The following is a 72089-nucleotide window of genomic DNA, read 5'->3' on the forward strand; positions in this document are numbered from 1 at the left end:
ATACACGTTTCCTATTGTACCATAGTCTAACTATGGTCTTACATATGCATTGCCACAGCTCTGCCATGGTCTTACGTTCATAGTGCCATAACTCAGTTATGGTCTTATCATCAGAATGTCATAGCCCAGCTATAGTCTTACATATAAACACTATCATGGACCAACCATGGTCATACGTTCATAGTGCCATAACCCAGTTATGGTTTTATCATCAGAATGCTATAGCCCAGCTATGGTCTTACATATATACATTGTCATGGTCCAACTGTGGTTTTAAATACTTCAATTTTTTTAATTTCTTTCCCTTTTGCTATGAATTAATTATTTTGTTGGAATTATATGTATATAGGTTTTCTTTTATTTTCTATTATGCTAGAAAATTAAGCAAAAAAATCAAGAATGTATATATCATAACTATTTTTCTTATGCTAGAAATTTATGTTATTCATATTATTTTCATGTCCAATCAATAATTTTTTCTTTATCTTATGATAGAAAATGAAGTGATAAAAGAAGCAAAAAAAATCAAGAATACATGAAGAAGTTCCCGATACCGGAGTTGATCTCAGTATCTGTTTCTCTCAAACCTACATCATTTATCACATGGGAAAAACTGGGAGAATCAATGAAGCAAAAATATGAGCAACCATTGCATTATCTAACCCAACTTCTCTTGAAACAATGGGATGAATCAAGTGGCAATAGCATCAACAACAACAACGTTGAAGTGATGGTAATGAAGAAGCAACCTATTGGCAATGTTATTGATCCACGCACAGTTGAAGGAATTGTGCGGGTTATTAAAAATTTCAATAGACAATTTGTCGCTCATCATTACTGTTAGAGTTGTGTGACCCAAATTCTAAGAGATTGCTTGCAAGTCAAGTTAAACAAAAATATATGTTCTTTCTAGAAGATTTAGTATTTATTAGTATAATATATTTAACATTTATTAGCATAGTTTATTTGACTTGCTAATTTAGCCTATAAATAGGCTCTTTTACAACATTAGAAAATACACCTATTAGAGATTAGAACTCATAACACATTTAGAGAATTTTGTGTTTACGTTTTGAGGGTTCTTTGTTTTCGGGTTTTCGGGGTTTAGTTTTTATCTCCATATTTTGTACTCTTCATTCTTTTGCCATTATAGTAAAATTATCTTTACCCGTGACTTTTTTATCCTCTTCGGAGGAGTTTTTCTACGTTAAATTTGTGTGTTCAATTTCTCAATTTCTTCTGCTATTTTTCTTGGTCGTTGCTTAATCGGGTCGTGTAACAGCCTAATTTTCAATGGTGTCGGGAATAGAGATTTGAGATCACTAAATCCGACGAGTGAGTTAAAAATTTAATAAATTAATACCTATGAGTCAAATGTGAATATAGAAGTATTTTTGAATTAGTGAATTTGGTGATTTAAAAGAATTAATTAGATAAATTGGGTCGAGAATGAGGTACCGAGACCTCAACTTCATAAACCGAGCCATAAAAATATTTATGGAGTGTTAGTGAGGTAGTATTAAAATTTCGTCAGAAAATTTTGACGTTTGCGTGGTTAATTAAATAAAAAAAACTAAATTGAAAAAGGTGTAAAAGTTGCTAAAAGGATTAAATAGCTCAATTGTCAAATTAGGAAGGACCTAAAGTGAAATAATCCCAAAGGAGATATTTTGGGCGGCAATAGCTGAGAAAAATTAGAAAAAAGTGAAAGAAGGGCAAAATTGAAAAATTGCCAAAATTAGCTAAATAAAAATGGGACTAAATTGGAATATCTAGAATTCTCTTCATTTTTTTTTCATTCTCATCAGTCAAAACGCCATAGGAGGGGTTCTTTAAGCTGGTATTCCATAATTTTTGCACATGTGAGTTAATCCTTGCCTTTTTCTTATAATTTTTGTGTTTTTAAGACTTTTACAACTAGGTCTTACTATTAAATTTATTAGTATTTTATTTCATGGATGAAATTGAAAGTCATCATGGTTGAGTGCTGTAAGTTTATGATGAAATAGCATAAAATTGAAGCTTTAATTTGTTTATGATATGATATTATTAGATAATTTCAATAGAAATTGATTTTTAGGACCTAATTGTGAAAATGTTTGGAATTAAAGTCTAGTGCTGAAATCTTGATTCCAAAAGGTTATAAAGCAGTTTAAAGTGATAGAATAAAGTGTTAATTGAGAAAAATCAGCTCAATTGAGAGGTTAATTGAGTAGGGATGAAATTATTATTTATTAAAAGCTTAGGGGAAAAATGGTAATAAACATATTGCACTAAAACAGTTTTGGACTGCAGCAGTAGGCTAAATTTGAAAAATCACCATAAATTGTAGAAATCTAATTAGAAGATGAAAAAAATATAGAATTAAACCTTATTAAGTCTAGTTTCTCATAGAAGAAACGTGTAAGCAATGGACTTGTAAATCATGAGATATAATAAATTTTGTAAGACAAGGTCAGAATGAATTCAGGTTCCCTTATTCTAAATTTGAAAAATTATAAAAAAATTAATAAAAATAATTATGAGCTTAAATTTATATTTTTAGAATCCTTAGTAAGTATATTTTCAAGAGAAACAAACAAGAACATCATTCGAATCCTGTACGAGGAGATAATTAATTTTTAGTGAAGAAGGGTCGGAACTGTCAGACAGCAGAACAGGGGTGAATTTAAAGAATAAACTATACTTATTGGTTAAACCAAAAATTATAAAAATTTTATGGTAAGAAGATACATGAGTCTAGTTTTAGGTAAAATTAGCAGATCTTAATTTGGAGTTCTGTAGCTTAAGATAAAAATAATTTAGTGACTATGACATGGATGGATAGCCTGAATATTCACATAAGTAAAAAGTGAAAATTATGGATAAAATGTTACTTACAAGTGTGTTATTTATACTAAGGATGTGAATGGAGATGAGGAGGAGAAAAATATACATATATATATGAATGACTTGTGTATAAATTGATCACATGACCGGTTATAATCAATAAATGTTGAATTAGAAATGATATAATGTTTTATTTGGAATATTTATTATGAGATTATGATTATGATTATAATATAAAAATTGAACTTGTGAGTTTATTTTAGTGATCATTTGTTAATTTTATGAATTTCATTATGTGTTATTTCATATGTATTGATGATAAAATCGTGAATAATGTAGAAGTATGAAAATTGAATAAATGATCAAATTGAGCACTTTAGTTCAGTGACAAGATGAATTGACGGAAAAGACCATGGTTGGACCATGGCAACAAGTGATAAGTGATAGTTTCGGCTACATTTATCTAATCAAGAACAAGTGAAAGTGATAAGTGATAGTTTCGGCTACACTTATCTGATCAAGGACAAGTGAAAGTGATAAGTGATAGCTTCGGTTACACTTATCTGATCAATGACAAATGACAAGTGAAAAGTGGTAACTTCAGCTACCTGATCGATGAAAAGTGGTAGCTTCAGCAGCCTAATCAGTGAAAAATGACAGCTTCGGTTGCCTGATCAGTGAATAGTGGTAGCTTCGGCTACAAGTCACAAGTGATTTTCGTGTAAGATCATATCTGGGATATGATATCAGAGTGATATATGCATTTGTGTAAGACCATATCTGGGATATGACATCGGAGTGATATGTGTATAAGATGTAAGACCATAGCGGGGCTATGGCATTTTAGTAAAAAGTGATGAATTGATAGATAAGTCCATAGTTTCACCATGGCATAATGAAAGAGAAGAGGTAAGACCATAGCTGAGCTATGGCATTCTAGTGAAAAGACCATAGCTATGCTATGGCATTAGTGATTATTAGTGAAATTCAGTGCATATTGATGTAGACCAATTCCGTAAGACGTTCACTAATTTGACAAAGTTTAGTAAGTGTTACATAGAATTATGTGATATAAGGGAGAACAAGTTGATAAGATATGAGTATAGAACTTAGTTGATGAATGAATTTATTTGTGATTATATAATTGTTCATATTGAATGTACTGTCCATATGTATTGATAATTCAAATGTTTTAATGAATAAAGTTCTGACATGGAATAAATTGAACACGAGACAAATAATTATGAAATTGAACTCGAAATTCATGAAAATGACGGTTATTGATATATGGGGACATGAGACATTGATATATGAATATGGAAAATGTTTGATAAATATGTTTATTCATAATTATGAAATTATGTACCTCATGTGTGCAATTTGCATAAAGATGATATTTCAAATACTTTGGTGAGTAAAGCTTAAATATGAAATAGTATGAAATCGAGACAAGTTATTATGAAAATATATTTAAATTATCTGTAAGTGTTTCGTACTCCTCGGTAATACCTCGTACTCTATTTCAGCGACGGATACGGGTAGGGGGTGATACAGGTCGATTCCTAACAAGTGGTATCAGAGCAAGTTCAATTTTCATAGATCAGCCAGTTCAGAGATGGCAGCAACAAGGTTTGAAATTGAGAAGTTCGATGGTGAGATAAATTTCAATCTGTGGCAAGTTCAGATGATGACAATTCTAGTACAATCCGGTTTGAAAAAGGTTGTTATCGGGAAAAAGCTTGAGAATCTAAATAAAACAGAATGGGAAGAGTTTGATGAAAATTCTTTGTCTGCAATCTAGTTGTGCCTCGCGAATATGGTATTGCAGGAGGTATTGATGGAGAAAACCTCATCTGCCTTGTGGAAAAGGTTAGAAACTCTTTATGCGACTAAGTCTCTGGCTAACCGTTTAGTGTTGAAACAACATCTATTTACGTTTCGCATGAACGAATGTAAGCTTCTTAGAGATCACATCAGTCAATTCATTACTCTTTTAAATGATTTAAAGAATGTTGAGGTTCATATTGATTATGAAGATCAAGCTATGCTGTTATTGTGCTCTTTACCCCTTTCATACAAGTCTTTTAGGGAAACCCTGATTTATAGTAGAGACAAACTCTCGTTCGAAGATGTGAAGGGTCATTTGTTGAGTAGAGACAAACTTGACAATGAGCTTCATTTGGACAGCAAGGCAGATAGGCAAGCTTCCATTTTGGTAGCATCAAAAAAACGAGACAAAAGGTGTCGCTATTGTAAAAAGTTAGGTCACGTCAAAGCAGATTGTTATAAACTGCGAAATAAAAAAACTGCTAAGAGTAACGAGGAAGATGTAGCTGGTGCTAATTTGGTGGATGAAAGCGGTGATGATTTCGTGTTAATGTCAACGTACGATAACTCCAAGCTCACGTCCGAGTGGATCCTAGATTCGGGATGTTCTTTCCACATGTGTCCCAATAGAGAATGGTTCTCCACATACAGTTCGGTTGAAGGTGGAGTTGTGCGTATGAGAAATGATTCATCTAGTAAGGTAATTGGTATTAGTACTATTAAAATTAGGATGCACGATGGGACGATTAGGACACTCTCATATGTCAGGTATGTACCTGATTTACGAAAGAATCTCATTTCCTTGAGTATTTTAGACTTGAAAGGATGCAGAATCAATATCTAGTCGAGCGGCATTAAAGTATCTCGTGGAGCTCTCGTTTTGTTAAAAGGTAAAAGAACTGGCAGTCTTTATATTCTGGAAGGTTCTACAGTGACTGGTGAAATCGAACATCCCTCGTCCGTTATGGAGTCAAAGTTAACTCGTTTGGAGATTAGAACTCATAACACATTTAGAGAATTTTGTGTTTATGTTTTGAGGGTTCTTTATTTTCGGGATTTCGGGGTTCAGTTTTTATCTCCATATTTTGTACTCTTCATTCTTTTGCCATTATAATAAAATTATCTTTGCCCGTGATTTTTTTATCCTCTTTGGAGGAGTTTTTTCACGTTAAATTTGTGTGTTCAATTTCTCTATTTCTTCTGCTATTTTTTCTTGTTCGTTGCTTAATCGAGTCGATTCCTAACAATCACATTACTAAAATCTAGCTTTCTGATCCAAATTATCATCATTTTGTTGATGATTTGCAAAATTACTCATCCTTTAATTAGTGTTGAAAACTCAATTTTTATTAAATTTTTAAATAAAATGTTGTTTTTGTTCTGAGTTCAATTCTTACGATTTTGATATATTGAACAATTAGGTTTGTCATATTACTCAAGATTTTGAGAAGAAATTGTTAATTTGTGATTAAAATGACTTATTCGATAACATTTTATGTATGATTAAAAGGAAAATAAATTTGTTCATTGAGAATGGAAAAATATATTCATATATATATATTAATAGATTATCAAATATGATTATCAAATTAAATAAATATCATATAAAAATTTATAATCTTATACTCATTTGAATGTTTATTTTTTTTAAATCAAGCTTAAAATAATTTTGGACATGTATGGGAAAATTCACCTTAGAAAAAACCATAGTGACAATTAAAGAAAGAAATGGATAAGAAAAGGTAACATTTTACAAATAGTGACCCAAATTTAAAAAAAAAAAAAAGAAAAAAGAAAAAAAAAAGATGGATTCACCCATGGTCAATTCCAGCTCAGAGTCAATTAATTGCTAAATATTTTTTTTCCAATAAATACTTTTAAATTGTTACCTTAAAAAGGTGTGCATATACCATAAATGGTTCCATGTTTATTGTTTTAAACAAAAAACTTTTAATCACTTCTAAAAATTGTAAATTTTACTTTTGCTGACTCGGATATCTACACAAATGGCAATGAGAATCCGTTTAGATTTATTAGATATATATCAGCAATAATAATATGTCCATATTTGGACAAGAACTATAAAGTTTTTTAATATCTTGGTTAATTTCAATTTAAATCCAATAATTTAAACTCTTTTTTCTATTAAGTCCCTCCAAATATGTGTTACTCCTTAATTAACATCCACTTCCACATTTTTTAACTTGTTGTCCATGTTCTAAAATAGCTTTTTGGAAAATTCTACAAGAACTACTCATTTTATGGGAACTTTATTAAGATTTTAAAAAAATTAAATACAACTATTATACAATTTAAGTGTATAGATTTCTATATTGATAACACATCACGAAACATATAATGATTCATTTACTTAAAATTAATTCATCTACTACTAGACTAATTGCTCTGAATACATTGCATAAAGATTTTAACGGTTTATCTACTATTAGATTAATTGCTATGTAATAGTTTGTCCTTGTCTTTTTAAACAAAAAAAAATTAATTCATAATGCAATTGTTTAATCTATATTTTTATCTTTCCAATGCTTAAGTTAAAAACCAAAAGTTAAAAAAAAAACCGTATGCAAATTTTAAAGTTAAAAAAAATACGTGGTACACAATTTTATGCAACGTACGTAATTTTATTCATGCATGCACGTTGCACATCCAAATTGAGATAAGGGTATATCAATAAAAAACTATGCTTCCTCAACCAAATTGAATAATTGCTTAAATAAAAGAAACGAAACAACCTACTAGGACTAATTTATAAACAAGAGGAAAATTAAGAGTAAAAATTGCAAAATTCTAAAGAAAGAGAAGCACACCAACCCTCTAAAGGCCTATAAATAGTGCAAAAAAAAAACACACTAGACAACAACACATCCATAAACATTTTAGCATTAGCATTTTAGTGGTCATGACTTCAAGTGGTGAGTCAAGCTCAAGAAGGAATGCAACAACGGCGGATGCCAAACCGAAGCAATTGTCACCGCTATCGATAATCACTTTGCAGAATGTAAAAAATCGGCCTCATCAAAAGAGCAACAGGAAGCTACCAGGATGCACTGTTAGGTATTTTAACAATAACGACCCCCGTTATAGTTGGTTGTTGGATGGTTGGTTGGCTGAAGAGCGTCGTGTGTCGTCAGGCAAGCTCAACAGGGTAAAACCTTTGATAACGCATACATATATACATACAAACATATATGATTCCATATATACATGCACATAAATTTTATAGATCTTTTAGTTTTATTTTGTCAAGCAAATGATATTTCTATGTTGTTTGGATTGTTAAAATACAACATCTCAACTTAAAAATACATAGAAAATGGGGAAAAACAACTAGTCTTCTATCATTTTTATCTTATTTTATGTGGTTGGATTCAAATTTTAATACTAAATTCTATCAAATTCATATAGATTGATACAAAATTTTGATATTTTATGTCAATTTTTTATTTTTCTTTAATTATTTTTTATAATTCTATTAAAAATATATTTGTTAAAGTAAGTTATTGAACTCAAAATTTTAAAATTTATATACGTGTATATGTATTTATATTATGTAATTGAGATATATTTGCATCTATGATCGTATTTTATTAAAAAATTAAACTACAAATATATATGTTTGAAAAATACTTGAAAATACAGATAAATCTAAAATAATAAATTAAGATACACTAGTACTATCAATAAGGCATTGGTCGCCTTGGCATTGTTGTAAAAGGTTGTGGCCCTAGGCCTTGAAGGCTTCGGTTTCAATCCCACCATCTACATGTGTGATGCGTGGGTTTGTCCCCTACCTGGTGCATACGACTTGTGCGGAATTTGTCTAGATTGTTGTTATTGAAGATACGCTGTTTTGTATGTTTTGCAGTAAATAAATATATAATGAAAATTTTACATTAATAAGAAATGGTTGATGATGATGATGGGTGCAGTATTATTATGACCTAGTTGGGCGTCAATATCGCGCAAAAACTAAAGTGTTGTGTGCATGGGAAAAAATAGGCGTGATCTTCATTCATCCTTGATTAATATTCAGGTAAAATAAATTACATTTTTTTCTAAAAAAATGAACATCTTTTATTAAGCATCTCTTTTAATATTTTTCTGATCGTTATTTTTATCTCTAATTCATGGTGTAATGTTTTTAATTTGTAGGGTTGAAGAAATTTTCTGAAGCAGTAGTTAAGCAATTGTAAATTTTAGGAAGAAGTTTGATCTTTTATATTAGAATTGGGAGCACAATGATGTACTTTTTTGTTTAACTTCTTGGTTGTCATCTATACTTCTGTAGTTCTACATCAACTTATGGAAAATAAATTTATAATAAACTTATCTTTAAATTGCACAGTTAAGTAATATCTGCTAATTCTCTTAGATAGAAGCTTATTATTATTTGAATTAATCTGTTTAAGGGTCAAATCTAAATTCCTCTCAATATTTAAGATTTGAATAATGTTTAAATCATTAGAGGAGAATATCCTTTGCATTGCTTATGGAAAGAAGAAGAATTGCCGCTGATGTCGTGTTTTATTTGAGAGATGACCTAGAAGCTTCAACGGAGTTAACTGGTATTGAATTCAATATTCGGTCGTATGAATCAATTGCTCAAGCTATCTTGAAGTGGATTCGAAAGTCGATATCGATCATCAAGAATCCATTTAGATTTATTAGATGTATATTAACAATAATAATATGCCTGTATTTAGACTAGAACTACAAAGTTTTTTAATATCTTGGTTACTTTTAATTTAAATCCAATAATTTAAACTATTTTTTTATTAAACCTATCTAAATATGTGGTACTCCTTAATTAACATCCACTTCCACTTCTTTAACTTGTAATCAATGTTCTAAAATAGCTTTTTAGCTATTTTTGAGAAATTGTATATCAAGAAAGACGAGAACGATGGATGCAAAGTCAAAGCAGTTGTTGCCGCTATCGGTGACCAATTTACATATGGTACTTAACTGGTAAGGGTAATGGGTAGTTTTTTTTAAAATTAATTATCCTAAAATTTCTCTAAACAAAATCTGTCTCAACCGTTCAGTATCCCACCATCTTCCCACTCTCACGTTCCTCTCTCCCACTTACCCATCTTTTACTTATTTTGTTTGTATTTCACGATTAATTCTTTAGTGTCAAAGAAAAGTATTTTGATATTATTTTTACAAAATTTGTCATTCTTCTTCTGTATCTTTCTTTATTCGTTTCTTTTCGTCTTTGTCGACCCCCCATCTTTGGGCTATTATTCTGACTTGAGTCATCGCTCCACTGGTCTTCTGTGATTAGTAGTTCATAATTTATGTGTTTCTCGGGGTAAGTGGATTGTTTTCCTTTTGGGTAGTGTTATTTGTTGTTTCACTTCTTTTTCTGTCGCCTGAAAAGTAAGGGAACTGTTGAGTTTGGTAGTGGATGTTAGTCAAATTTCTTAATGTGTTTCGCTAGGTGAAGCACTTGTGGCGCGGAACTCTGTTCCAGCAAATTGAGATTGTCGTCATCTCTCTCCTTTAAGGTAAGGGACTGATTTCATTCATCTAGGTCGTATTCAATGGCAGATTTTTGAGCATAGAGGTGCCCCTTTCTGAAAACCCCTGTTAATACTTGACTTACTGCAAATGCATCCTTGACATTTTTTATTCTATCCTGCTGATTTGACATCATCGATAATGGCCACATAACCAGACATGCCAACTTTCAACTACCTTGGGCAAGATTGCATATGTTTTGCTACTGTTATCGACTTATCATATCACCCAAACACTTGTGCCCTCGTAATTGAACTTGTAAATATTTTCCGGAAAATGATTTCCTGGCTTCCAAACGGATCCTTAGGTTGTGAAAATTTTGTAAAGTGAAGTGACCTGTTTCAGTGGTTAAGTGTTGTACTTGTGTGTGAGAATTTTTGGGGTTCTAATCTTTCCCTTGAATTTTTGTTATTTTTGTTCCAACTCTTATCTTTGAACATCTGGCTTATATATTATTTTTACTTAATAAATGATAAGAATGAGTTTGTTGGTTCAGTAGTAAGGCTTTAACTAATTTAAAGATTATGTGTTCGAATCCTTATGTGTGCAAAATTAAAATTATTTTAGCTTTTTAAGCTTTGGGGAAAATTTGATAGGATAACTAATCAAATTTTAAGTTTTTTAAAATTTAATTAAAAGATTTATTTTCCCTATTTTTCTCCCACTTGTTTCACATTACTCCATTTCCCTCCCCTCACACACTCTCTTTCTTTTATTGTTTCACGTTAGTCCAATAAAGTTGTCCAATTTTTCTTTTCTATTCTTCTTTCTTTTCCTTTTCTAATCTTCTTTTTTCTTCTTCATCGTTATTTACTGAGCTATTCAAAATTCGGTAGTGGGTGTTGTTATTCTATCGTTTACATCTCGATTTTTGCATAAGTATAGTTTAATCTTTTTAGCTTTCGGGGATTTCTGTTACCTTTTGCTAACTAGGGATTTATGTGTAGTTATGTTTCGTATATTTGATTGTGTGGATTTTTTAGGTGGAGATCGAGGTGATTAATCCTTCAAAAAATTAAGACTTGTGAGGGTGCTGATTTCATTCTAAGGTAAGTGTTTTAATGCCAATTTGGGGTTGTTGTGGTTATTTGAGTTTCTCGTATTTTGGTTTGATTAGTATTTTAGGAAAATCAAGAACCATATCTGTAATGGCCTAAATTTAAAGTTACCGGAACAGTGGTTTCGTAATCACAAATCCGATTTAAAAACAAATTTATTTCAATATTTTTGCATGAAAATTGATATGATAGGAAAATCGTATGAAAATATTGATAGAAAAAAATTTTACCGATTTAGTAGTTAGTTAAAAAGAGAAATTATTGAAGAAATTGGGTAAAAATAAGGTATCGGGACCTCTATCTCGTAAAACCGAGTCAAAAATAATTTTGTAAATATTTATGAAATGTTAGTAATGTGGTATTAAAATTTCGATAGGAAATTTTATTGTTTGGGTAGTCAATTAAATGAAAAGGACTAAATTGTAATAGGTGTAAAAGTTGCCGGAATGATTAAATAGCTTAAGAGTCTAATGAGAAAGGATTTGAAAGGCAATTAGACCCAAAATTTATTATGGCTGGATGGCAAGGGCATGAAATCAGCAGGAAAATTGATAAATTAAGGGCAAAATTGGAATATTGCAAAATTAACTAAATAAAGCTAGGACTAAATAGGAAATATCTAGATTTCTCTTCATTTCTCTTCAATTCCAGCAGCTAAAAATGCCATAGGAGGGTTCTATAAGCTGGTATTCCATAATTTTTGCACCAAGTGAGTTAATCCTTGCCTTTTTCTTGTAATTTGTGTGTTTCTAAGACTTTTACAACTAGGTCCTACTATTAAATTCATTAGTTTTTGATTTCATGGATGAAATTGAAAGTCATCATGGTTGAGCTCTATAAGTTTATGATGAAATAGAATGAAATTAAAACTTTAATTTGTTTATGAGATGATTTTATTAGGTAATTTCAATAGAAATTGATTTTTAGGACCTAAGTGTGAAAATGCTTGGAATTAAAGTCTATTGCTGAAATTATGACTCTTAAAGGTTGTAAACTAGTTTAAAGTGATAGAATAAAATGTTAATTGAGAAAAATCAGCTCAATTGAGAGGCTAATTGAGTAGGGACGAAATTATCATTTATTAAAAGCTTAGGGGAAAAATGGTAATAAATAGCTTGCACAAAAACAGTTTGGACAGCAGCAGTAGACTATCTTTGAAAATTCACCATAAATTGTAGAAATCGAATTAGAAGATGAACAAAATATGTAATTAAAGGTTATTAAGTGAAGTTTCTCATAGAAGAAATAGTGTAAGCAATGGATTTGTAAATTTTTAGATATTATGAATTTTGTGAGATAAGGTCAGAATGAATTCGGGTTCCCCTGTTCTGACTTTGAAAAATCATAAAAAATTGAATAAAAACAATTAGGGTCTTAAATTTATATGTATAGAATCCTTGATGAGTATATTTTTAAGATAAATGAACAAGAACATCATTTGAATCTTTTATGAAGATATAATTAATTTTTAGTGAAGAAGGGTCAGAACTATCGACAGCAGAACAGGGGTGAATTTAAAGAATAAACTGTACTGATTTGCTAAACTAAAAATTCTGAAAATTTTATGGTAAGAAGATATGTGAGTCTAGTTTCAGGGAAAATTATTGGATCCTAATTTTGAGTTCTGTAGCTCAAGATGAAAATAATTTAGTATTGTGACTCAAGTAGACAGCTTTGAATAAATTATAAATAACAATAGTTGAATTATAGAGAATGTTGCATATGAACATGAAATGTATTAAATTGATAATTAAATTTATTTATTTAGATCCAGAATATTCAAATACGAAGCTAGATCGAGGAAAGGAAAAAGTTCAGGATTAGTAGAATTTTTTTTTGTTTACAAACAAGTATCAAGGTAAGTTCATGTAACTTGAATTATATTCTTAAATGCTTGAGATTGTATGTTATTGATGTGAATATGATTTGAATGTTCATTGTATGAAAATTAATGAAACATTTATATATTTGATAAAATGGGAAGAAATCCCGGTTGAATGAAAGGAAAATTCGATAGATCTTTGAAAAGGAATTGACGGTAAAAAGGATCTAGCCCGGACGGGTGATCCTATCTTGATATAGCCCTCCCGAAGAATATGTGTAAAATGGATTTAGCCGGACGGGTAATCCGTATTAGGTCTGAATTTAGCTTTGGACTGGTAATTCAGATCCAAGCTCATTAGAGTAATTGTCGTTGCAGAGGATTTAGCCTGGACTGGTAATCCCGCTGCAAGGTTGAGGTTCGCGGGAGTGTACTCTCTAAAATGGAAATGTGCGCACATGAATATGAATTGACGGACCCGGAATTGTACACTAAAAGTGTACCTCTGAAAAATCCATCGAAATTCCGATAAATTCAACAGGATAAATATGGAAAAATAACAAGGAAATGGAAATTATGATATTGGTGAGCTCACCAATCATGGTATATATTATTGGTACATGAAAATTACTGTACTAACTTGAATGTTGAGTTTGTGCATGTTAGAGTAATAATGCATTGAATGGATATAAGAATGTTTATTGTATTGTATTGAAAATATTAGGTAAGTATAATTCTTGTTACATGAGCTTACTAAGCACGAAGTGCTTACCCCGTTTCCTTTTTCCCTGTTTTGTAGTGTTAAGAGCTCGGAGGTCAGATTTAGTCGGAGACACATCACACTATCAACCTCAGGATTTCGGTATATAAAGAAACTTTATTTTGGAAATCAATGGCATGTATAAGCTAATAAAGTAAATGTTAACGTGAAATGAATGTAAAGTTAGCCATTAGTATGGTTAACAAACCTGGTTTTGGGTATGTGATGACGTTATTTTATAAATATGCATGAATTTATCTTGAAAATATGTTGAATTGGATTGGTTGATGTGGATTGTTTTTGGTTTAAAATTTCAGGGAATGTTAGATATCTATAAAGGGGTTATATTAAGTTAAAAAAAATTTAATTCTTAAACTTCGGTAATACTTCGTACCCTATTCCGGCAATGAATACGGGTAGGGGTATTACATTTATTGGTATCAGAGCTACGATTTAGCCTGTTCTAAGACCGATGTAGCAAATACGGGATTAGCTATTCATGCCATTTAAATTATTATTGATAGTGTGATATCTCCTGACCATTTAAAATGTATTTTTCTTATAGTAATGTCATCCGACCGAGCTCAATCTGAGGAAGCTGGGAGTCATGCTCCGGCTTCAGTACAAAGAGAAGAAACTAGCAGTAGAAGGCCCGAGACAGAAGGTCGAGGGGAGGAGGCAAAAATATTCTTTTTTCAAATGATGAATGAATGGTTTAGTCAATACTTAAGAACTAACCCTGTAGTGCAGCAAATTCAAGCTCCCCCTCCTGCTCCTCCATCGGTTCCTGAGATCCTACAGGGTACAGGTACTGAATCTGTCAGAAATCAGTGACCAGTGTTGGCAGTGTTGGCACTCCTAAGCTGAGATGCTAGTACTGTAATAAAGCTCATTTTGGTGAATGTCGATTAAAGAGCGGGGCTTGTTACCGATGTGGTTCTTTTGACCATTTCCTCAGAGATTGTCCAGAAAGGGGTGAAAAAGAAGCTGAACAGATATCGAAGCCGAGTAATCCAGTTTCGAGAGGTAGACCACCTCGACCATCTGGTAATGTCAGTGGTAGCCAAGGAGCTACGAAAGATATTGCAGGCAAGTCTGAGGCACGAGCACCTGTTAGGACATATGCCATTCGTGCCAGAGAAGATGCCTCAGCACCCGATGTTATTATTGGTACATTTTCTTTACTTGATATTGATATTACTGCATTGATTGATCCTGGTTCTACGCATTCATATATATATGTTAAACTTGCAATTGTTAAAAATTTATCTGTTGAACCTACTGAATTTGTGATTAAAGTCTCGAACCCCCGGGGCCAGTCTGTGTTGATGGATAAAATTTGTAAAAATTGTCCATTGATGGTAAGAGGTTATTATTTCCCGGCTGATTTGATGTTACTGCTATTTGATGAATTTGACGTGATATTGGGCATGGATTGGTTAACCCAGCATGATGCGGTAGTAACTTGTAGACAAAAATATATTGTGCTAAAATGTCAGAATGATGAGTTGTTCCGGGTTAAATCTGATCAGACAGAAGGGTTATCTGATGTGATTTCAGTAATGGCAGCACAGAGGTATGTCAAAAAAGGGTATGATGCTTACTTGGCTTATGTACTCGACACCAAGGTATCTGAGTCAAGGATACAGGCAGTGCCAATAGTATGTGAATTTTTCGATGTGTTTCTAGAGGAATTACCAGGGTTGCCACCAGAAAGAGAAGTGGAATTTTCTATAGATTTGATTCTGGGAACTACTCCGATTTCCATAGCTCCGTACCGGATGGCTCCCACAAAATTAAAAGAGTTAAAGACACAGTTGCAAGAGCTTGTTGATAGGGGTTTTATTCGACCGAGTCATTCACCTTGGGGTGCTCCGGTTCTGTTTGTGAAAAAGAAGGACAGGCCTTTAAGACTATGTATCGACTACCGACAGCTTAATAAAGTAACCATAAAGAATAAGTATCTGTTACCCCAGATTGATGATTTATTTGATCAGCTAAAAGGTGCTACTGTGTTCTTCGATCAGGTTAGTATCAGTTACGGGTAAAAGAGTCAAATGTGCCAAAAACAGCCTTCAGAACCAAGTACGGACATTATGAGTTTCTGGTTATGCCGTTTGGGCTAACTAATGCACCTGCAGTATTCATGGATTTGATGAATTGGATATTCAGACCGTATTTAGATAGATTTGTAGTAGTATTCATTGATGATATTTTGGTTTATTCTCGGGATGAAGAAGAACATGCAGTGTAACAACCCAAAATCCGTGGGCACCAGAAAAGTGTGTTATCGGGCCTCCGTCTTAGTGAAATAAGTTCGAAAATAATTATTAAAAATATTTATGAGTCTAGTAGTGTGTTTAATTAGGTTTTAATTAAGTAAATTTAGCTTAATTTAGAGTAATTAGTAAAAAGGATTAAATTGAATAAGGGTAAAAGTTTAATTATAGATTAAAGAAAAATTAGAAGGACTTAAGAGGAAATTAAACCATTTCCTATAGCTGAGGCGGTTTAACGTGGAAAATATCAAAGATTTTATTGATTAAAAAAATATATATTTATTTAATAATTAAGTATATTATATTATATTATATTATATTATTATTATATATATAAAAGAAACAAATAAGTTAAAAGAAAAGGAAATGAAAATGAAAACAGAGAAGAAACAGGGGAGAAAGAAGAAAGAAAAGGGGAAATAGGGTTTATGAAGCTTGGAGTTAATTGGTAAGCTCAATCAAGTCCTTTTCTCATAATTTTGATATTTTAGAAGTCTTAAAACAAGTTTTGATGAAATTAAGTTGTTAGTTTGGAAGTTCTTAGGCTTTTAAACAAAGTTCATGTTGAATAAAATGATGAAATAGGGGTTTAATTGAATGAAATTCAAGTTAGAATAGATATAAGGATTGAATTGCAAAGTAAGCTATAAGTTTTGTGTTTTAGGGACTAAATTGAGGAAAATTCGGAATTAAGAAAATATGTTGAAAATTTAATAGTTAAATTTGAGTTTAAATGAAATTTGAATAGGAATAAGGTGTGAATTGGTGTTATAAATTTGGTTATTAACATTTTACATCAAAACAGTTTTGGGAAGTAGCAATGGTCTGACTTTAAAAATTCGATAAAAATTTTATAAATTGAACTAGACGATGAACAAAATATGGAATTAAATCTTATTGAGTCTAGTTTCTTATAGTAGAAACAGTGTAAGCAATTAATTGATGAATCAAGAGATATTTGAAATTTTGTAATACTGGTTCGGGGTGATTTCGAGATGCCCTGTTTTAACTTTGGAAAATCATTAAAAATTGTAAAAAAATTATTATGGAGTGTAATTTATATATTTGAACTCCTTAATGAATCTAGTTTCAAAATAAATAAACAAGAACCTTATTCGAGTTCTGTACAATGAGATAATTTATTTTTAGTAGAGAGAGGTCAGAACTGTCAAATGAAATAACAGGGGAGTATTTAATGAATAAACTGTACTAAATGGCTAGACCAAAAATTCTGGAAATTTTATGGTTAGAAGATATATGAGTCTAGTTTTAAGGAAAATTTACGGATATTAATTTGGAGTTTCGTAGCTCAAGATATAAATAATTTAGTAACAATGACTCAAGTGGACAGCTTAATGGTGAAATTATATATATACATTAAAATGGTTAAATTTGCATGTTTAGGCTCATGAATTAAATTGAATTATGTTGTATTGATGATTATAAATTATTATTTTCAGTAGCCAACAAAGAACCCGAAGCATCAACATCGAAAGGAAAGGAGAAAGTCATCGAGGACTAAAACGGGAGAATTACGGTGTGTATTACTATAATTCGAATTTTAATTATTATTGATTGCTGAAATTTTAATTGTTATGTATGGTAAATAAGACTTGAGGTAAGTATGTGAAATTGAAATTAGAAAAAGTAAAATAATACCCTATTAACTCGTCGGACTAGATTCGAAACAAATGGCATGCCATTGGATTTGTGATGTGATGAAGAGATTGTAGTTCGGCCGAGAAGATGTTTCTGTTATTATATACTTCGGTTTATCCAAATAGGCATTTAATGCCTTATTGGTGTGTTGGGAGGATATATTATACCGGTGTGTCATGGAGGATTTACAATATTCCGGGTGTGTTTGGGTTGGATATTCTGGTGTGTTTGGGTGGAAATCCGTGTATCTGTCATAGTCCGAGCTTTGTTAATAGGGTAAATAATTGAAATGAAATTTTGAAAATGAGATTATTTGTTTTAGCACTATTGAAAAGTACGAGATAGAATGTATGAGTTAAATTATGACTTGAGTTAGTATGAGAAATATGAATTATGAATTTAAGATTTTATGAAGTAAAAAATATATATATAAAAGTAGTTTAAATAATTATAAAATTTATGGTTGATGTTTGTAATTTATTAATATTAAATAGTCTTGATTTATAGTAATACCACTGAGTTTATCCATACTCAGCGTACGGTTGTCTCCGTGCGCAGGTTAGTAGAAGTCAAGTATTCCGGCTCAGTATCCAGAATAATCCCGACTCCAACACAAATTTGGTGATGTATATTTTTCTTTTGGGTAAAGGTAGCATGTACATAGGTGTTGTTTAGTCACTTGAATATGTATATTACTTTGGGTAGTGAAGGATGAATTATAAAATTTAGATGGTTAAATGAAATGGAAAGAAAAGTACATGATATTTTGATACATGAACATTAAGTTGTTAAATGAATGAAGTTTTAATCAACTTTGAATGATGCTATGATAGTAATTAAGTTAAAATTTTTTAATGATATAAATATTAGTTATATGAATGTGAAATATTGGTGTTGGTTGTTTTGGTTTGAATTTGCGGAGGGTTAAGTAAAATAAGCGAAATCTGCCGAAATTTTATTAAAAAAATTAGAATACTCGAACAATTCCGTTCTACTTTTAATACGTGTTTGAACTTGAGAGTTCAAGATAGGGACTCAATTATTATATTATACTATGAAAATTTTAATAATTGTAAATTATTAGTAAGTTGTCCGATATGTCCGTAATGCCTCATAACCTCGTTCCGGTAACGGTTTGGGGTTAGGGGGTATTACATGCAGAACATTTGAGAATTGTGTTGCAAATTCTGCGAGAGAAGTAGTTATATGCTAAATTCAATAAATGTGAATTTTGGCTCCGAGAAGTGGGTTTTCTTGGACACATTGTATCTGCCGAAGGCATCAGGGTAGATCCAAGTAAAATATCAGCCATTGTCAATTGGAATCCACCGAAGAATGTATCTGAAGTTAGAAGTTTCTTGGGTTTAGTTGGTTATTATCGGAGATTTGTACAGGGATTCTCTATGATAGCTTCTCCAATGACTCGATTATTGCAGAAAGATGTAAAGTTCGAGTGGACTGATGAATGTCAACAAAGTTTCAACCGATTGAAAGACCTATTAACGAAAGCACCTGTATTAGTGCAGCCTAAACCAGGTAAGGAATTTGTTATTTACAATGATGCCTCATTAAATGATTTAGGTTGTGTTTTGATGCAAGAAGGTAAAGTAATAGCCTATGCTTCAAGACAACTTAAACACATGAAAGAAATTACCCAGTACATGATCTTGAATTAGCTGCTATTGTATTTGCACTGAAGATATGGCGGCATTACTTGTACGGTGAGAATTGTCATATTTATACTGATCATAAAAGCTTGAAATATTTGATGACACAGAAAGATTTGAATTTGAGACAGCGCAGGTGGCTTGAACTGATAAAGGACTATGATTTGATTATTGATTACCATCCGGGTAAGGCTAATGTTGTAGCTGATGCTTTGAGCTGAAAATCTCTGTTTGCTTTACGAGCTATGAATACCCGGTTATCATTGACTGATGATGGTTCAATCCTAGTAGAATTAAGAGCTAAACCGACATTTTTACAGCAAATATGTGAAGCTCAGAAGAATGATGAGAAGTTACAAGTTAAACGGGCACAGTGTGAGTCAGGTAATGATTCTGAATTTCAGATTGGTTCTGATGGTTGTTTATTATTTAGAATTCAGAGCTCATACAAAAGATTCTACGCGAGGCTCACAGCGGTACTATGTCTGTACATCCGGGGAGTAATAAAATGTATAATGATCTGAAAAAGATGTACTGGTGGTCGGGAATGAAACATGATATCTCTGAGTTTGTATCAAGGTGTTTAATATGTCAGCAAGTTAAAGCTGAACATCAGGTACCTTCGAGGTTACTTCAGCCATTTACTATACCAGAATGGAAATGGGAAAGAATCACTATGGATTTTGTATCGGGGTTACCTTTGTCTCCGAGGAAAAAAGATGCTATTTGGGTGATTGTTGACCGATTGACAAAGTCAACTCACTTTATTCCAGTACGTATGGATTATTCTTTAGATAAACTAGCTGAACTGTACATATCTGAGATTATCAGGCTACATGGAGTGCCTGTCTCCATTATATCAGATAGAGATCCCTAATTTACTTCTCATTTCTGGGACAAATTGCAAGAAGCCTTGGGTACTCAGTTGTATTTCAACACTGTATTTCATCTTCAGACAGATGGTCAATCTGAGCGTGTAATTCAAGTATTGGAAGATATGCTACGATGTTGTATACTAGAGTTTGAAGGTAATTGGGAGAGGTATCTACCTTTGATTGAATTTGCTTACAATAATAGTTATCAGTCCAGTATTAAAATGACTCCGTATAAAGCTTTGTATGGTAGAAAATGTAGAACACCGTTATATTGGACAGAGCTCAGTGAAAAGAAGATACATGGGGTTGATTTGATCCGGGAAACAGAAGAAAAAGTAAAGGTTATTCGAGATAGTCTAAAAGCAGCTTCTGATCGTCAAAAATCAAATGCCGACCTTAAATGAAAAGAGATTGAATTTCAAGTCGGTGACAAGGTATTCCTGAAAGTGTCTCCTTGGAAGAAAGTCCTCTGATTCGGTCAAAAGGGTAAACTGAGTCCAAGATTTATAGGGCCATATGAAATTATAGAAAGAATTGGACCGGTCGCTTATCGATTGGCATTACCACCGGAACTTGATAGAATCCATAATGTTTTTCATGTATCTATGTTACGACGATATCGATCAGATCCTTTACATGTTATTTCTCCGACAGAAGTGGAGATTCAACCGGATATGACTTACAGTGAATAACCGGTCAAGATATTGGCACGGGAGACAAAAGAGCTTAGAAATAAAAAGATAAATTTGGTGAAAGTATTGTGGCAAAAGCACGGGATTGAGGAAACAACATGGGAACCGGAGGAGGCAATTAGGAAACAATACCCAAATCTCTTTACTGGTAAGATTTTCGAGGACGAAAATCCTTAAAGGGGGGAGAGTTGTAATGGCCTAAATTCAAAGTTATCGGAACAGTGGTTTCGTAATCACAAATCCGATTTAAAAAGAAATTTATTTCAATATTTTTGCATGAAAATTGATATGATAGGAAAATCGTATGAAAATATTGATAGAAAAAATTTTTACGGATTTAGTGGTTAGTTAAAAAGAGAAATTATTGAAGAAAATGGGTAAAAACAAGGTATCGGGACCTCTATCTCGTAAAACCGAGTCAAAAATAATTTTGTAAATATTTATGAAATGTTAGTAATGTGGTATTAAAATTTCGATAGGAAATTTTATTGTTTGGGTAGTCAATTAAATGAAAAGGACTAAATTGTAATAGGTGTAAAAGTTGCTAGAATGATTAAATAGCTTAAGAGTCTAATGAAAAAGGATTTGAAAGGCAATTAGACCCAAAATTTATTATGGCTGGACGGCAAGGGCATGAAATCAGCAGGAAAATTGATAAATTAAGGGCAAAATTGGAATATTGCAAAATTAACTAAATAAAGCTAGGACTAAATAGGAAATATCTAGATTTCTCTTCATTTCTCTTCAATTCCAGCAGCTAAAAATGCCATAGGAGGGTTCTATAAGCTGGTATTCCATAATTTTTGCACCAAGTGAGTTAATCCTTGCCTTTTTCTTGTAATTTGTGTGTTTCTAAGACTTTTACAACTAGGTCCTACTATTAAATTCATTAGTTTTTGATTTCATGGATGAAATTGAAAGTCACCATGGTTGAGTTCTATAAGTTTATGATGAAATAGAATGAAATTAAAACTTTAATTTGTTTATGAGATGATTTTATTAGGTAATTTCAATAGAAATTGATTTTTAGGACCTAATTGTGAAAATGCTTGGAATTAAAGTCTATTGCTGAAATTATGACTCTTAAAGGTTGTAAACTAGTTTAAGGTGATAGAATAAAATGTTAATTGAGAAAAATCAGCTCAATTGAGAGGCTAATTGAGTAGGGACGAAATTATCATTTATTAAAAGCTTAGGGGAAAAATGGTAATAAACAGCTTGCACAAAAACAGTTTGGACAGCAGCAGTAGACTAACTTTGAAAATTCACCATAAATCGTAGAAATCGAATTAGAAGATGAAAAAATATGTAATTAAAGCTTATTGAGTGTAGTTTCTCATAGAAGAAATAGTGTAAGCAATGGATTTGTAAATTTTTAGATATTATGAATTTTGTGAGACAAGGTCAGAATGAATTCGGGTTCCCCTGTTCTGACTTTGAAAAATCATAAAAAATTGAATAAAAACAATTAGGGTCTTAAAATTATATGTATAGAATCCTTGATGAGTATATTTTTAAGAGAAATAAACAAGAACATCATTTGAATCTTTTATGAAGATATAATTAATTTTTAGTGAAGAAGGGTCAGAACTATCGACAGCAAAACAGGGGTGAATTTAAAGAATAAACTGTACTGATTTGCTAAACTAAAAATTCTGAAAATTTTATGGTAAGAAGATATGTGAGTCTAGTTTCAGGGAAAATTATTGGATCCTAATTTTGAGTTCTGTAGCTCAAAATGAAAATAATTTAGTATTGTGACTCAAGTATATAGCTTTGAATAAACTATAAATAACAATAGTTGAATTATAGAGAATGTTGCATATGAACATGAAATGTATTAAATTGATAATTAAATTTATTTATTTAGATCCAGAAGATTCAAATATGAAGCTAGATCGAGGAAAGGAAAAAGTTCGGGATTAGTAGATTTTTTTTTTTTGTTTACAAACAAGTATCAAGGTAAGTTCATGTAACTTGAATTATATTCTTAAATGCTTGAGATTGTATGTTATTGATGTGAATATGATTTGAATGTTCATTGTATGAAAATTAATGAAACATTGATATATTTGATAAAATGGGAAGAAATCCCGGTTGAATGAAAGGAAAATTCGATGGATCTTTGAAAAGGAATTGACGGTAAAAAGGATCTAGCCCGGACGGGTGATCCTATCTTGATATAGCCCTCCCGAAGAATATGTGTAAAATGGATTTAGCCCGGACGGGTAATCCGAATTAGGGTCTGAATTTAGCCTGGACTGGTAATTCAGATCCAAGCTCATTAGAGTAATTGTCGCTTGAGGATTTAGCTCGACCGGTAATCCGCCGCAAGGTTGAGGTTCATGGAGTGTGCTCTCGAAATGGAAATGTCGCACATGAATATGAATTGCCGGACCCGGAATTGTACACTAAAAGTGTACCTCTGAAAAATCCATCGAAATTCTGATAAATTCAATGGGATAAATATGGAAAAATAACAAGGAAATGGAAATTATGATATTGGTGAGCTCACCAATCATGGTATATATTATTGGTACATGAAAATTATTGTACTAACTTGAATGTTGAGTTTGTGCATGTTAGAGTAATAATGCATTGAATGAATATAAGAATGTTTATTGTATTGTATTGAAAATATTAGGTAAGTATAATTCTTGTTACATGAGCTTACTGCGCACGAAGTGCTTACCCTGTTTCCTTTTTCCCTGTTTTGTAGTGTTAAGAGCTCGGAGGTCAAATTTAGTCGGAGACACATCACACTATCAACCTCAGGATTTCGGTATATAAAGAAACTTTATTTTGGAAATCAATGGCATGTATAAGCTAATAAAGTAAATGTTAACGTGAAATGAATGTAAAGTTAGCCATTAGTATGGTTAACAAACCTGGTTTTGGGTATGTGATGACGTTATTTTATAAATATGCATGAATTTATCTTGAAAATATGTTGAATTGGATTGGTTGATGTGGATTGTTTTTGGTTTAAAATTTCAGGGAAGGTTAGATATCTATAAAGGGGTTATATTAAGTTACAAAAAAATTTAATTCGTAAACTCCGGTAATACTTCGTACCCTATTCCGGCAATGAATACGGGTAGGGATATTACAATATCCTCTTAATTGATTCTCTTCCGTGGGATAATTCGTTAATTGAATGATGTCTTTAGGTAATGGAATACTCAATTCTTGAATCAACATCGAAATTTGACCAAGTGTGTGACTCAAACTTATAAAAACGGCTATCAACAGAAAATCAACAAACTCACAATCGGAGTCATACGACAATGTGGTAGACCAAGTGATAGGCTTTGTTAGACCATGTGGCCCACACGAGCTGGGACATTTGGGTCGTGTGGGCCACACGAGCGTGTGTTAGGCTATGTGGGCTATACGAGCTAGGCCAGTTGGGTGTGTGGGCCCATTTTCTGGAAAAATTGTCACTTAGGGCTATTTTGATCTGTGATTCATAATTAGATTCTTCGTAGGGTCTGATCTGCTTAATAAGACTTGAAAATGAGGTATATGTTAACATGCTTATGTATATGATGTGTTCAAGGTATGTGAATTATATATATGCGATCTGTGTTTTGTCAACTCTGATGGCATTTTTCCATTTTGTTATGTTGTGTTTGAGCATATGATGTATGAACATGTTAAATTCTATGCCTCTAAATTTTCTATATGACTACGCATGTGACGTTATGGCAAATCTAATTTGCATTGGTTGAGAATGTGACATCTTCTTTGTGAAGCATGGAGTTTCATGCCTTCTAACTTCTGTTATTGTACAATTGCATGTTCTACATGCTTTTCATTCTGATTCAATATATGCATGCCATGTCTCATTACATGGGATTTGGGATAATGTCTAAAGGAGGAAGTTCTTGCAGTTTAATCATCTGCACTATCTGGCGATTTATCCATATTTCTGTCTGCATCTTGGTTGTAATATAGTGGTTTTACCACATATCAAATTTGGCAGTTTTAATTGCAACTCTGGTGGCATTAACCACAATTATCTGTTGATGTGATTGGATGAACGAGTTCTGGGAAACTTTATTTGGTGTGTAGCGTAGTTGGGTAAGAAGTTTCTACAAAATCTACATTATGTTTTCTGAAAAGTAATGCATTGGCATAAGCATGTATTCTTAGTTTTGCTCAATTGATTGATATGAAATTCTCTTCGATTCTATGATTTGATTGTGGTGTTGTTCGTGTTCTCTGTTTGAGTTTGGTTATACACTGAGCTTTATATTTCACCCTTCTGTATTTGACTTTTCAGGTAATCGACAATCTTAGAAGTGGACAGCATGCAGGAGCTTAGATTTGTTTTCCCGCTTAAGATGGTTTCAATTATTATGAATTAAGTTTCTGGACTAACTTTTCAGATTTAATTTTGGTTTTGGGTATTGTTATTTAGTTAAAGTTTTCTTGCATGGTTTCTGTTGATAAACAATCAATGTTGGGCTTTCAAAATTAAACAAACTAAGATTTCTCCACTGCAAGAATTTAAATTGGGTTTTATGAAAGTTAACAACGTAAGTTTTTGAATATGCAAAATCGAAAAAAAATATACGTTTTCAATTGTAGAAATCACGATTTTCAAATATTAACCCCAAAATTTTATGCTGCTTTTCTAAATAAATGATTAAGTGATTATGTTGTGAAATAAGTGTTTTCAAACTTGAGATTTTCTAAAACTCGTATGAGGTCAGCTAAAATTTAAGATTAATTTTTTTATTACACGATTTCTAAGCTGGATTTTAAATTGGTTTTTTAAATATATTGATGTAATTTCTCTAGATTCAACCATAACATTTAGTCCTGGTTTTATATTTAATGCAAATGTATTTTTAAGTTCTATTTTTCTTCGTATATTTGATGGACCACACTTTTATATTTAATCTATATACTAAATCGAAATGGAAAATTTTGTCACGTGGCACATTCGAAGCTCACTTTACTTTTTTCTTTTACTATAAATAATTAGATATTAGTTTTGTTCCTCTAATATATTTTAATTTTGAAATTCAATATTTATTATTTAATTTCTAACATAATTTGATCCTAATTTATAAGATGTCATTAATTAATCTCAATGATTAATATTATCAACTTTTAATTAAAATATTATATACTTATATATAATTTGAATACTCTAATAATTTTATAGATTAATAAGTGGTTTCTCCTTTCTTTTAGGTTTGTCTTATTCTTTTTAACAATGATTAATTTCAAATTTAACTCCTAAACTATTTTGAAACTTAAAATTTAATTTACATACATTAATTTTCGACATAATTTAATCCCTTGACTTCTATAATGTTATAAATTAATTTAAATAGTTAATCCTATCAACTTTAAAAAAATACTTAATGTTTTTGGTAATTAACCTTAAAAAATATTTGACAAGTGTTTCTAAAAATTAATTTCAAAACAAAGATTACATAATACATGCTTGACTCGGATTTGACTCGATTTCTACACAAATGGCAATGAGAATCCATTTAGATTTATTAGCAATAATAACATGTCTGTATTTGGACAAGAGCTACAAAGTTTTTCTTTTATATCTTCGTTAATTTCAATTTAAATCCAATAATTTAAACTCTTTTTCTATTAAGTCCCTCCAAATATGTGCTACTTAATTAACATCCACTCCCAATTCTTTAACTTGTAATCAATTTTCTAAAATAGCTTTCTAGGAAATTGTATATCAAGAAAGGCGAGAACGGCGGATGCTGAACCGAAGCAGTTATCATCGCTATCGGTGGCCACTTTGGAGATAGTAAAAGATCGGCCTCATCAAAAGAGAAATAGGAAGCTACATGGAGGTACTGTTAGGCACTTTGACAACAACGACCCCCCACTATAGTTGGTTGTTCGCTGTTTGCTTGGCTGATGAGCACCTTTTGCTGTCAAGCAGGCTCTACAGGGTAAAACCTTTGATAATCTATACATAAATACATACAAAGATATATGATATATGCTTCCATATATACATGCATATAGATTTTATAGATCTTTTAGTTTTATTTTTTCAAGCAAATGAAATGGTAGTAAGATTTCAACGATCAAATTAGAGGTATCTTCTTTTTCTTGAGAGTTTATAAGTACAAATATAATACAATACATGCACATACAGTTACAAATAAAATCAAACCAATAAAAAACACAAACAAATTAGATAGAACCCACACCTAACAATTGTGTATGATAGAGCTATAAACTCACATATAACAATTATACATAGTAAAACACGACCCATAACTTTGAACTTTACTGATAATACTAAAGCCTCCTTGACAACAGGTAGTATATGGACTAGAATTTGGATAGCTACTTTTCTCTTATTTTTTTTTTTCTTAAATTATCTATAATTAACTAACCCTTTTGTATGTTTTTCAGTAAATAAATATATAATAAAAATTTTACATTGATAAGAAATGGTTGATGACGATGATGGGTGCAGTATTATTATGACCTAGCTGGGCATCAGTGCCGCACAAAAACTGAAGTACTGTGTGCATGGGAAAAAATGGGCGTCATCTTCATTCATCCTTGATTAATTCAGGTAAAATAAATTATACCTTTTTTCCAAAAAAAAGAACATTTTTTTATTAAGCATCTCTTTTAACAATTTCCGATCATTATTCTTATCTCTAATTCATGGTGTAATGTTTTTAATTTTTATCAATCTATATGAATTTGATAGAATTTAGTATTAAAATTTGAGTCCAACCACATATAGTAGGATAAAAATGATAGAAGACTAGTTGTTTTTCCCTATTTTCTAAGTATTTTTCAGTTGATATGTTATATTTTTAAGAATCCAAAGAACATAGAAATATCATTTGCTTGACAAAATAAAACTAAAAGATCTTTATGCATGTATATATGGAAGCTTATATCAAATATCTTTGTATGTGTAGATGTTTAGACTATCAAAGGTTTTACCTTGTAGAGCCTGCCTGACGGCACACGACACTCTTCAGCCAACCAACCAGCCAGCAAACAACTATAGAGGGGGGTCGTTATTGTCAAAATGCCTGACAGTACCTCCTGGTAGCTTCCTATTTCTCTTTTGATAAGGCCGACCTTTTACTATCTGCAAAGTGGCTATCGATAGCGACGACAACTGCTTCTGTTTGGCATACGTCGTTCTCGCCTTTCTTGACATACAATTTCCCATAGAGCTATTTTAGAACATTGATTACAAGTTAAAGAAGTGGATGTAAATGTTTTTTTTTTTCCTTAGTCAATATAAAGATAAGAAAAATAGAAGGAAATTGGAGAAATCCAACCTCTTTCAAAGACAACAAGATTATAAAACATCCATAGTACCTTTGCACTTTAAAGAACAGCTCGACATGAAGCAATCAACTACAACTCAATCAATCTCAAAAAACACTATCAGGCTTTAAATAGCAAATATTTCCCTATACTTGTTTTTGCCAGAGCATTATCCATACAACTGGCATGCCGAAGTATAATTATGAATTGTACACGCAACAACTGATTAATACCACAGTCAATACCAATGCATAGACTCCGCAGCATCCACGGTCTATAGCTCCTATCCAACTACCACTTCAAAACAACACACAAGCTAAATTCAATAACTAAAGGAACTTTTTGTTGGAACATTTTCAAATATTTATAGTGTTCCAATAACTATAAATGAATGAGTGTAATTAATTAAAAGATAAATCTTTTGATTATTGGTCAAAAATATCATTTGATTTTGAAAAAGAATTATAACTACTCAAACAATATTACTTGAATAGTTTTAAAATTAAATGAATAATTATATGTTTTTAAATATATTATGTAACACCAATATCCGGTTCTGTTATCAAAATATGGTTACGAAGTGTTGCCGTACAAGTCGGAACATTTCACTTCAATTAGCATCCAATCATAAAAATAATTCCATAAATTCAGATAAGATTCAACATGAAATAAATCAAACATTTACGAGTCTTAAATCCAGCCTTTAAAACCCTAAAAATAAGTTACAAACATTCAAGGATCAAATCGAAACAAATTAGAATATTCAGGAAAAGTTTTTAAAAAAATTCAAAACAGGGGTCACACTGTCGTGAGGCACTACCCAAGCCGTGTGGTGCAGGGACATGGTCGTGTGGCCAACCGTATCCCAGACCGTGTGTCATTTGAAATGAACCCACATGGTCGTGTCGCGGGCCGTGTGTTAGCCTGTGTAACAATCGAAATACCCTCACACAGTTGTGCCTCAGACCGTGTGGATGCTATACTTAAACACGCTTAAGGCACATGCCTATGTGTGACACATGGCCGTGTGATAGCCCGTGTCTTAGGCCGTGTGTATCCAAAATTAACCCAAAACATGCTATTTTATTCTCCCATATGCATACATACCTAAACATACTCAAACATACAATCAAATAGGTCATTTGACACCTTCAATATGAATCTACTCATATAATATAATCAATCCTAAGCCTAACCAATATGTCATCATAGACACCTCAATATTTCATTACAATTCACTTCCATCTTTTCATATATAAAGCACAACGCATCAAAATCTTACATCTATATCATTTCATATCATTAGTCATCATAGTGTCATTGTAGTTCATTCTTGATCAACAAATTATACCTAAGTAAAACATGCATACCTACGTAGGTTTTCCAAACACAAAAACACAAGTTAAAGGTATAATTTGCACAAACCAAGTACTTATGCATCATATCCAAAAAGAGTCCTATTACATGCCATATACCAAACCAAAATCTAAGTCTACCAAAAATTCCCGAATAATATGATTCTTCGAGCTGATCCGATCTCCCGATCCATAAAACATATCTACAAGAAACAAAACAAATAATACAAGCAAACTTTCATAAAGCTTAGTAAGTTCGTCGATCGAACGGTAAAGCTTACCGAATCAACATTATAATAATTCAACTAAAAGATTAATGAACAGATTTCTTGTCAACGAGGTTATTATCAAAATTCCTATCAATCACAGCTCTCAACTAGAGGTGCTCATGGGCCGGGCCGAGACGAACTAAAAGTTCAGGCCCATTTACTAGGCTCGAGCCCGACCCGAAAAATGGGCCTAAAATTTTGCCCAAGCTCGACCCGAATAAAAATGCTAAGATCAGGGCCCAACCTGGCCCACCCATATTCATTTTTATATTATTTTTATATAATTTTAAATATATATAATACATAAAAAAAACTAAAAACATCAAAATAAATATTTCCCAACAAATTAAAAATAAATTTTAAAAAATATGTAGACTTAAATAACACTAAAATAAATGCAACTTAACAAGCAAATGCCTCTAAAATAATAACAAAATTAATAAATGGCTTTACAATAAAAACAAAATTAACAATAAAATAAGTTTTATACAATATTCAAACAATAACAACAAAATAGTAGCAACATAATAAAAATGTAGCAAAATAGGAAGAAAACAACAGGAAAATAATATTAAAAAAAGTAGATTTTTTTTGTCCTTTAGTGAATTCAAGCTAGGCCAGGCTGGGCCCAAGCCGAAAATGCCTTACCCAAGGCCCGACCCGTTTTTTAAACATGCCTTATTTTTTTTATCCAAACCCATTTGTCGAGTCTATATTTTTGCCCAAACCTTCCTACATTTCCGATGGACCTTTAGGCCGGGCCAGGTGGCTTGACCCATGATCAGGTCTATTTGAATGAGTAAGTTGAAAAATGATTTAATTTAATAACAATTGAAGTAAGGACTAAATAGTAAAATTTGTAAATTTTGAATTCTAAAAATTTTAGTAGTAAAATCTGAAACATTAATGTAGTAACTAAATCATATAATTATGAAATATGAAAATTTAGACGGCAGAGCATAAAATAGTAAAGTTTAAAACTATAGGAATTAAATTGTAAAAATTTTAAAACTTGAGTTTTAGAGTTAAATAACATTACTTGAGAATTTACAATTTTAAAAATAGAACATGAAAGTTTAACTGTTCAAAAATCAAGGACTAATAAAATTTAGACTTCAAGGATTAAATCATAAAAATATAAAATTAAAATATAAAAATTGTTTTCATTGACAACGAGGAGAGATTTCCTTTTAACTATAAAAGCTTAACTTCCCATTTCTATTTCTTTGACAATGAAAACAGTGAACAAAAACTTACAAAATCTTAATTTTATCTTTTCTTTAGAAAATGATTTTCTTTGATAATTCATTTTACATGAAATCTAAAATTTAAATTATAGGTTAACCAAGAAATTTCAAGAAATCAGTGATCTTGAATTCTATTAAATTCGATTGGGTGAGACTTAAAAATCGAACCATGGTTATCATAATCAGCAAGTACTATTCTGTTCATACATGATAACACCAATCAAAATGGGTTCATAAGACCATATATAATAATCTACCAAACAAAATTTTAGATTTGAAACCAAAAACAGAACACAGTTTGAGTTGAATATCTAAAATCCTTCATTACAAAATCCCAAACACTAGGTTTTTTATAAATAACAAAGATTAAGTGAACCATTAAAAGTTAAATTCTTTTAAGACCTTGGCTTCTCCTTCTTCTCTTTGAAAAGAGCTAGAAGAGACACACCCGAAACCTTAACAACCTTGAACCGAACTCCGGGAATATCTCCCACAGCATGCCCCTTTCGTCCAAATCCAGCAATCAATACCTCATCCTGCACCAAATCAAAACCATACATCGCAGTTAGATTACTCAACACCGAAAATCAAAACCCTGTCATCCTAGGACAAGCTTTGCACAATGTTGTCAAATAAAGAAATCGTGCTGGTGAACACAACATGATGACAACCAAGAAACGATAAACATGAACCAATGACATTCAACTCAAAATGTGAATATAACACTATTAACTTACATTTTCCTCAATGTAGTTTAAGCAACCGTCATTGGGTACAAAGGCAGCAATTTTCTTTCCATTCTTGATCAACTGAACACGAGCACATTTTCGGATAGCAGAATTAGGCTGCTTAGCTTCAATGCCACTGCAAAAGACAGTTACCAAATGGTAAAGTTCAGAATCTAATTCAAGCACAATCTGCTAACATAAATACCCTTAAAAAACATTATAAAGATGCAAAATATAGTTCTTACATTTTCTCAAGAACTATGCCCTTGGCATGTGATGATCCAGCAAAAGGTTTCTTCCATTCATTTCCGAGATTTGACTTCTTATATGACTTGTCGGCCCACCTCTGCCTTCTACGGTGGGTTCTCAGCTTACGACCAGCTCCCATTCCACGAGTCTTCCTGCACAAAACTTCAAATTTTTCAGCATATTTCCATAAAATACAACATAAACCACCCTAAGATGGATTACCAAACCAAATACCATATATAACTGAACTGATCCAACCAGATATCCACACTTCAGTCCATTGGTTTATTAATTTAAATTATCTCTTCTTTCTCTATAGCATTTTGAAGTTCTTTTTCACCAATTTAGAAATAAAATATTTATTTTCTATATTGTAGACAATTAAATACTACGAAATATTTAAAAAAGTATAAAATTTAGTTCGATTAGAATAATTGCGATTTTCCAACTTATGAACAAAAACCAGAACCAATCACTAAGGTTCGTATAAGTTCTAGATTTTCTCAGAACCAACCCCAAATCACCAAAACGAAAATGCAATTTCCCTAGAACAACAGCAATCTTCAAGATAAGGAAGTATCACAGAAATAAAATCTAAAAGATACCCATTGATGTAGAAGGTCATCAATCATTTTTTAACAAGTTTAAAATAATGACCAACAGCCATAACCCCACACACGACCCTAATTTTTCACATACCAATCCTTCTTCCACAGTTTCCCCATCAACCAAACAGGTACATAAAGACAGTTTCACCCACAAATTCCACAGTTCCATCACCAACCAAAACACCCAGAAGCATATAGGAAAAGAAATCATTGACCCACAAATCATCTAATCATATAAACCGAATCTTAGGTACTACTTTACTGGAATAAACAAACGGCGATCGCAAAAATGATTCACAAAGCTATCCTAGTTCAAATGCAAGTAGTAAATGGAAACGAACAAATAATAACGTTTTGTAAGAAAAAAAAGTTTAGAAAGGAAAACTAACCCCATTTTGGCTGGCGATAAAAAAGTTTACTGAGACTGAAATCTTAAAGTAAGAGATTACGAAGAGAGGAAGTGCCGGGTAGTGTTGCAAATTGGAAACCCTAATAGCCACAATTGAATTGCATTTATATAGATAAATTTTAGGGTTTTGGATGGTTTTTATGGATTTGTTAGATCAACGGTTGAGATTTGAAGTAGGCTTTGAGGAGGGCTTGTTGCTTACACGTGTCCAATATGGTGACTAGACTGTCCAACGTCGGGCTATCCCCAACCCGAGCTTTGATTTCTTTCTTTGGCTTAATTTAATAGTTACCTTAGTTTGAGTTAAGTAATTAGTTCTTTTTTATAGTATCAAATAATAAAAATTTTTAATTTTTTATTCATGCAGCTATAGTTTCTAATATTGCATTTACTTTTCATTTTCATACAATTTTTTTAAATCGGGAGTATATAAAAAAATAAGTTAAATTTATAAAAATAATTATTGACTCAAAAGGGATAAATAAATATTTTTAAAAGAAATTAGGAACATTTGGTTTAGATATTTTCATATTACTTTTGGTTCAACCACTTTCTTTTGAACCAATAATGGAAATTTATCAATAATATAGAAATTTGGTAATATGAGGAATAACATCAATGTCATTTTTTTGTCAAATTAGAAGTGAAGGATCCATTTCTTCAAAAGAAAAATTAGAGATTCCAAACCAAGTTTTAAATAGTTGAGTAAATACACATAACCCCTTTTACACAAAAGTGCTCCATTTCAATTGGTTAACAAGATTTTGAACACAAAAACAGAGATTAAATAATATAGATTTAGATTTTTTATCTGGCTTGTATTGAAGTAGCGCCTTCTCATCAATATGGAGCGAGCTAAACGGGGTATAGGACATGATACTTCTAGTGGCATGTGCGGATATCATTTTGAAGATATTTTGCACGTTATCAGAGACTGTTCAAGAGCTAGAGAAGTTTGGTTGCAAGTCATTCCAGTTGAGAACCATTTGAGCTTTTTTTGCAGGAAATCTTCATGAATGGTTAGAGTCTAATTTACACACTTCTTCTTCAACTTTTGGTGAGGTGAGTTGAACAAGTTTATTTGGTTTGCTTATATGGAGACCTTGGAAACTCTTCCTTTTTGGGGGAGCTTTATGGAGTGCAACTGAGATTTTTAAGGTTTCATATATCTCGGCCAAACAATTTGCCACTTTCCATCAAAGTGACTAGTTCAGGCAACAAGCATCAAGGTTAATAACCTTAGTGCCGGATAAATGGTAATAGCTATGTACTGATGGTGCAATTAAGATTGATTTGGGTTCTGCTGCAATTGGGGGATTTTTAAGAAATGAGAATAAGGAATGGATAATGGATTTTAACATATTTTTGAGAGAATGCCCAGTCTTTGATGTGGAAATTTAGGGCATTTTTGATGGGTTGTACTTTATCCATGATAGTAGCTTTGCCGGGGTTATGATGCAAATGGATAGTCTAGAGGTAGTCAAAGCTATATAGGAAACTTCCTCATTGGTTTTGAACTCTGCCTTAATTAGACGTATTCACAATCTTTTGGAGAACATAGGACCTTGGGCTATTCAACACATTCTCAGGGAGTTTAATAATGTTGTGGATTGTATTGCCAAATTGGCTTTTGATACAAGACACAATTTGAAGGTTTTAACAAGTATTAGCAATTCTCAGGAAGATCCTTAAGGAAGTATTAGCAATATCTCCTGTTGTTTTAACAAGTGGTAATCTTGCTTATGGAATTTCTGTTGTAATCTAATTTGTTATTAGGCTCAGCCCTGAGGATAGTTTGGGAGTGCGGTCACCTAAAGCTGGTAAGGGCCCCCAAAAAAATTATTAAGCTTTTAATGTGAATAAAAAGTCTTCAACCTTTTAAGTTTTTTGATGAACGCTTCATTGCAGGAGGGAAAAAAAAAGAGGCCTCGATTTTTTAATTTTATTACTAGTATATGTTTTTATTTTATTGTATTATAATTTATAATTTATTTTAAAAAGAATCCCAATTTATTTTTTCACCTATGACCCAAAAAAATATTAAAAACCAACCCGTCTATTATTGTCTATTTTTTCTTTTTACCAAAAAAAAATATATATAAGCACAAACAAAAAATGTGGGTGGCATGTTTGACCCTCTCTAATCTCGCTTTCTTCTTTTGAGCTTTAAACCTATCCACTTTCTTTAACTTGAGAAGGCTAGTCTTATCTCGGTTCTTGTTAATCCTCCTTTCTTCCCAAAGAGTGAAGAGAGATTGATCTGAGCATGGCTTAGTGACAACATCACAATGGTCTCTTCCGTCTAGTTGCCAGGGACGGCTTCCACCACTTTAATCTTGTCTAGGCTAGAATAGTGATTTTGGGCTTTTTAATGGCTACCAAAAGTGTTGGATATAAACTCCTTTAGACCGAATCACAAGCCATAAAAAATTATGGTCTCACTTCCATCTTTCCTTGGGCTTTGGAAGAGAACTTCTTGTTAAAAGGTTTAACATACCCTTTGTTTGCTCAAACTTAGCTGAAAGCCAGGGCCCGTTTAAGCTTTCAATCTCTCGGAAGAGAAATTCTTTGCTTCCATGGCTTAGCCTACCAAGCTGGTAAGAAAAGTTTGGACATATGTTCATAGGGAAATTTGGCAACAATGAAATCCTTATCATTTCTCTTAAACTTAAACTCCTCTAGTAGAGATTTATCTGTTAGCATGAATAACGATTTACAATATAGAGCAGCGGAAATAATCGAACATAAATATTTTCTGTCATTGCCTGAATCAAATGTTAAAATTTAAATTGTTGTAATACCACTGTCAAACACATCAAATCACTGATGAGCACATTAAATTTTTCTGTACAAAAAATTAAAAATCACTAAAGTTTTCTAAGCACTTAAAAACCTTACTAGAAGGTGTTTTTTTTTTTGATTTTTTGGTTCTTAGGAAGCTTATTCTGGTTGATATTTATAGTGATGGTTCCTCATAAAAAACGCACCAACTACACATCCCACTATCACACATACAAAGGTATGAAAATGATGAGTAACAAAACGTGAGCATACTAGAGTAACTTCAGGAAATGTGGGAACGTGCAAGGCCTTCCCACCAACCACTTCCAACATTATCATCATAAAACACAACTTTTGGACGAAGTACCTTATTCCATTTGACATCAGTTTCAACCAATTTGGGAAACAAATTTCCTATTCTAATACCATTTTCCCTAGACAAAAAGTGTAATGGTAGCAAGGGCGAAGCCAGAGTAATATTTTAGGGGGGCCAGATGAAATTTTAATTTTTTATAATTTATATCTTTATAATTTGTAAAGGATTAAATTGAAATTTTATAATTTTAGGGGGGTCAAAGTGCAATTTTATCTTTATTAATTTAAAATGTTTAAAAAATTTTAAGGGCCTAAATAGTAATTTTATATTTTAGGGGCCCCGGCTTCGCCCCTGAACGGTAGGTTGGAAACTTCGATCCAGAATTCTAATTTTTCAAAGTTGAGTTCCTCCATAACCGCTCACTCTATGGCCATTCCTCGAGGCACAAATGCTTATCCATAATGAACCAGGGGCATTGGATTTCCACTGTTTTTTGTCATCTTCTTCACTAAACATAAAGAGAAAAATATTTCTCTCCAGTTTGAAAATGTCCAAGTATTTTGAAGGCCAAGCTTTAAGGAGAATAGCTTTAATGGAACCAAGTCTTAGAAATTTTCAAAGATTACCTTTCTATTGAGAGATTTTTTTTTTTTTTTTATATGGAAAGGAGGCTAACACCTTAGCCTAATGACAAAGATGCTTAACAAACTACTCATTAGCTATTATAGCGCTTTCATCCAGCAGCAACGCTCTAATTGTAACAGGAGCTTCACGAAGGAAACAAAGGGCATTAGAGTTTTCAGTCCCCATATGCACCAGCGAATCTGCCACAACACTTCCTTCTCTAAATACATGGCTGATGCAACAACTCCACTGACGATCCAACAACCGCCAAATGCTGCAAACAACATTTCCTTTTTCTACTTGCATCTTCAACTTTTGCAAGTTGTTCGGTAGATCGGTCCGCTTCAGAGTTATAGTTCTCCATAATAAAGGCTTGACCAATCTTCATTAAACTCTCGACAACAGTTTTACAAACATGAGATAAAAAAAAAAAAAACAAAGAAAATGCACCAGAGTCTCTAAAGAATAGGAAAAAACAACACTTAACATCAATACCACTTATGTTTTAGGTAAACTTACAATAATATGAGTAACATGACAAAGTTGCTCCCAATTTTCAATGACATTGCATCTTTAATCTAGTTTCCTTAGAATATCAACAAATTAGGGAGTTTCACTTATTGTTATTATATTTTGGTTATGGTTTAAGGAAAATATAATAACAATAAGTCAAACTCCATAATTTCTCGATATTCTAAATAGGTTTATGTGCTCTTAGTTTAGTTGGCATCAATATTATTATTATTACAGGAAAACGTGAGTTTGAAGGCGTTGAATAACGTTATCCTCCTATTTAAAGCCTATTTAAAGGTTGTGAGAGACTATGGGTAATTCTAAGCATTATATAAAAAATTTTAAATTAAATATTCAAAAATAAGTACTAAATTGAAATTATAAATTATGTTTGATATGTTACTTAAAATTAAATACCGAATATAATTAGACTGTTGAAAATTATAATTTTTAAAAGCTTAAAAGCATAAATTGACCCAAAGTATATTTCTTTTCCACTTTAGTACCAAACTCTTTTTTTTTTACTTAGATAGGCTCTTAAAGCTACATTTTGTTAACTAATTAAATGATTAACGGTGTTAAAAACCTAGCTTACATGTGATCATCCAATTACTACGCAATATGTTGCTTCCTTGCATTCTTCAAATTTTCAAGAAAATCCAAAAAAATCTAGATAAAAAGAAAAATGAAAGTTATCTTTTTGCTTTAAAAATGAAATTTTTTAAAAATAGAAAATTGTAAAGTTAATCAATATCATTTCTAAAAAAATAAAAATATATATAATAAAATTATAGTTAAATTAAGATTTAGTTAAATGTTTAGAAAATTTTAAAAATAAAAAAATAGAAAAATATATAAAGATTTGACAATTTTAGTTAAACTTTATAAATTTCAAGAAAATGTAAAATTTATATATATATATATATATATATATATATATATGTATATATAAATTCTAGAAAATTGCAATAATTAAAAAACATTTTAAGAAAAGATACATAAAAATTCAAAAATATAGTTAAATTAAGAAAATAATTAGAATATGAAAATTTTAAATATATTATCTTTTTAAAATATTCAAAATATATGTATAACTTTTCACCGACAATGCAGGTTTAGTTGTATGTATCAATTAAAATATATTAAATTTATTTTATAATTTTGTATAGATTTATTTATAAATAAAATTTTGATTTTCTTTTAAATCTAATGTTTAGGTACAAAAAGTTTGTGCAAAGTAATAACAATATTTGTTTCAAATAGATTTTGTAAATATATATATATATATATATATATATATATATATATTGTTTATTATTATCTCTTCTTGATTTGTGAACTCCATCTTATTGTTGCAGTCATTGTCTTATCTCTATATTCAAAATATTATTGTAAGTCTCCACTTCTACAAATGATTTTTTCCTTTTTTTTTTTCATTTTCACTATTCATTATATAAATTTTGTTGGTACAATGTACAGAAAAAGAAAGAGGACAAAGAGGAGCAAAGAGGAAATCACAATGGTACAATAGAGGTTAGTTCACCCAAGGAGGCCAAGAGCCAAAACAAAGAAAGCCTCCTCCAAAGGTAGGGTGGGGACAATTCAACCAAAACCCCTTTTAGAGGTGAAGGGTCCATTACTCTTGCCGTGGGAAGTCAGGAGAAAAATGTTGTTAATCTCGTTGCTTTTTCTGCTGCTATTTTTATGCAAATGGTGTCTGTTGGCCAACAAGATTCTTTTGAAGCTCCACTAGGTAAATGATCTGTTATTCTTATGTGAATATTTTTGAATGGTTATAAAATGTGATGTTTGTGATTAGGTTTTGAAGATCTCTTCAAAGGAATAAAGGCTATTGTTGATATGTCTATGCAGACTGTAATAGATTTGCATGGCTCATCTAGTGCAACTGTGTTAAGGTTATCAGTAACAAAGTTAAAAAAAATATTAGTGAAAATAAGATAAAACAAAAGTAATAATGAAGAACAAAATGAATTCATCATCATTTTTCATTTAGAACCGATTACTAAAGAATACCAAACTTGCAACAACTCCCACTAACATTGGGAATTACATTACATTACTTGCACACTTGTATAAGATGATTTATCAGCTAATTCATCATCTAAACACTGGTCAGATCAACTAACTAGCTTACTTACATAAGCAAAACAAATTACAATGAAACTAGATTAGTTTTTTTGTTACAAAAGCTTCAACAGTAAAGTTGTGCACCAAAAAGAACTTCTTACTGTTGCATTGTTGGCCAACATTCAACACTCCTCATTGGCCTCTATGTAGCAGACACCAATGCTTCTTCTCAAACTCTCGAACCTTGTAGCACCAAGGGGCTTAGTTAAAATGTCAGCAAACTGGACTTTTGAACTGCAACGGATCAAGTTGACTTCCTTTAATTGTTTATCTTCCCTTACAAAATGATATCTAATTTTGAAGTGTTTCGTTTTGCCACGAGCCACAAGATTTTTTGCGATGGCAACAGCTGACTCGTTATCTACATTGATTTCAGTTGCTTTCCTTTGACTTGCATTCAAATCACACAAAAGATTTCTAAGCCAAATGACCTGATTAACAGTTGTAGCAACTGCAATGTACTCTACTTCTACTGTTGATTGTGCCACGATTTGTTGCTTCTTTGAACTCTAACAAAAAAAATCCTGAGCCTAAAGTGAAAAAATAACCCGATGTGCTATTCATATCATCAACAAAGCCTACCCAGTCATTATCTGAGCATCCAATTAGCTTGAGTTATTCAGTTTTCACAAATTTTACCCCAAAGTTAAGAGTTACTTTGACATATCTTAGGACCCTCTTAGCTATCTTGAAATGAGTAACATTACAGCAGTGCATGAACCTAGATAGAAGGCAAACATAATGTCAGGCCTTGATACTATCAAATAAATCGGACAACCTACAAGGCTTTTATACACTTTCTCATCTACCTTTTTATAGTCACATTCGCTAGAGAGCTTCTCACCTTGTGCCACTGGAGTGCTAGTAGGTTTGCAGCTTACCATGTAGAATTTACTCAAAATCTTCAAAGAAAATGCTTGCTGACTTATAAAAATGGCATGTTGAGTCTGGTTTATCTCTATGCCAAGAAAGTAAATCACTCCCTTAAGTCAGTCATCTCAAACACATCTTGCATCTACTTCTTGAGCTCTCCAATCATCTTCTTTCTACTACTAGTTACTAGCAAATCATCCATATACAATGACATAATCAGCAAGGTCTCATTTTTAGATTTCTTTACATAAAGAGTAGGCTCACTGGTATTCTTTTCAAACCCAAGATTTGACAGATATGCATCAATTCTGTCATACCAAGCCCTTGGAGCCTGTTTTAGGCAATACAAGGCATTTTTAAGCTTATAAACTTTGGATTCTTCACCATTCACTTTGAACCCTTCTAGTTGTTCAATAAAAAATTCCTCCTTGAGAAAACCATTCAAAAAAAGCATATTTTACATCTAACTGATGTATTTCCATTGCTTTTGTATTGTTAGAGTAAATAGGAGTCTTTTAGTGTCCAACCTTGCAACAGGTCCAAAGGTTTCTGAAAAATCAACACCTTATTGTTAGTTGTATCCTTTCACAACAAGTCTTGCTTTGTGCTTATTCAGTGACCCATCTGTATTGTATTTGGTCCTGAATACCTATTTTACACTAATAACTCTTTTTTAGACTGGCCTATCAACCAGTTCCCATGTGTCATTCTTGTGTATTATTTCTATTTTCTGCTTGCATTGCTTCTTTCCAACAGTTTTCTTTAGTAGCTTCATCAAAGCTTGAAGGCTCCAGAATGGCCAAATCACACCTTTGATAAATGTCAGTGATAGGTCTTGTACCCTTGACAGGTATATCGTCAAACTTTTCCTCAATGTAAACTTCATCTTCAACTAGTTGTAGATTACTTCCTTGCTGATCTTATTCAAGCAAGCTTGCATCAGTACCATCCATTTCCATCCACTACCTTCATTGAACTTTACATCTATACTCACAACAATCTTCTTGGTGGAAGGGTCAAAAATCATGTACCATTTCTTTGTATTACTGTAGCCAACAAAATTCCAAGTATTGACTTTCTCTCCAACTTGCTTCTCTTCTCAATTGGGACAAGTGCATAGTAAATGCAGCCAAACACTCTCAAATGTGAAACAGATGGATTGTGTCTAAACCAAGTTTCAAAAGTTGTTTTTTCCTTTTATTGCATTTGTTGGCAATTTTTTGAGTAGATACACAAAGGTATTCACTACTTCTATAATATCCCGATTTTGGGCCTAGTCGGAACAGTGGTTTTGGGGCCACAAATCCGATGAAAATTTTTTTTATTATATTTTATGGTTTACGATTTTATGGAATAATTTTGTTAAAATCTCGTTCGAAAATTTTGATGCTCGGGCACTCAATTTAGTCAAAAGGACTAAATTGTAAAAGTTGCAAAATGTGTATTCTAGTTTACAAAGGTACTAAGTACTTGTGAGTAATGAGTTTCTAAATTTGGGGTCCTTAAATGGTAAATAGCCCATTTTGTAATTAGTGGGCAAAAATGGACATGGCATGGTATGTTTTTATTTATTTTTCATTAAGGTATTTTAGTAAATTGGTTAATAAAGCTAAAATAATTAAGAAAAAGATGTCATCTTCTTCATTTTTCTCATGCCATAACCGTATATGGAGATGGAAGACATGGCTAGGGTTTTTAAAACTTCCAAGCTTGATTGTAAGTCCATTTTGCCCCGTTGTTAAAGTTCTTTACATTTTTGAAATCCCGGTAACTTGTTCTACTTATTTCTACCATTAATTTGAGCTAGGTTCATGTCTAAAAATTTAGCCATGAATAATATGAATGTATTTTGATGTATAATGATAGAAAATGAAGGTTTGGTGTTAGATAAACGACTTTTGCTAAGCGATTTTACGTAAAAATGAGTAAAATGACATAATCGGTAAAAATACCTAATGTTCATAAGTACATGTTAGAGTGAGAATTGGATGTTGCTATAGAAAGAAAAAATGATCAGCATATCATAAAACATAAGAAAATAGGATGGAGTTTAATTTACGAGATTTGGGGCAAAAGTGTAAATATGTGAAAATTTAGGGGCAAAATTATAATTTTTCAAAAATATGATTCTGGGTTGATTTGAATAATATGAGTCCTAATTAGGCTTTATTTGAAATTATAGAGCAAGGAAAATCAAAATTCGGGCTAAAATTGACAAAATACCAAGTTGTGGACAAAATGGTAAAAATGACCATTTTCGCATACGAGGTAAGTTCATATGATTTTAATAATGCAATGTGTATTTTAATGTTAATGTTATGATATTACATGAACTGTAAGTATACATATATGTGAATAATTTGATATTATGTAAATGATGCAATATTACTATATGTTGTTGATGTCTTGATAATGGTATGATGATTATTGTTTAGGAATTGTTGCATTCTATGATTATTGTTGAATTATTATAAAAATTATATGGAATACTTGAAAAATATGAGTTGCCACTGGAGTATCGATATTGACATCACGAGAAAGATGACAAAGGCGTATGATCGAGGAAAGATCCCGTTTGAACCTTAGGAATAGGTTAGGATACAAGTGACATGTCACTAAGAAATTGAGATCTGAACTCGTTGAGTTGTGGTCCGAGTTCGTGAGAATTATGAGACATCTGAACTCGTTGAGTTGTGTTCCGAGTTCATTATGGATGTGAACACCCGAGCTCGTTGAGTTGCGATCCGAGTTCATTATGGGTGAGATTATGGTAGCTTTGCTACATAAACTGCAGGCTATTGAGTTTGTCTAGCTGCGGGCTTCCGTGTATCTGATTATATTCTGAGTGTTCAACGGGTAATTTGACGGAGTATTCGATAATGGTCCCAATGAGACAAGCCATTGGTGAGTATGTTCTTGAGTTAAATTACAAGTTGTACAAGTATGTACACTAAACTTATGTGTGATGCCTTGATATATGATGTATATAGTATTGGTGAATACTATGAAAATGACATGATGAGGAATAAGTCTTGATACTTGATGACATTGAGATTATGGATCTATGCCTATGAAGCATAATTATGTGTTCTTTCTATGATGGATGAAATGATACTGTATGGATATAGTGAATAATAGTTGTGATTAGTAAATTTAGCCTTGGCAGTTTTGGGTTACTGCAGTAGTGTAATTTTGGAAATTCACCATAAATTTTGGAAATCGAGTTAGGGGTAGGATAAAATATTAGATTAAATCCTAATGAGTCTAGTTTCGCATAGAGGAAATTGTGAATGCAATTGAATTCTATATTATGAGATATTTAAATTGTTGTGAGACAGAGTTTGAATAACTTCGTGATCCCCTGTTATGATTTGAGAAAATCATTAAAAATTGTAAAAAATAATTATGAGTTAAAATTTATATGGTTAGAATCCTTATTGAGTCTATTCTCTATAAAGATAGATTACAGAATTATCTGAATTCTGTACTAAGAGAAAAATAATTTTTAGTGAAGAGGGGTCAGAACTGTTGGACAGCAAAACAGGGCCAACTTTAATGAATAAACTGTACTAATTGGCTAAGTAAAAAATTCTAAAAATTTTATGGAAGAAAGATATATGGGTCTAGTTTCATGAAAAATTAACAGAACTTAATTTGTAGTTTCGTAGCTCCAGATATAAATGATTTAGTAACTGTAACTTGATAAAATAGCTTAACTAGAATATATGTAAATTGTACAATTATGGTGTTTTATCTTAAAAAGCATGTTGATAATTGCTTATTAATTTCATATGGACTTACCAAGTGTAAATCTTACCCCTCCTCTCCACTTCTTCAGTTTTGGCAGGTCGGCTCGGGGTTAGAGATCGTCAGAAGCAGAATCACACTATCAAGCTATCACTTTTGGGAGAATTAATTCAAATATTAGAAATATCAAGTGAGTGGCATGTGTAGGAAGCTAGTTTTATGACATGTATTATTATTATGATTTGGCCTAACCTATTGATCTACATTGAGTTATAGTATATGGCCATGGGATGTGGCCCATATTCATTATGGTTTGTAAGCTTAATTAATCATGTCATGTTCTATGTTTCTGGTGTGATGAGGTAGTTAGCTTTGTTTGTTGTGCATGATTGGTAATACATTAGGTAAGTTGAAAGCATACTCATGGATCATGAATTAAATGGAAACAAGTAATGATGCCTTGAACATGAATGTTTAATGGACAAATTGGTAACCACAGTAAGATGGTATTAAACGAGAATAAGATTTGGCATATCTAGTTCTAGTTAATGTAAGAATGTACATTATATACATGATGGTAGGCAAATGATACGTTGGTGTTAAAATAGAAGATATTGAATGTTACTGAACTTATGTATGTGCTAATATCTTGTGTTGAGGTTGATAGTCATGGATGTTGGTTACAGTGAAATATGTTTAAAATGAAATACTTGTTGTTGCGTGAAATTTTCCAGGCTTTCGTAAGTTCTCGGTTTTGTGCCGAAACCGTTCCAAAGTATGTTTTGGGCTTCGTAGACCCAAATAAGGGACGTTATGCATGTGTCTGAACAGTTTTAAATTAAATGAAATTTTATGGCCTGGTTTTCATCCGCGTGCATGTTTAAGTCTGGTATTGCCTCGTATCCAGTCCCGGCGTCGGACACAGGTAGAGGGTGTTACAACTTTAGTTCAAAAGTTGTTTGGCAATTTACTCTCAAACAACAGACATCTAGCCATATCAAGCACTATTCGATTCTTCCTTTCGCAAACACCATTTTGTTGAGGTGTATAAATTGTGGTTAGTTGATGTTGAATTCCAACTTCTTCACAAAGCTTCTGAAACTTTTCTAACAAGTACTCAGTGCCATTGTTTGATCTCAAAGCCTTAAGCTTGTAGTTTGCTTGATTTTCAACTAACGTTTAAACTTGCAAAAGAAATCATCTACCTCTGATTTTTGCTTCAAGAAATTCACCTAACAAAACCTTGTACAGTCATCTATAAAGAGTATAAAGTACTTGCTGTCACTTGAAGAAAAGGTATTCATAGGTCTACAAATATCAGTATGGACCAATTGAAGCTTGTCATGATCTCTTAATGCTTTGTTGACTAGAAATGGCAATCTGACCTTATTCCCAAGCTGACAGACGTCACAAACTTCATCCTTAACATCAACCTTAGACATTTCTTCAACCAGATCCAACTTGTGCAGTAAACTAAGTGATTTGTAATTAATATGCCCTAATCTTTTGTACCATAAGCATGATTCATTAGCTAAACTAGCATAAGCCTTCACGTCTAACTCATTTACATCCAAAATAAAGTATCTGTTATTCATAGCCATTATCACTTGCTCTTGACCAAATGAGTCCTCAATCACACAAGATTTGTTTTAAAAAATAAGAGAATAACGTTTCTCTATCAACTGGCCAACACTAAGCAAATTTTGGTCAATTTCAGGTACAAAAAGGACATCTGAGATTGTCTTGTTACCTGAGTGAGTATTGATCACAACTAGAGGTGATCATGGGTTGGGCTACCCGACCCGGCCCAAAGGCCCGCCCAAAAAATGGGAGGGTTTAGGTAAAAATTTAGGCCCGAAATATGGGTTTGGGTAGAAAATGAGGCCCGTTTAAAAAAGGGTCGGGCCTCGGGTATATTTTTTTGGCCCGGGCTCGGCCTGGCCCAGCCCGATTATATATTAAATATATTTTTTATTTTTAATTAAATATGCTTTTTAACTTTCATTTTCATGTTTCACTTTCTCCGTTCGTGCGCCCTCTCATTTTTCCCAATTCCAAAATCAAACTTCAAAATCCCTAAGGTCACCACCTCTACCAAATTTTAGAATCAAGATTCAAAATCCCAAATCTCAGAATCCAATAGCTAGCCCTGGTATTTCATCAATACGAATTTGCACAAGTCTGGTATTTCTTTCTTTTTCTTCTTCTTGTTCTTTTTTTTTTTGGTTCATTTTGCGGTTTTGTGAAAGTGAATGCCAGAAAACGGTTATGAAGTTTTTGAATCAGAAAATTTAGATCTCTTTCTTCTTTTCTTCTCTCGACTTCTTCTCTTTTTCTCTTTATTTTGTTGCTTCAGATTCTCTCTGTAACATTTTACCTAACAGTGAAAAGGACCAGTAGCTAGCCAACCCTTTTCTTTTGTTCTATTGCTTAAGTGCATGTATGTATATATATATGTATTATGATAGCACTCCATAACATTCTTCTGTTTTGCTATAATAACATAGAGTTGCAGACAGGGCTGATACGGGTATGGTGGAATGATGTTTTAGAATGATGTTTTAGAAAATGGCTGATACGGCTATAATAACAAGAATGATGTTTTAGAATATTTTTGTATTGCCAGTGTCTGTTATATTACAAAATATTTGTGGAAAACATACATAGATTAGTAAATTAGTTTGAATTGCCAGTATCGCCCATGGTGTTTAGGAACCCGGTGACTATGACAGGGGTAACTGGATTTGCTGTTACAATTATGGGAATTGTGCTTTACAAATTACAGTGAGGCAAAAAAGAGATCTAAAATCACAACATATTGACCAATATGGTAAAGAAACAAAGGATAGAGATTCATTTTGGTTGCCACAAACACTGGTGCAACCCTCTTTTCTTCTTTTTAATCATTTACCGTATATTTCTTGTTCTTTTATCATTCGTAAGAGAATAAAAAAACATGTTTTTGCATGATGGAACACTTGAGAATGAAATTCATGGTGCCATTTTCGGGTGTTTAAGCAAATAAGCAAGGATCATGATAAAAATTTCTTCTTTTATATAATACCATTTGAAGGTTCATCTTTATGATCTATCATGCGTTCTTTTTCCCTTTCCAATCATAAATGGTCAATTTGTTCACATTTGTTTCTCATCATGTACTGTCATTTTATGTATTAAATATGATGTAGAAAACAAAATGGGATAACTTACAAATTCAAGTTAATGGACAATGAAACAACCTTAGGGCATGTTTCTTATTTTATTATATGGTGAAAGTATGTGTCAAGCCCCTCTATTTTTACAAGTTCTTTTCTTCTTGTTTCATGGATTAAGCTTTTTGTTGTAATATGGATTCTGGTATTTCTTTCTTTTTTCTTGTTCTTCTTTTCTTTTTTAGTTCATTTTTGTAATTATTATTTGTTTGGATTGTAGATAAAAAAGAAACGTGAGCTTCCGAAGGGATTGGATCGAGTTTTTTAGTGTCTCTAGTCTTCGGTAATATTTTTATTTTTTATTTATATTTTTATCTTTTTACTGATTTAAGTACTGTTCTTTTTATTTATAAAAAATGATAATAAAGTTTTTTTTTGTTTTAATGCAATAATATAGTTTATTGAAGTAGCTGAAAAGGGCTAAACTAATATTTTAATATTTTAATGCAATAATATGAGCCAGGCCGAGCCGGGCTCAAGCTTAGCAATTTTCTTTTGGGCCGAGCTTGGGCAAAATTTTCTGTCCATATTTTGGGCTGGGTCGGGCCCAGGCCTAGACAATGGGCTTAAAATTTTGTCTGGGCCAGGCCCTAACCCGGCCCAGTCCAACCCATGATCACCTCTAATCACAACCTTTCATCTGCCTTTGGCTTCGATAAAGTTTCCATTCCCAATTCCGACTTTTGAAACAAAATTGGTGTCCAATTCCTTGAACATTATTTCATCTGATGCTATATGATATATGCAACCATTATCAATTAGCATATCCTTTTTGACCCTACTAGAGATTACAAAATAGGATGCAGTGAAAACATGCTCCTCTTGAGCTTGATTTTTATCAACAGCTTCAGCTTGAACTTGATTCTATTGTTGTTGTTATGGCTTTGCCTTGTTTTTACAAACTTTCTCTATATGGCTTAGTTGTTTACAACTTTTGCATTGGATGTTAGGTCTATACCAGTAATATCTTTCCAAGTGTGTGAACTTTTTGCAATAAGTGCATAGTGGGAACTTATTCTTTCCACCGTCCTTCTTTGGTTTCTCCTTTTTATTTAACCAATGTTTTTTTCCTTTATAACTTGAGCTTAAGTCTTCCTTACTTCTAGCCTGAAAAGCTCATTCAAGATACTCCTCCAATCTATTAGCCCTTTTTTGCTTTTGTGCATAAAGAGTATTTATCAACTTTGACAATGAGATAGTTGATAAATCTCTTGAGTCCTCTAATGAAGAGATCTTTGACTTATACTATTTTGGAAGAGTTGTAATAGCTTTCTCAACAATTATTTTGTCCTTGAAGTCATCTCCAATAGTCTAATGCTATTGACTATGGCCATTATCCTATCAGAGTACTACTTGATGATTCAGACTCTTTCATCTTCAAATTTACAAAGTCTATTATCAAGTTGATCAACTATTGTTTCCTTGTTCTATCAGACCCCTGAAACTCTTCCTTCAGCTTTTCCCAAGCTTGCTCTGGAGAGTCACAGGTTATTATTCTGGTGAAGATTACATCCGAGACTCCATTTTGTAGGTAAGAAATTGCTTTGTATTTCTTAGCACAGTCCTCATTATGTTGTCTGATTTGAGCTATGGTGGGATTAGCTCTCAATGGAGGTGGTTTTGTATCAGTTTCACCACATTCCACAAATCATGAGCTTATAAATAAGTTTTCATTTTCACTACCCATATATGGTAGTTTTCACCAGCAAAAACGGTGGTGGTGAAAAACTCTCACCAGCAAAAACGGTGGTGGTGAAAAACTCATGTTTTTACAACAACAAAAATAAATTTTGTTTCTTTCTTTTCAAACAAACAACAAGGAACAAAACAATAAAGAATAAGGGCTCTCAAAAATGATAGGCTCTCGATACCATTTGTTGAGGTTATCAACAACAAAATTAAAAAAATGATATTGAAAAGAAGAGAAAACAAAAGCAATAATAGAGAACAAAATTAATTCATCATCATTTTTCATTTAGAACAGATTACTTAAATTACAAATCAAGAATACCAAACTTGCAACAACTCCCACTAACATTGGGAATTATATTAAATTACTGGTGCACTTGTTTAAGCTGAGTTATTAGCTAAATCATCACCTAAACACTTGCCAGATCAACTAACTAGCTTACTTACATAAGCAAAACATATTACAATGAAACTAGATTATTTTTCTTGTTACAAAAGCTTCAACAGTAAAGTTGTACACTAAAAAGAACTTCTTGCTGCTGCATTGCTAGCGTCAACATTTAACAAACTGATGCAATGATTAAGGTTATTGAGGAGAAGGCCAAAACTATGGTGAAAAAGCTTAAGGTTGCTGAAAAGAAGACCCATAGTGATGTTAAGTTTTGGAGAGACCGGGCTGAAAAGTATATGATTGAGCGAGATCATCAATGGCTTGGAAGGAGGAGGAGCTGTAGGTAGAGCAACAAGATCATATTCTTACCAAGTCCCGACTTGAGGAAAATATGGCTGATGCCTTCTACTTAGGCTTGAGGAAAGTTATCTTGGGGATGCAACTACATTCTGGCCCTTTTTACATTTATAACTTGAATCTCAATCTCTCGATGATATCATGAGTTATGAGGAAAAAAACCTAGGGTTTGATGTCTTTGACCCTAATAGTCCTAAATTAGAAGAATATATTGGGAGGATTAGGCATCTATGTATAAGTGTTGTTCTTGAGGAAAGAGCTCAAAGGTCCTAGATGGTGTAATGAAACGGAAGACTAATGTTTCTGGTGATGCTGCGGATCCTTCCGTTAAAGAGTCTACTAAGGATGTTGGGGGGGTATCAACATTGTAAATTAGTTGATATTTGCAATTTGTTCTAATATTAATAAAAAATCTATTTTTTTCTCAATGTCTTGGTTTTTATTGCTTTTGTTGTTTGTTTCTCTTGACATGAATTATGGGTGAGTTTCAGCATAACTCTGTATAATCATAAGTTTTAATTGTTTCTTCACAAATTTCGAATATCCCATGTCTTGATTTTTTTTTAAATGCCATTGACCATTCGTTGATGTTGTTTTCTCTAAATGTTTATTGTAGATTGTACTAAGTGTAGGAATATTATCTTTCATGAAAATAATAACCTTGCTCCCAAATGCATAGGGGAAGAATTACAGAAGGTAAAATAATAACATTGCTCTCAGATGCATGTGGGGAGGCTTATGGAAGGTAGAATGATAACCCTACTCTCAGATGTATGGGGGAAGCTTGCGAAAGGTAAAATAATAACCTTGTTCCCAAACGTATGAGAGGAGACTTACGAAAGGTAGTAAATAATAACCCTGCTTTTAGACGCATGGGGGAGGCTTATGGAAGGTAGAGTAATAACCTTGCTCCCATACACATGAAGGGAGACTTATGGAAGGTATAAAATAACCCTACTCCCAAATGCATGGGGAGGCTTACGGAAGGCTCAATGTCTCGAGACATGAATCTCAATGTCTCAAGGCATCAAACATGAAAGTTAAGGATCTGAAACAAGGGAATCATGTCCCGAGACATTGCTCTCAATGTCTTGAGACACTTAGTTGAATTTTGATAATTGAGTTTTGATTTGAGCCTTGACTCCATCTTTGACCCCGAGTAACCCCAAGATGTGTTAAATAAGATTGTTAAACATCTATAATGCATGATTATATTCATAAATGGAAATGTTTTGAATTATACCATGATTATATGCTTAAATTATTTTGCAATTGATTTGAGATAGTTTGCGTTGCTTTAGTAATGTAATGTGATGAGATAGTTTGCATTGCTTTAGTAATGTAATGTGATGTCATGCATGAGTGGGTTAACTGTGGGGTGTCACAGTGCTAATTATTTGAGCTAACTAATGACACAACTCTTGTTTCTCTCTGATAATGGTAAATGCAATTTTGATCCCTCTATTACGCTCGCATTTGAGATTTAGTTTTTATATTTTAATTTGACATAAATTGGTCCTTTTCTTTTACAATGGCATTAGTTAGTACAATTTTGATCCCTCTACTAGGGGTGGGCAACACTCGATTCGACTCAAAAAAATCGAAAAAAAATTCGAATTTCGAGTTAAACGAATCGAGTTATTCGAGTCAACTCGATTTTTTTCAAATTTCGAATTCGAATCGAGTTGAGTTTTCGAATTCGAATAACTCGAATAATTCAAATAATTCTAATATTAAACTATAATATTTTACATTTTTATCCCAAACTCCAAAACTTTTTTACTTTTCTCTCAAAACTTTTATTCCTTCCCACTTTCCCCCCAAAACTTTTACTCCCCTCCCATCCCAACCCCCTAATCTACCCAAAATCCATTTCCCACCAAAATTTTACTTTCCCATTTACTTTTTCTCAAAATTTTACTCCCAAAAACCCTAAATTTTTTTTTATTTTCTCCTAAATTTTCACTCCCTCCCACTTTCTCCCTAAAACTTTTACTCCCTTCCCATCCCACCTCTCATCTACGCCAAACCCATCCCCCAAATTTTTTTTAATATTTTCCTCTAAAATTTTACTCCCCATTTACTTTCCCTTAGACTTTTATTCCCAAAACCTTTTATTTTCCCCCAAACTTTTACTTTTCACCTTTACTCTCAAATAAAAATTAAAATTATCCAAAAAAATCACTAAACATAAATAATAATAATTTTATTTATATATACTATTTATATTATTAAATTAAATTGAATTTCACATTTTATATTATTTATTTTATTGAATTGTTTAGTCATATTGAATATTTATATTAAAATTGAATTATTAATTATGCCATAAAATATTCGTGTTAAAATTTTATATTGGTATCAATTTCACATTTTATCTTTAAAATAACTTTTATTAAATTATCAATTATGTCATAAAATATTCGTGTTAAAATTTTATATTGGTATAAATTTCACATTTTATCTTTAAAATAACTTTTATTAAAAAATCACATTTTACATTTAATATATTTTTAATTCCAAAATACATAGTGACAATAATCTAAAGATAATTGAAACAACTAAGCAAGCAAAGAAGCTAACCCGTATATAAAAGATTAATAAAAAAATTATGAGGTGATGAAATTTAATAAAAAATTTGATTAAGGTGGACAAATTTTATTATGATAGGTGATAGTGGTTACAAGGACCCAAAATTATTTTTTAAAATTTAACTCGAACAAATATATTCGTTTCGATTCGATTCGATTCGTTTCGAATTCCATCTCACTCGACTCAATTCGAGAAAATTTCAAATCAAATTAGGATGATAAAATATGATTCGTCAACTCGATTAACTCGAATTTTTTTCATTCGATTCGATCGAACGCTCACCTCTACCCTCTATTATGCTCTTAGTTGGAGTTTAGTGTTTATATTTCAATTTGAATAATTTAATTTTTTACTTTTATAATGATAAATTATTAACATATTTAATTATTCCAATTAAAATGATGATGTTTTCCTACTTTAAATTTTGGTGTTGCTGAATCCAAGTATTTAGGTGTTACGAGAAATAAATTTGTTGTAGTTAGTTGTGACTGATAGTATCGGGGAGGACTTTGTTGAACCCGTTTCTTATGCGAGAAGTTGGGACGGTTTTAATTTCAAATCAACTCTATAGCCAATTCCGCACATTATAAATCCTTGATGGAATGTGAATATGGACCCTAAATCAATAGCATGGTGGCCGGTCAACTAGTTGTAGTAAAATGACCTAGTTAAAAGTAATTCTCTTTAGAACTTAACTAGACAGTTAGATGGGGATAGAATCATGATGTTTGTGTGTAATGAAATAAAATAATATATATTATATAGTAATAGATAGTGGAAGTGTGTGTGCATGTCTCACGGTTGGTGGCCGGCTAAGATTTTTTGGTTGGCTAAATTTCATTTTATGATGGGTAAAGGGTGGGGAAATGGACGGAAAGTAAGAAAGAAAGACTTCAACTTTTATTTTTCTATCTTGCTTCCTTGTCTCTTTCAAATGAAGCTGGAGAGGAGAGGCCGGCTGCATGTAGTGAAAAACCATGAAATTTGTTTGCTATTAAGTTGAAATTTTCAAATAGAAGGGTAACTCTTCTAAGCTCTCCCTTGCCCATAGCTTTTTGTTGACAAATTCTGGTTGCATTGTTGAATTGAGCTTGACAGAATGTGTGGGAGAAGATAAGAGTTTCTTTTCTAGTTGTAAATGTTGCATGTCTTGTAGATGAAGAGTTTCTCACTTGTGTTAAAAGACTTTAGTGAATGCTTGTGTTGTTATACTCCATTTTTGTAACTTTGGGGTTGATTGTATTTAGCTAACAAGGTGGGAGAAGACTGTAGCGGAAAAGGGGAGTAGCAAATTAAATAGGTTGAATCGGTGTTGGGAACCTTGGTGAGTTTTCCTTGAACTTTTATTTTCTTGTGTTTGATAATTGTTGAAACTGTTAAATTGCTGTACGAATTTTACCTTGTTGGTATTGTTAATTGCTGCCCTGTTTATGCTGTCTGATTGTGGTATTGATGCTGTTCGAATATTGCGTTGTTAATGATGTCTAAATATTGTATTATTGATGCTGTCCGAATCAGCCTCCGAATGTGATATGTTACAGCAATTAAGCCAAGTGTTGCAAGTCCTCTTAGGGTGCCCACAACGCAACCTTTCACTACTAATGTTACCATGAATTAACCTTCAATTGATGGTGTGGTGTATGATTTATATTAGGCCAACCCCTTTTTTGGTTGCATTTTTGAGTAATTACATAATAGTTGGTGAGTGTGATTGAATGAAGGATGTATCTTCTTGTGATGGTAAACTCTGAGATTTTAAAATTCGAAAGGGAATGTAAAGTCCTCGTTGTTAAGTCCTCCTTGGTGTTAGTGAACCACATTAAAGAGGAGAAATGGAGGGATGTATTTTAAAGTAAAATGGCTTTGCGGAGGGATGTAATTGGGAGTGTTACAGCTGATGTGACTTAAAAAAAAAAAAAACTTTTCAGCATGCACATACACACGAAAAAACAATTTTTGGAATGAATTTTTTTTTTTTAAATTCGACCTTAGTATTTTAACTGAAATAATGAATGGTTAATTATTTGAACTAATTAATGATATTATAAAAGTACATGAATCATATTTTGTTAAACTAAAGTATAGATATTAAATTTTAAATTTAAACATAGTAGTGGGACCAGAATCATAATTTGACCTAAAACAATCTATATCTAATATAAATGTGTTCATAGGTCAGGCGGATGTTAAGTTTAAGTATGATATTAAGTATTAAAACTTTGTGCTTACCCAAGCCGGGCCTGACTTGACTGGAATATGGGCCTATAATTTTGTCCAAGTTCATCCATATTTATAAATGGCTAATTCAAGTCCATTTTAAGTTTGTTCATATTATTTAAAAAAAATGTAAAACTATATTTATATTATTTTAATTTAATATTTAATAATTTTATACATTTTATTTATTAAATATTTTATAATTATTTTAACATTTTTAAAGTGTACATTATAGCATTATTATATATTATTATAAATTTATCTTTTATGTGTTATAAATTATATAAATATAAAAAATAATATAATATAAAATATTATAAATTTAAAAAAATCTAGACTTGGACCTTGAATGTTTAAACTCGAGTTTGACTCATATTTTAAAAGGATATTTTTTCCCAATTACATTCTTTGGGCTCAAAATTTGAGTAAACCTTTAAGCCTGGACGAATAGCTTTGCTATGAGCAAGTCTAATCTTTTTAGAAAAATTCAACAGCGTTAACAATTAAATTTTAGTTTTAAATACGAAAAATAAAGAAACTACGTTTCTGAAAATAAAAAGTATAGACTAAACTTCAAATGTATTAAGACTATATGAATTTAAAAATATTTTTAATTTTCAAAATTTTACTTTATAATGTAACTCAAAATTATCCTGTCCTCCATGGTTAGGTGTCAATTATAAAAGGAAAGAAAGAAAAGAACTCGAGAATTAGGCCCAAGAGAGTTCACTCGTACACATTATTAAGGTTTGATTCAGAAATTTGCTTGTGTGATATATGCGTGTGAGTTTAAAACTATATTGCATAAAAAATAATCCAAAATTAAGTAAGTGCATCCATACTAGTTAAAAATAATAATAATAATAATAATAATAATTTAAGAGAGGTAATCTAGTAATAATTTAAAAAAAAACCCATAAGATATGGGCAATCAATTAAAAACTACATGATTTTATTACATTTTTTTTCTAATGGTTCAAAGGACTCAAACTTAGATGTTAAATAAATCAAAGAGAACGAAAGAATTTTATCAAACATCTAAGAATAAAAATATTAATAAAATAAATATTACTTAAATACATATTGAAAAAAGGGAAAAATATCAGAGAATAATGTCGCTGCCAGATTTCCTTCTTTCTTCACCCAACCTTCTTAAAACTTTCACCAGCTCCTCCAATTCTACCTATTTGGCATGTAAATAAATTAATATATAAATGGTCTCCATAATTTCATTAAAAAAGAAATACAATTTATATTGAGAAAAACAATTAATTTCATAAACGAAATTAACACGACAACATGTACTCTTTCAGATATGTTTAAAGAAATTTATGTCAATGTTAATATTTATACAATTTAAAAATTAGGGACAGATAATAATTATAAACATTAAGACAAATCTAACAACAATTTGGTTCAAAAAAATTAAACCCCAACACCCTAGCACATGGGTTCCCTCAAAGAGCCAGTTGGGCAGTGGGGTTTTCTCACATGACACAATGATTTATTTCCATAAGGCCTCACACTTAATTTAGAAAATAATTAAAATGAAAAGGTGAAGGTAAGCCATGTTACCATGTGAGTCACCATCATGGAGGATCACTGGGTGTTACCTGAACTAGGAGCAATTGCTGATGGGCCATGCTGTTGGTGATGGGAAGGTGTGAGCGGCTGATGCTGGTGATGATGGAAATCCCAATGTTTGTGATTGATGGTAGTGATAAAAAGGGTACACTGGCATCAATGTGTTGGCACCTACAATAGCTTGCCCTGCTGGATATAATTGAGACAAATGCCCATTCATGTAGGATCCTCCATTGTAGCTTAGCTTCTGTTTGCACCAATCATACACCACATTTTATTAAGACTATGAAAAAAAACAAAAAAAAAAGCAATAAATTTTGGCAAATTTATGTTATGGTACAAATATCAATTATGTTTTTTTTTAAAAAAACTATTCATTTTGGAAGGATGGTATTTTATATACCTTTATTGGTCAACTTAATTCTGTGCATATTATGAGAAATAGTAATAATACAGTAAGAAGTAGTGATAGATGGTGAGAATTAGACATGTTAACATGTTTATACTATTTGAATAAGTGACTCATATTAGATCCAATTTAATTAAATTTTAAAATTTTGATGGATGTTCATAAAATTGATATGATTTGATTTGCATTACGATTTGGTTAATAAAAATATATTTTTATATTTAAATCTAACAATATATAAATATCAATATGAAAATTATTTTTTATATTTTATATATTTCAAAAGGTATTTATTTAATACAACATTTATGAAGGTAATTTTCCAATTTCAATAGATTTATGAGCTCTTACATGGTTGTAGCTGATGTTTGTGGCAACGTAGGTAGGAGAGTACCTGAAAAGTGTTAAAAAAGGGAAAATAAAAGGTAAGGAAAAATATACCTTTCTTACCATGCAGCTTCAATAAAGTCAATGTATCAATAGCATACCCGTAAAAAGGAACGGCCTGATGGTGCTGATGGTGAAACGGCGGTGCTGCTGCCCCAGCCGGGTAATACCACTGCACCTGATTGGCTGGAGCAACTGGCGTGGCCCTCGGTCCAACGTTTGACCCTTCATTGTCAATACCCCCAAAGATTAGAACCCCATGATGCTCATATTTACAAAAAATGCCAGCACTATATTTTTCCAAATGCCATTTGTTGTTCTCTTGATACATCACATACCTATATGTTTAATTTTTAAATATATAATTACTGTTTAATAGCTAGTTTTATTTAAATTTAATTTAAAATATATAAACATAATAATAATTATTATAATTACTGTTTAATAGTTAGTTTTATTTAAAATTAATTTAAAATATATAAACATAATAATAATTATTTTTATTAGGGTGAAAAGGTTAACTAGAAACCGAATACAAAATTAACATAATTAAGACTTAAGTACAAGTTTTTTATCACTTCAGATGTGGTTGGATGAACATATATATATATAAATATAATTATAAAATATGTGTAAAAATATTTATTTCAATATATTGTTATTTAATAAATAATGATCCGTCTATAAATAATAATGATCCGGTTTGTTCAAAAAAATACCTTGTTGCGGCGGAGGAGCAGAGGAGGCGGACCTCGGGCGGCGAGCACCGAGGGAGGCGATGTTACAGTTGGCACGACGGCCGTTAATGATAGGAGCAGCGTCCTCGCAAGCCTTCTTTGCAGCTTCAGCATCCTTAAAAGTAACCTTTTAAGAACAAAAACGGAAAACAAAATTAAAAGGAGAGGAATCGGTAGAAATCAAGAGTAACGAGTGCATTGCGATTGAACGAAAAAGAGGAACTTACGAATCCATAACCTTTGGATCTGCCAGTGATTTTATCAGAAATAATGACAGCTTCAAGGATCTCACCATATTTCTCAAAATGCTCTCTCATGGCTTCTTGAGGAGTTTCCCACGCTAAACCTCCCACGAAAACTTTGGTTAATGTTGTATCACCGAATTGCCCTACATTATTGCTCATTTTCATCGCCGCTTTCCCCTCAACTTTTAAAAAAAAAAAAATCTTAAATGAACAAAAAAAAACAGCGAAAATATATGAGGTTTTTGCAGCGTAAAAATGAAGGGAAAAGAAATAAGAACAGAGTAGGGTGGGAAAGGGGAGAATATAAAGAGGAAGAAGATAGCCTGCTCATGTCCAGGCCGTAAGGTTCCATTTATTATTTTAAAAAATAAAAGGTTAAAATTTACTATTAGTCCATGTACTGTACGTAAGATGTTGATTTAGTGCATGTTCTTTAATTGATATTTTTAATAGGTGTAATGATGAATTTAGCCCTCAATATTTACATCTTTTGTCAATTTGGCCATTATTCTTTTTTTTTTTAGCTAAACTTGACCTTTAACCTTTTAAAAAAGAGTCAAATTACTTTTTTTCAAACAAAAATGTTGACTAAAATATTAAATAGTTCATAAAAATTTAAAAAAAAAAGCATGAACTACACGTCAATTGCTATACAGGCTACCATATTTAAAAATTTAATGTTTTAGTCAGTATTTCTGTTAAAAAAATCAACTCTTTTTGAAAGGTTGATGGTCAAATTTAATTCTTTTTAAAATGTTGAGCGCCAAATTTAACTCAAAAAAGGAATAAGGATCAAATTAACAAAAAAAACATTAAGGGCTAATTTTATCATTATGCAATTTTAATATTTATACTTAATAAATTTTAAAAATTCAGTCTTTAATGACCGTTGAAATTATTAGAATTTTTAAAATAAAATTATGCGAAAATAGAAGACAATATATATGTGAAATTCAAAGTTTTATCTTAGATCTAATCGGTAAAGATTGAATCATTGAATAATGCAAATAATCCAATTTAGAAAAGAGTTAAAATAGGAATGAAATAACAAAATAATGCGAAACACATGAAGACAGTGAAGCAAAAGGCAAGGTCATACTACGTTATCAGCATCACACATTCATGCACTAATTCACCTTAAGATTACAAATATATTTGTGTAATAATTTAATTCATTTTCTTTTAATATTTTTATTATATAAAAATATTTCAATTTTATCCATTTTAAAAATTAATAATTCGATTGAAGCTATTTTAATATTTTTTTTCACTTTACCCTCAAAATTTTTAAAATTTTATTCTGACCCCTCTCACAACTGTAACTTGTCTCCTAGATAAATATTTGTAAATATTTTTATTAAGAATTATTTTATACGATGAATCAGGTAAGTTAGATTCATTCCTAAATCATAAAAATTATACGTCATATATATGTAATAATAGTATTTTATATTACGGATAATAAATAAAATATATTTTATTTGAATTAAAAAAGAAAAACTATGAACGACATCAATGCAGAAAATCACGTGGGGACCCACTCCTTTCCAAAATGGCAAAATTCCCTCCCAATTAAATCTTAGCTGTCAATTTGTCAAAGTCCTGAAATTGCAGTTGTAAGAGACAAAATCACGTATGTCCTAATATAGCTCTAAAAACGTTTAATGTTTAGTTGAATTCTACTATTAGTCCTGTACTTTTGTAAAAGTTGTGGATTTAATATATATAATTTAATTTGATTAATTTTAAGGTGTTTGATAAACCATTAAAATGAAAATTTTAACATTTAATATTTTAAATGTATTTGATAATCATTTTAATTTTTACTTAATATAAAATTTTCAATTAAAAATATTGAATAAGATAAGTAGGTAAGTAGCTACTTATCATTTAATGTAGAAAATATTAAGTCGATCTTTTGTTCAAAAATAAAATAAAATATATATTTTTAAATGAGATATTTAAATTATCATATTTATCTTTCATCCAAAACTATCTAAAATAATATTAAAATATATATTAATAAGATTATAATTAAAAATAAATATTCTTTTAAAAATAATATTTACTTTTATCAATCAACATAATTATATTTTGTACTTGTATTTACAAGTTTGCCAAACAATTTTGTAATATAAATTTAGCACTTATAAAATTTAGCAGTAAAAATTTATTATTTAATTTTTCAGCACTTAAATTTTCAGTTTATCAAACACACATTTAGTTCATATACTTTTCAATTTATAAATTTTAGTCTTTATACATATTGAATTTTGAAATTCTAATCTTGGCCCAAATAGTCGTAGTTAAATTCAATTACTAGGCTTGTACAATATGTACAATAATAGATTTAGTTTATATTCTCAAATTGTATCATTCTAAGCCTTATACATTTCAAGATTTGAAATTTCACTCTTGATGTTATCATAGTCATTAATCTATTAACTGATTTTCTATTGAGTAATATGTAGAAATAATAAGTTGACATGTCATTACATATATTATAATATGTTTGCCACATCAAATTTTGGAAATAGCAAAAGTTAACTTACTAAATTTAATAGTTATTGTTTGGTGAGGATTAAATTTTAAATTTTGAAAACACGAAACTAAAAATAATTAAATTAAAATATATGAATTAAATCCTCAGCTTTTGTAAAGTACATGGACTGATAGTAGAATTTAACCTGAAGATTATCATCCTATATCCGCAGTAAAAAAAAATCTATAAATGAATCTAAGATTATACCATATGTTCTTAGCATAGTTGTTTATATCGAATCGGATCGATTAATCAAATCGGAAATCGATCATGTATCAATTCAAAGAGAGATATTAGATTGGTTGAACTGATGAGAATCAGTATTTGAACTAGGCAGTTGAATCAAATTTTTTTATTTTTTATGAATTTTTAATTATTTATTTAATTAAATTAGACTAACCGATTGGATCAACGAACTTATGACATGAACGGTTTAACCATCGGTTTGATTATGAAAATATTGATATTAGAATGTAATAAAAATAAAACTCAAATGTATTCTAGAATCTCTTGTGAAATTTTTCAAATAAAATTCAAATAATAAAAGACACTTGATCTACTCGAACTCAACTCAATAATGATCAACTTAAATTTAAGTTTTTTCAAGTTAAACTTAAATAATTTGTGAGTAAATATCACATATATATATATATATATATATATATATATATACCACTTTTATAGCTCTTGATGAACACTATTTCAACATAACTCGAAAGCGTAATCAAAATAATATATTTTATAAAAATTAATATAAACACAAAATGATATATGTATGTGTTAAAATAATATAAGATGAATTAACCTATCAAAATTTATATTAGTATACAATAACATAAGCACAAATAAGATAAATATATGGACACAATACAATTATATGCGTTTATTATGATATGTTTTTGTAAAATTTATTTTTAAAATACATTTTAGGACTATCTTGAGTCGAGTTTAATTGTTTATATTGAATAGCATATGCAAAATTTATTAAGTAATCATTTTGTGATAATGAAATGACATTATTGTGAACTCGACACTCACAGATGTCGAGATCTTTAATAATCACTTTTCAGGATTTATTTTAGAATCTTGTTCTTTGCTTCTACGAGTAGATATTTGATGTCATGAAATAAGAACTTGACTTCCATAGGTGTTAAATTCAGGCATTGTGTAACCACGAAAGCTAGGTGGGATGATAAGGGTCTCTCCTACCTTAACTAATGGTTGAGGGTTTGATCCTCGCCCTGAGTATAGAGCAGTTTTAGAACTCGTGGCCAACGTCTATCTTCTTAATGGGCCAACAGAAGGCAAATCAATTTCCTTATAAATTAAAAAAGAAGAAAAAATAATCATTCCAAAACAACTCTCTCAAACCAATTTTTTTCCCTATAATTCATGAATTAATAGTATAATTTGTATATTTATTTAAAAAATCTCATATTTTAGGTGGATATTCAAGTTTGGATGATGAATAACTTGGTCCTTGGATAGTTTTACTACTGAACAATTTTATTAAAAAAAAAATGAATTACAAAAGTAAAAAAAGTAAAGAAAAAAAACTGTAAATTGCAAAAAAAGAAAAGAAAAGCTTCCACGATGTTTGAATTACTAACCTCTAAATACATCGCCAGCTAAGCTAAAGACAAATATTAGAACATAAACTTATCTATATCAATTTGTTATATCCCACGAATGATTACATGTTACCAATTAAAAGGTCTCCAGAAGCTCCATATCCCGTCTTTGCCACTTGGGCAAGCGGGGCTAAGACAAGAGGTAAAGGAAAACTATTCACCCATCTCTTATGCCACCTGATCTTCTATTAAGAATGTAATCCATTTGGTCATCAAACCTTACATGAGTTTAACTGCTCCATACCGCCAAATCAAAATGAATGATAGAATGTATACTGTCACAAATATCCTCGTCTCATCGAAAGCATCTGCGCCATGCTTTCCGCAATGATGACTTGATTGCAGGGCCAACACGTTAACGCTGTCCTACACGAGACCCCGCCTATAAATACCTCCAAAGACGATGAAGAAAGGATAAACTCTCGTGCATACTAGCCTACACTCTGGCAACTTACTCTCAACACTTGACCTTCAAACTCTTTCCACCTTCTCTTTTTATAATCTCCAACTCTTCGCCCTGATTAGGCTTCCATCGACTACACCACCACATCCTCCTCAATACTCCTCCCTTGTTGTATCACAATATCAACATGGTTTAATGGGATAAATCTTAAAATTATATATGAATTTTAGTCTAATGTGTAATTTTATACATGAACTTTGATTTTGTGCAATTTTATATATGAAATTTTGATTTGATCTAATTCTTACAAATTATTAACACAATTATTGATATAACATCCTTTTATGTTTATAAATCACACACAAAAATAATTATATTTATCTAATATAAAAATAAATTGATGTATTTTTTCTTTAAATGTGTATAATTGAATCAAAAGGAAAGTTTCATATATATATATTTACACCAAAATCAATGATTGAGCAAAAATAAAATTTCGGAGGGCGAAACTAAATTGTATATTTTTATGATAGTAAAATATAATTTCACAATTTTAATAGTCTATATCTTTATAATTTTTAAAGGATTAAATTAAAATTTTATCATTTTTAGGGGGTCAAAGTGTAATTTTACTATTACAAATTTAAAATTTTATAAAGTATAAAAGATCTAAATGAAATATTTTCTATTTTAGGGAGGCTGGGCCCCTACCAGCCCTCTGTCTCTGCTACTAATCACAATTAAAATTTTATATATATAATCACATCAAATTAAAGTTTATATATTAAATTACAGATTCAATCAAAGTATTATATAATTTTAATATCTATCACAAAGCATGCTATTTCGTTGATTTCTTTTTTAACTATGATATTAGAAGGAAAAAGCCACATAAGCCGCAGACAGATCAATCCCGATCAACTTTTAATTTGAGTTTTTTTTTTCCCTTCAAAGAAAACTCATCAAAGCTTCAAAAATGAAGATTGGGCAGATATTAATGCTGTTGGATTGGGCTTTTCATTGTTCGTATTTGCTTTAGAGAGTATCCTTTTTACAACTCCCGTATGGCAAATGGCAGTAAATATTACAACAATGATTTAAACAAGAGTTTATAAGAAATTAACTATAATAAAGGGAAAGAAAGATGAAATCGAATTGTATGGAAGAATAATAACCCAGAAATTCAGCAATGTGTTTGAAATGACATTTTTCATCTCCACCATATATTTTGTATTTTATGATTGTATCGAGTCTGAATAACATACCAAAGTCTTCCATAAAAAGGGCTTGCAAGGTCTTCACTCCTTAGTGGCTGATATTTACAACAAAATGGAACATGCTCCATGTTGCTTTCATAATCCAAGATTTTACTCAGACATTCAATCTCTTTCTGAAGGCAGTAGAAGGGCTGTTCAAGCTCTATGTTAGCTCCGATTAGGAACATGAATAACCAGCAATTATGTAAGTAACAGAATGCAAATGATGAGGTAGACCTGTGTTAGCTCCATGTTGCTTCAATTCTTAATTTTCTCCAAATATCTGTGTTTAACATCTTACGCATATCTGGACATTAGTACGAGAATATGATCTTTTCAAAGGATTATGTAAATGTAGGATTTCGTTAAAAAAAAAAAACAGTATATTCGGGTGAGAGACATACCTGCACTGACACCTGAATACCAGCGTCAGGACATTTTCTTTTCTCACTCACTGCTCCTTCTATATGACGACTTCACCGCCAATTTGAATGACAGGGATGTGGGAAATGTTAACCCAATCTTTGCCTTTCACCTTTTCACAACGTTCCTCCAGCAAAGGACAGTTCCTAATGTACAAACAACAAAGAGAGGGAGGGAGCATGTTTGGGGGCATGGATTGGAGCTTGGGACACCTGTCGATCCACAAATTGCAAAAAGAGGTGAGGTGTTGAAACCCCTTACACTCCGAACTCTTTAAATTTGGAAGACTCAAGATGGAGAGAGATCTAAGAGAAGAGGGAAGCAGATGTTCATCTGGAAAACACTCTATCTCTACTCCTGAATATGAGAACAAAAAGGATGTAAGAAAAGGGCGTGTATGCAAACTCCATTCCCTTTTCCTAATGAAGCTTTCAATTAGTTTATCACTCCCTGGGAATGTAATGTCTTTTAATTTGGATGGCAAAACCTTGTTGAGAGCACTAAGTGCTTAATTAATATGATGTGACTGTGAGAATGTAACGAAACGAAAGGAATAATTGATATATGCATTCATGTTAATAATATTGAGAATGTCCTAAAAATAATATTATATAGAGTACTTTAATTCTCGAAAGGGTCGAGTACAAATCATTAGCTCCAATTCTCGGAAGGGTTGTAAGCGTATATTAAAGTAAATTACTGCTTGTGCACTCTATCTAACTCCCATAATTTCCTATTAGATCAATGAGAGTTCTCTAATTCCCTATTAGGTCGAGAACACATTATTATCTCTAATTCCCTATTAGGTTAAGAATAGTTCTCTAACAACCTACTGGGTCGAGAAAAAAGTGTTACCTTTAATTCCCTATTGGGTCAATAATACAATGTTATCTCTAATTCCCTTTTGGGTCAAGAATATATCATTAGCTCCGATTCTCTATTGGGTCATGACAGTATATTGGTGTGGTAATACACATTTTCATTGTCGAATATGAAACCGGTTAATAAATGTTAAGGTATAAAGATCATAGTTGCTTGTTTGAAACATGGTTAGTTAACTTTGATACATTGAGGGTGCTTATAAATGATAATAAAGGAAATATAATACATGAGGAACTTATGTTATTGGCATCTATACTCTGAGGTGTTGGAACATTTTCAAATATTTATAGTGTTCCAATAACTATAAATGAATGAGTGTAATTAATCAAAAGATTATATTATTTGGTTTTTAAAAATAATTATAACTATTTAAATAATATTATTTGAATAGTTATAATTAAATGAATAATTATGTGTTTATTTTAAAGACATTATTATTCAAAAGACACCTATTGATGAAAGATGTCTCTATGAAAAGACATGAAAATTCTTATAAATAGGAATGAAATTTCATTTAGAAATCATACCAAAAATTCTATTATTTTTCTTTCCTTCCTTCATTTTCTAATATTATTAGATTATTCTATAAAGTATTATCTGTAGAAATCCTTTATAGAAATTAAGTTTCTTGTCATACATTGCTCAGTGTGTAGTGGGTTATTCTCGTTAGTGCAAAACGCAAATAGTTATTGGCTTCATTGTATCCTCGAGGTTAATTTTCTTGGAACTCATTTGCACACCGAAGATAGGTGGGAGCGAATATAACCTTAAAGATAGTGGCTTGATACACACATTAGAGCTTTGTCCTATTTCTTCTTTTGTTCGAGTTTCGTTCGTGTGTTCGAGATTTTCCTCACTAGAGATTTGTATTAACAATTTTAAGGTTATATTTCATGATGACTACTACAACTCATGAAAGTGGAACACTAAGGGAGTTGGCTTCCAATTTTGTTAAACTTGATCGATTTAATGGTGACAATTTTCGACGATGGCAGAAAAAGATGCACTTTTTATTATCAACTTTGAAGATTGCTTATGTTTTGGATGCTCTAAGACCTGAAGAGACTGAAAACGAATCTGTTTGTAACACCCCTAACCCGTATCAATCTCCAGAACATGGTTACAAGATGTTACCGAAGTTTATAGAATAATTACACATAATTTCAAAAATTTTCCTATATTCATAACAAAACTATCCACCTGAGTCATAGTCATTAAATTATATATATCTTGAGCTACAGAACTCCAAATTGAGAACTGCTAATTTTCCCTAAAACTAGGCTCACATACCTTTTTACCATAAATTTTCAGAATTTTTTGTCCAGCCAATAAGTACAGTTTATTCTTTAAATTCACCCTTATTTCACTGTCTAACAGTCCTGACCCCTCTTCACAAAAAAAATTATTATCTCTTAGAAAAAAATTCGAATGATGTTTTCATTTATTTATTTTGAAAATAGATTCATCAAGGATTCTAAGCATATAAATTATAACTCATAATTATTTTTTAAAATTTTAATGATTTTCTAAATTCAGAACAGGAGATTTTAAACTTATCCTGACTCATCTTATACAAATTCAAAAATCTCTTAATATGAAGTTTTTTTTCTTAAAAAGTTTTCTTTATATGAAACTAGACTCAATAGGATTTAATTTAATATTTAATTCAACGTCTAATTCAATTTCCACAATTTTTGGTGAATTTTCAAAGTTAGACTACAGCTATTATGTAAGACTATTTTAGTGCAAAATATTAATGACTAAGTTTATAACACCTTTATTTCCTTTCACTACAATATTTCCTATCGCTCCCTTTTTATTTTCCTTCACTATCATATTATGAACATAGTTCCTCATGTAAGAAAACTCTATTTTAACATCACAAATACCTATTACATAATATCATATATCTTTAATTAATATACCATATGGCACATCAATATGCATATTTTTCCTTACCATACTTATACTATTTCATCCATGTGTGTATGAGAACCATTTATAACCTTATGAACTCATATGTTTATATATATATATATACATTATTGCTAGCCATACCAATGGCTAACTTCCAAACATTGTATAACATTTATTATTTCACTAATTTAGCTATACATGCCGTTTTTAAAATAAGTAAACCATTATACCAAAATTGATAGGATGATAGTGTGATGAAGTCTCCGACCCGTCTTCCACTTTTTCCGAGCTTTCAAGCACTATAAGACAAGAAAAATAAAATCTAATAAGCATATTTATGCTTAGTAAGTTCATATAACATGAATCAAACTTACCAATCATATTTAATATTTAAATCATATAAAAGCATAATTTCCATTCATTTTGGTTATTTGCCTATTCATAAACATTTCAATCAAACACGTTAGTAACAAACGTACCAATAGGCATAGATGAACTCATCATGCTATTGTCTCATTCCATCTCATATTTCTCATGTTTTGTTTTACCATCTCATCCGTTGAATCATTGGAATTATCGATGGATTTTCTAGTAGTATTCATATCCAGGATTTAGCCCTTAGGATGTTAAATCATCAAGCACTCTCTCGAGTTACATATCAAGTAACCGTAGCGAATCAAGATTACCATTTTAGGGAAAATCCTATTCACCTTGAGTTACCATAGTGAATCAGGAACAAGTCCTATCCACTTTATATATTTCTAGTGAATCAGGAATAAATCCTATTCGCTTTAATTTCTTTTAGTGAATCAGGAATAAATCCTATTCACTTTTAATTCTCGAGAATGCTTTTGTCAGATTTTTCCATCCTAACTCAATCCATTTTTGCAACACATGCAGAACCTCATATATTTCGGGAAATTTCCATTATCCATCGATCACCAATATTCAAATGGAATTTCACCCATTTATTAATTTCCAAACATGTATCATTTCTTTCATTTCACATCTATATAATTCATATATTCAATTTCATACATCATATACAATACAATACAACATTTAAATTAACATATTTACATACTCATTCAAGTTATACGAACTTACCTCGATAGCAACTTGTAATCGAAATTCTTTTAATCCGATATCTTTTCTTTTCCACGATCACTTCCCTTTTTCGATCTTTCCGGGTCTATATAAATAAATTTAACATCAATTCAATATATTTCATACTCATTTGAATTCAACTCATGTTCTAGACAAATTACTATTTTGCCTCTAAACTTTTCATAAATTTCATTTTTGTCCCTAGGCTCGGAAATTAATATCTATGCAAAATAATCCTTGTTCCAAGCCTATTTGATTTTTACCATCTCACATTTACAACACTTATATTTCATAAAATTCAAAATTTTTCTTTAAATTTCACAAGTTTACAAATTAGTCCCTTTTACACAAAACTTTTAATTTATTCTTCAATTTAATCCTTTACCTAATTCTAACTTGAAATTCTATCAATTTAACCCCTAATTCATCAATTAATTCAACATAAATCATGTCCAAAAATCTACTAACTTTCAAAATTTCAACATATACTAAGTAGTATTTTATTCTAGGATTCTAAAAACGTCAAAATTATAAGAAAAGGAACTAAATTGACTTACCAATTGAACTTGAAACCTTAAACCCCAATTTCTCCTTTTTCTTTCTTTCCCTTTTTCCTTTCTTTCTTTCTCCCCTGTTTTTTCGTTTCTATTCTGATCTTCCTTTTTTTCTTTCTTTTGTTTCTTTTGTTTATTATATTTTAGTTATATTATTATATTATAATATCTATAATAAATAAATACATATATGTATTACAAATGTACATATGTATTTATTACACATTTACATTATTATTACCACACAATTGTCATAATTTAATTTAATTTATTTACTTTATTTAATTAATATAATATAATAATATAATAATATAATAATATTTACTTAAATTATAAGTAAATATATAATAATTACTAATATATGTATATTATTTATACACATGAAATTATTTTTACCACACACATGTCAATTCATGGTCTAATTCCTTATTTAGTCCCTTGAATTTTCTCTATTCTATAATTCAACTTTTACCTTATGTTCAATCTAGTCCTTCCACTCAATTGCTCCTAATTTAACAAATTCACCTATCCAAAACCTAATTAACCACACAACTAACTCCGTAAATATTTATTAAAAATATTTTCGAATTCAGTTTACCGGAATGGAGTCCCGAAGATGCATTTTTTTCAATTAACTACAAAATCAATAAAATTTTCTTATCAAAATTTTCATGCAACCTTTTCTATCATAATATAGACCATGCCATAATATTAAAATAAAATTTTCTTTTAGCTCGGATTTGTTGTCACGAAACCACTGTTTCGATTCACTGAAAATAGGCTGTTACACTATTGCTGTAACCCGAGAAAGACAAAAATGGGACAATGCTGATTACATGTGCATGGACCATATATTGGATGGTTTATCTGATGGTTTGCTCGACACCTACCAAAACGAGGTCACCGCTAAAGAATTATGGGACAAATGTAGACAAAATACATAACCGAAGATGTTATAAGTAAGAAATTTCTTGTCAGTCGTTTCAATAATTATCAAATGGTTGATGGTCGTTCTGTTATGGAACAATTCCGTGATATTGAAAAGATGCTGAATCAATTCAAGCAATATGATATGAAAATGGATGAAATGATTGTTGTATCTTCTATAATAGACAAAATTCCTCCATCTTGGAAAGACTTTAAAAGAAGTCTAAAACATAAGAAAGAGGAAACATCTCTTGAGGCTTTGGCAAATCATCTTCGTATTGAAGAAGAATATTGAAAGCAAGATTAGAATCAAAATTCTGAAAATGCCAAAATGTATGTTACAGAGGAAGTACAGACTATTAAACCATTCAAGAGAAAGTTCAAATAGACTGATAGAGCATATAAGTTCAAAAAGAAACAAAAGAGTTCATGCTATCATTGTGGTAAGCCAGGACATTTCAAGAATGAATGTTGATTTTTAAAGAAGAAATCATCTTCTAAGGCTGATAATAATGAAAAGTTCGTTGCAATGATATCTGAAATTAATATGGCACAAGATGATAATACATGGTGGATTGATACTTGAGTAACCAAACATGTGTGCAAAGACAAAAGCATGTTCACAAAGTTCACAAAATGTGAAAATGACAATGTATTGTACATGGGAAATTTTTTCACCGTAACAATCAAAGGCAAAGGGTTTGTTGAACTACAATTCACTTCTGGAAAGGTTTTAACCTTAAATTATGTATATTATGTACCAGAAGTTAGAAAGAATTTAGTGTCTAGAAGTCTATTGAATAAGTTTGGTTTCAGACTTGTTTTTGAGGCAGATAAGTTTATTTTGTCTAAGGGAAGAATTTTTGTAGGGAAAGGGTATATGTATGAGAGTATGTTCAAGCTGAATATCATTAATAAGAATAAAATACTATTTCTACTTATATGGTTGAATCTTTTGTTTATGGCATTATAGATTAGGTCATTTGAATTATAGAAAATTGAATGACATGTATAAGTTAGATTTAATTCCTGTTTTTAATAATAATATTGAAAATGCAATATATGTATGTTGACTAAACCCTTTTCCTTAGGGTTAAAAGAAAAACAAAATTGCTTGATACATAGTGATTTATGTGACATGCATAATACTCATACATTAGGTGGAAATAAATATTTTGTTACTTTTATTGATGATTGTTCTAGTTATTTTTATGTATATTTATTGCATTTAAAAGATGAAGTGCTTGATAAATTTAAAGTTTATAAATCTGAAGTTGAACTTCAGTGTGAATCATTTATCAAGTGCTTAAGATCAGATAAAGGTGGAGAATACTATAATCCAAGTTATTTTGAATCCACTGGGATCGTCCATCAAGTTTCAGCCCCTTATCCACCACAACAAACTGGTGTAGCTAAAAGGAAAAATTGTAACGCCCCAATTTTCGGGAATTCTGTGAATGTTGACAAAATTTCATGCTTTGATTTTGTCATTTGTGAGTGAAATTATGAAATAGGACCTATGTGAAAATGTTTGAAAATGCTATAGGCTAAATTGAAGTGGCCAAATAAATAGGAGTGCAAAATAGGAGGATTTGCATGATAAACCTTCCATTTTACATGAAGTGGCTAGCCATCATGTTGTTGTAGACAATATGAGTACTTGATATCCATAATTTATGGTACAAATTGATACAAATTGATAATGGGTTAGGTAAATGTTCCATGATAATGGATTAGGTAAATATTCCATGATAATGGGTTAGGTAAATGTTTCATGATAATGGTTTAGGTAAATGTTTCATGATAAGAAATTCATGTCTTTTGTATTAAAGAATTAAATGGATGAAATATGAAGTTTTATTAAAAGAAAAAGGGGTGAAAAGAACAAAGTTTTGTCCATCTTTGTTCATCCTAGCCTAAAGTTAGGGAAGAGAAAGGAGAGGAGAAAGCTCTTAAATGTTCGGTCACTTGGGGAAGAAAATTGAAGGTAAGTTCATGGTAGTTTGCTTCTATCTTGATGTTCATGAGTTCTTCTTGATTCTATCTTAACTCTTGAAGCATATTTTGATTTTTAGTTGTGTTGTGAGCATTTAGTCATGAATTAAAATGAAGGAAATGGTTGTTGTTTGATGTTCTTTTGATGAAAAATGGAAGATAGGTGAAGTTGAGCCAAACAAATGAGCATGCATGTGCCTTAGATGTTAAAGGGAAAAATAAGCTAACATGTTGTGCTTTAAAATGATGAAATGGAGATTATACTTAAGTAAAATCATAGATATGTGATGATTGATTGGTGATATACATGTTTAAATAACATGCATGCAAGTTAGGTGTGAAAGAGTGATTTGGTAATAAATCTGCTTGGGACAGCAGCAGTAACGTGACTTTGGAAAATCATCATAAATTGTGGGAGAAGAATTAGAAGCTGAATAAAATATGTAATTAAAGCTTA

The 72089-nt window shown here is 31.2% G+C and overlaps 2 protein-coding genes and 3 long non-coding RNA genes across 5 annotated transcripts; 3 read left to right on the top strand and 2 right to left on the bottom strand.

Moving 5' to 3' along the window:
* The first annotated feature begins 7538 nt into the window (after positions 1 to 7538).
* On the top strand, positions 7539 to 9014 carry LOC128292847 (uncharacterized). The gene is made up of 3 exons (XR_008282798.1): positions 7539 to 7822; positions 8607 to 8710; positions 8830 to 9014. It is a non-coding gene; the product is annotated as an uncharacterized LOC128292847 (long non-coding RNA).
* A 17642-nt stretch (positions 9015 to 26656) lies between these two features.
* LOC128292788 (uncharacterized) lies at positions 26657 to 28349 on the top strand. Its single transcript, XR_008282699.1, has 3 exons — positions 26657 to 26951; positions 27488 to 27589; positions 27948 to 28349. It is a non-coding gene; the product is annotated as an uncharacterized LOC128292788 (long non-coding RNA).
* A 3076-nt stretch (positions 28350 to 31425) lies between these two features.
* Positions 31426 to 33306, bottom strand: LOC108450420 (40S ribosomal protein S23). The gene is made up of 4 exons (XM_017748039.2): positions 33154 to 33306; positions 32153 to 32308; positions 31917 to 32043; positions 31426 to 31715 (listed from the first exon to the last, which is right to left on the bottom strand). The coding sequence occupies exons 1-4, from the start codon at positions 33156 to 33158 to the stop codon at positions 31575 to 31577; spliced, it is 429 nt and encodes a 142-aa protein (XP_017603528.1). The 5' UTR covers positions 33159 to 33306; the 3' UTR covers positions 31426 to 31574.
* Positions 33307 to 53201: 19895 nt separating this feature from the next.
* On the top strand, positions 53202 to 54161 carry LOC128293279 (uncharacterized). The gene is made up of 2 exons (XR_008283436.1): positions 53202 to 53436; positions 53664 to 54161. It is a non-coding gene; the product is annotated as an uncharacterized LOC128293279 (long non-coding RNA).
* A 1497-nt stretch (positions 54162 to 55658) lies between these two features.
* On the bottom strand, positions 55659 to 58397 carry LOC108452175 (probable RNA-binding protein ARP1). Its single transcript, XM_017749939.2, has 6 exons — positions 57978 to 58397; positions 57733 to 57877; positions 57115 to 57238; positions 56978 to 57020; positions 56247 to 56464; positions 55659 to 55816 (listed from the first exon to the last, which is right to left on the bottom strand). The coding sequence occupies exons 1-5, from the start codon at positions 58158 to 58160 to the stop codon at positions 56252 to 56254; spliced, it is 708 nt and encodes a 235-aa protein (XP_017605428.1). The 5' UTR covers positions 58161 to 58397; the 3' UTR covers positions 55659 to 55816; positions 56247 to 56251.
* Between the last annotated feature and the right edge of the window lie 13692 nt (positions 58398 to 72089).

This window comes from Gossypium arboreum, chromosome 5 (assembly GCF_025698485.1).
Source record: "Gossypium arboreum isolate Shixiya-1 chromosome 5, ASM2569848v2, whole genome shotgun sequence".
Lineage (NCBI taxonomy): Eukaryota > Viridiplantae > Streptophyta > Magnoliopsida > Malvales > Malvaceae > Gossypium > Gossypium arboreum.

Bases quoted from the DNA above. Each gene is read 5' to 3' on its own strand.
- LOC108450420 (XM_017748039.2), bottom strand. The intron at 32,044-32,152 runs GTAAGAACTATA...TGTCTTTTGCAG, and splicing joins GGCATAGTTCTTGAGAAAAT to TGGCATTGAAGCTAAGCAGC. The intron at 31,716-31,916 runs GTAAGTTAATAG...GATTTGGTGCAG, and splicing joins TAAACTACATTGAGGAAAAT to GATGAGGTATTGATTGCTGG.
- LOC108452175 (XM_017749939.2), bottom strand. From the start codon at position 58,160: ATGAAAATGAGCAATAATGTAGGGCAATTCGGTGATACAACATTAACC. The intron at 57,239-57,732 runs GTATTTTTTTGA...TTGACAATGAAG, and splicing joins TGCTCCTCCGCCGCAACAAG to GGTCAAACGTTGGACCGAGG. The intron at 57,021-57,114 runs GTATGCTATTGA...AACACTTTTCAG, and splicing joins CAGGCCGTTCCTTTTTACGG to GTACTCTCCTACCTACGTTG.